Raw genomic sequence first — 65,819 nt, 5'->3', positions numbered from 1 at the left:
CTTGCCAAGAAACCACTGTGCTAGGGTAGCTATACCTATATATTTCTAAAAAGCAAACCTTGATTTTGTCATTTGATGTAAGGGGCATCATTGCTATGCCATTGTATTTCATGGGACTGGCGGGTCCAGGAAACAAATCCCAGCAGATACCAAAGGTGCACTGTAATGTGCTGTAGCAACCAAGCCTCCTGAGCTGAGATACCTCTCTGAAGAACTGGAAATGGCCACTGAAGAACACTCCCTCTGAAGCCAGAAACAACTAAGGCACTCATCATTCATCACATGACTGGGCCCCTCATTGTGACCTCAGAAGGAGCAACTTGTACCAGCAGAGAGGCCTACTGTATAGACAATTCCCTGGCCCAGTTTCAAAATGCCACTCTTAAATATTAGTCACTTGGGGAAATGGCAAAGAAGGGAATTATCTCTGGTTAGTTCATGAGCAGGACATGAGCTCACCTGATTGGGCACTTTATGAAGCAGGATGGTTAACTAAAAGAACCCTTGCCCTGATTCTATTCCTCTTTTAATGCCATGGGGCAAATAATGGGTGTTGGTGAGTAGAATGTAGGTGAGAGTAGCTGACAAGCTCAAAATGCAATCTCCTCTCTGGTCCCTCCAGATGTTGTTGCAACTCCTAATGAACACCTCAGACTTCCCACACTTTTACCCACAAAATAGTTCAAAGACAAAAGCCTGAATAGTTTAAAAACAAACTTTATTAAAAACAGACTAGCTTGGCCCCATGATAAATGGAGCTGCCATTCCAGGCTGGTGAGGAGGGACTTTTTTTCTTCATTTCCACTTGATAACCAGTTCAAAGTTCTCTTCATGGATCCTCTGGAGGAGATCAATGTAGTCCATCTCATTTATGTTCAAACATTTCACTAAGGAAAGGATGCTCAACTGATTCTCTGAGGAAAACAGCAAGTTGATGGTGCCAACTGATATCTGAGCCTGAAGCAGTGAGAGCCAATGGAGACGTGGCAGGGCAGTGCTAGGTGGTTTTAGCACTTTCTGAAATGCCTCATCCAGGGAGAAAGGCAGAGAGAGCAGAGTCAAAGTTTTCAGGAATGGGGAATATTTGAACACGGAAACCAAGATATTATTCACTACAGCTACATGTTGGGAAGGCAGTGGATTCCCTATGTCAGTGTACATTATTGAAAACTCAGAAAGCTCAGGGAAATGGAGGGGAGGGAGACTCAGGTCCCAGTTTATGGTTTCATTCTCATTCTCTGGCCGCCTATCAAGGCCATAGTCCACTGGAAAGAAGAAGAAAAATTCAAATTTGACTAGATTTGGGCAGTGGCTCAGCAAGGTATGGAAGGTCAACTCATCTTTAAAAGTGAATCCCTCAAGTGACAGTTGTTTAAGCTGTGTCCCAAGACAAGCTGTCACAGGTAAAAGCTCCCTCATGTCCTTTTCCCCGCCACTAATATTGAGGTGGACAAGATTGTGCAAGGGCAACAAGTGCAGATCCAAGCCACGACTATCTCTTAGGATCACAGAGACTTCCAACAGGTGTGGACAGACAGCACCAACCTTTGGCAAAGAGGAATCAGGCACACCATATATTTCCTTGAGGCCCAAGGTAAATTTGCTGCTTTCCTCATTTGGGCGAATGGATGCCCTGTAGCGTGCCACTTCCACCAGAGATGGGAACCCAACAGGCATCTGAGCATGGAAAAATTGCTGGTCGTGGATCAGACACACAGCTTGTACCGTAGCATGATGACTCAGATATTTCAGACTGGGCAGCGCCAGGAGCATAAAGGCCAGAACCCAAAGCAAGCATGGACAGTTCGAACTGGGCATCAGTCCCTCAGCGGTGAGCCTCTGCAATGACTGGCAACAGTAGGATCCCCTAATGGGGTCATAGGCGAGATGGAGGAGGGAATCTGGGGTCAGTCTCTTGCAGTTAGTAATGTCCAGCTCATTAAGCCCAGGGCAGGAAGTCCGAATGGTGGACAATACTTGTCTGTTGCACTGAGTAGCTGCAAGGTTTAGTTTTGTGAGACATGGCAGAGCTTTCACAAGATCAACCAAAGCATCTGCAGGGATCTGGTCACAGCCATTAAGAATCAGCGAAGTAAGATTCTACCTCAGGAAACATAAAGAACATCACATGAGCAAATGCAAGATTGATTTGGGTTTGTATATTTGCAAATTTCATCCATGAAATTCATGCTCTCCCCAACACCAACTTCTCAGGCTGAAGGAAGAAACATTAATGAATCTCTGAAGATGCCAGCCACAGATGCTGGTGAAACATCAGGAAGAAACTCTTCTAGAACATGGCCACATAGCCCGAAAACCCCATAAAATACTATGTCCACAAGAGATTTCTCCTTCCACATCCTCCTACCCACCCTTTACCTTGCAGCGTACTGAGATGGTGTGGGCAATTGTCCTTCCTACTTGTTGTGAGCAGTCTCTCAAGTTCAGTTCCTTCAGCTGTGGCAAAAGGAGAAGGAGCAGTATGGCTGGGGTCAGGAGTTGCCTCTCTCTCATGATGCTGAGCAGTTCCTGGAGAAGGGAGCCAGCTGGAAGTTGGAAATGGAGAGAAGAGACTCAGATGTTAACTGTCCCAGAAGGTGGGAGTCAAAAACCAATGTAAGAAGTGAGAGTGCCTCAAATGGTACATTTGTAGCTCTTGGAATCCTGGATACATTTGTAACTTCCTGTAGGGAGCTCCAGGCAGCATACATGGCTCCCCACCACCATATAATGCTTATAGGTATCCTGTGTTATGAAAGACAGCATGGTGTAGTGGTCTGAGTGTTGGACTATGACTCTGTAGGTCAGGGTTCAATTCCCCACTTGGTCATGGTTGTTGGGTGAATCACACACTCGCAGCCCCAGAAAGCCCTGTGATAGGTTCATCTTAGGGTCGCCATAAGTCTGAAATGACTTGATGGCACCCAACAACAAATCCTATGTTATCCAGGTCCTATATTTGGCAACTGGGATGCTCTGAGCAGAGCTTTATGGAACTATGGAATAGAAGATATTTTGGATAAGGCTAATAATCTCAGTTGGTGCAGACAAGAGAGAACCTTCTCAGGTCCAAAATACAGTGCAGAAATAATCCAGTTTGAGACCGCTTTACATGCCCTGGCTCCATGGTAGGGAATTCTGGGAACTATAGCTTTGTGAGATATTTAGCTGTCTCTTGTCAGTAAGCTCTGCTGCCAGTAAACTAAACTGTTGTCCCTTGCCCCCCAACCGCACCCAACTCTCTCCCCTATTAACACCATAACCTCACATCCAGTTAACACAACCAATACAAGCTATAATTCGCTTCCCAAACCCAAACCTAAAGACCCATCAGGAATTTCTAAAAGCAAGCATGCAGCACAGGTTAGTGCACAGAATAACTCCATTAGTGAAAGGTCCTCACCTTTCAATAAGAGTATAAGCCTTCCTAACCAGATGAAATGACTGCAAAACTGTGGTTCGGACTAAAGCAAGGGAAAAAAGCATGATTCTCACCCAGCATGCTGAAAGGCCCTTTCACGTCATGACTGTGGTCCCTGTCCAGGCTGTTGTCCGTAGCATAATCTTTAATCCAGAGCCTTTCCATATTCTTAACCACATTCTCCAGGCACAGTTTCTCCAGTGAAGGGACACTCTTCCTCTTCGGCATGAGGCTTTATAGAGTCACAAGCAAGAAGCAATTCAAAGAGAGTTGCTGTAAACAGAGAGGGAGAAAGACCATTCTTTTGTTGGACAGGAGAGAAGAGCTTCACCAAGACCCTTGAATCCTGACAATGTGAATCAAGGCCCTGGCTTCTCCCAGAGGAACTTATCAGGAGCCTTCTCCTGGAGTAACAGGTGAAGCCTGAAATAACCACAGCTTAGTTGGAAAGGCACTGAACCAGCCCTGAAAAACCACCAGTCCAGATGCCACAAGGATCCATTTCTACTTGACCTATCCTTTGCTCTCTCTGACTGATTTTCTAGCAGCATCTGCCCAATGGATTATAGCTTTGAGAGGGGCAGAAAAGTGGACAAAAGTGTGTTAAAGTGATCAGGGGGATAAAGAGGTGGCATTGTGAGCCTTCTCCATAAGCACAGGACAAGCCTAGAGGGAATGATCCAGATGGCCAGGTGTTCCTTGTTTGGTACAAGACTGTAAGCAAACCTTGTTGTAACCTGCATTCGACAGGAGTGCAGCCTTCCCATGGCTCTCTGAGTTATATTCTTCAGGCTTCTGTCTAAACCAGATGTTGTTGGTGACTTCCAGCAAGTCACACCTGCAGAAATCCCCTCTTGGTTACCAATTGGTGAAGAGTGCTGGGAAATCAACACCTGGACAGGCATACACATTTCTTACCCAATAACCTAGACACATCGACATGAGCATTACAACTCTGTGAGTAGACAGGGAAAAGTTTGCCTCCAGGCTTGTGTTAGATGCTTTCCTACATTCACAGAAGTGAAGAGGAAAAACAGTATCATAGGCTGAATATACGCTGCTGAAAGAATGCAGTTTGACGCCGCTTTAACTGCCATTGGCTCAATGCTATGGAATTTTGTGAGATATTTAGTTTCCTTGTCAGAGAGTTCTGGTGCCACAACAGACTACAAATCCCAGGATCCATTAGCATTAGAGTTAAGAGTGGCAATTAAAGTGCTGTGAACCTGAATAATTTATGTAGTGCGGATGCAGCCAAATATTCCCTCAGCCTCACTCCCATCAGACCTTCTGAGACAATTAGAAGACTTGCTGCTGCCCAGGGAGGCAGGGAACTCCAGCAAGAAACTGGGGGAGGATGGTCTGTGCATAGCAGCATCAACCCTGTCATGTTAACCTGGATAATTTCTGCAGAGAAACTGGGTAAAAGGATGGGAAGAGGGAATACATATTAAACGTATTAAAGATATTTCACATAGAAAATGATACTCTGTATGTCAAATACTTGTTTGAGCAAAAACTGAAACTTGTTTGCTCAGTGGAGACTGAAGAAGAATATCTGCTGGTGTCTGTGGAGGGCTGGTGCCCTAATGCAGTTTGCCATGACTTTCACTGCCATGGCTCCATGTTATCGCATCCTGGGATTTGTAGTTTGTAGTGGCACCAGAGCTCTCTGGCAGAGAAGGATAAATATCTCACAAAAAAAATCCCAAAATTCTGTGACATGGAGCCATGGCCGCTAAAACCACATCAAACTGCATGATTTCTGCAGTGCAAATTCAGCCCAACATCGCCATAACCTTCACACACACCCCGCCCCCAGTAGTGGCTAACTTGATCCTGTTTCAGCACCACTCTATTCTACCTGGTAGGGTGTCCAGAGAAAAAACTGGATCAGGTTCCCACAGCTTCAATGGGTGTGAAACATCAGCTAAAGAAACAAGTCACACCTGCAGAAATCCCCTCTTAGAGGCAGACATTCAAGGGACAGGCCCTCTCCCCGGTTTGCCAACTGGCCCCCCTTACTTTCTGGTGGCACACCAGTTCCCTACCCTCAGAGGTGACCAGAGGCCCTCCTTTTCCAGGACATGTCCTCTATTTCCAGGACATGTCATCTGGAGGAAATCCACATGTCCTTCATTTGGAGCATGACTAACAAGAATGGATTTACACTTCTAGAGGTGTTTTTAGCTCAGGAGTGACCAGCGGTCCTCTTTTTTCCAGGGCATGCCCTCCATTTCAACCTTCTGCCCAGGAGGAATTCCAAAACGTCCTCCATTTGGAGCATGATTAAGAAGTGTTTTGAAAAAGGATGACCTCTGGTCACCCTGAGGTGTGCCATAGGAGATGGACCTCTGGTCAGCCTGGCTGGGGCAGGAAGGGAGCCAAGTGGATTTCGACTGAAGAGGGAGGCTGGGACCCCCAGCAAGAAAGAGAAGGGGCTCTGTGTGCAGAGGCCCCAAACCCCACCCCCTCCCATCTTGAGGGGCTCCACAAACACCCCCAAGCCCACCTTGGCCCCATTTAGTCGCCTCTGGAGCCACCTTGCCCAAGAGAGCCAAGCCAAGGCATCCTACTCACCAGGCAAAGACTGGGTCCTCTTTTTGCCACTTTTGGTGAGGCTGATTTGGGCTTTGGTGGTCCTCTCGCTCCCCTCCTGATGCGCAAGACCCTCCAGAGCCTCCAGCCTGAGATGAGGTACCCTTCCTTTTTCTTCTTCTTCTTCTTCCCTCCTTCTTTTATGAGCTCGAGGAAGAGCCTCAGAGCCTTTGGGAAGGAGAGTAAACCCCTGGGCCAGGATGGGACTTCTCTGGATCCCACATGCAACTGGGAGGCCCTGAATCTCCCATGGGGTTTTCTCAGGGGAGCAGGCCTGCTCCTTTTCTAGGACAGGTCATACATTTGTACCTTCTCTCCAGGAGGAGTTTCAGTCATGGTGCGCCTTCCTTTTTTTGGCTATATTGGAAGCAAGCAAATGCACTTGCTTATCCTTTGCCTCAGCAAAGGAGAGATGGCATTGCAGGACACGGCAATTGATAAGAAGCCCCCAACTCTCTTTCTGCCTGTTGTTGGCTGTTGTTGTGGGCCTTCAAATAGTTTCTGATTTATTGCGACCTTTGTGGTGTCATTTCTGATTTCTAGCAACCTTGAAGTCATTTCTGATTCATGCCAACCCTGAGGAGCACCTATCCTGGGATTGTCTTGGCAAGTTTTTTTGTCTGTTTTTCAGGCTAGGTGGCCATGTTCTAGAAGAGTTTATTCCTGACGTTTCACCAGCATCTGTGGCTGGCATCTTTCTTCTAGAACATGATCATATAGCCCAAAAAATCCACAAAAATGTATGGATGTCAGCCATGAAAGCCTTCAACTGTCTTGGCAAGCTTTGTTCAGAGGGCGGATTGCCATGGCCATCCTCTGAGGCTGAGAGACTGTGACTGAGCCAAAGCAGGGTCTTCCATTTTGAGCATGACTAAGAAGCATGAATTTATATTCCTATGAGTGTTTTGACCTTTTATTTGGTAGTATCCTACAATATATGGCCCTGTCGTGGGAGAGTAACCCCCACGGACACCCCACAGAGTCTGCCAGTCTTGCCACCATGGGGCTCTGCTTTCGGCACGCCTTTCTCTTGGTGCGGGATGAATCCAAGGCAAACAGGTGGTCTTGCTTTTCTTTCGCCTCAGAGGCAAGGTGACCAGATGTCCTAACCGCAAAGGAGGACACCACAAACTGGAGGACATGACCAAATAAAAGCTAAAAACACCCATAGAAATATAAATTCATACTTCTTAGTCAAGCTCCAAATGAAGGACATGTTGAAATTCCTTCTGACAGAATATTGAAATGGAGGAAGAAAAATGTGGGACATTACCATATAAAAACTAAAAACACTCATATAAATTTAAACTTTTTAGTCATGCTCCAAATGGAGGATATTTTGGAATTCCTCCTGGACAGAAGGTTGAAATGGAGGACAGATCCTGGAAAAGAAATATGTTTGGTCACTCTGCTCCTCTGCAAAAGAGATGCCACTCCAAGACATGACAGTTAAGAAGCCCCCACTCTCTTTCTTTCTACTTCTTAATAATATTAGGGCCAATGTATTTGGGTAGCTGGTTCAACCTGAAAGCCTTTAGACAGTTGTATGTGCAAACAAAATTTTCCTTGGCCCAAAAAACCCACAAAAAACTAAAGTTTTCCTTTGTCAAGTAGTTGTTGGCCTGTTACAGACAGCCAAAATAAAGCTGCTTCGAGTCACAGTGGAGGTATGGTGTTTCAATGATGCATGCGTCCTAAGAGTCCAGAAGTCACACCAAAGCCACACTCCAGCCCTAAGGACTGTCTGTAATAGGCCGTTGTGTGCCTTCAAATCATTTCCGACTTATGGTGACCCTCAAGTGAACCTGTCATGGGGTTTTCTTGGCACCCTTCTTCAGAGGAGATTTGCCATTGCCATCCCCTGAAGATGAGAGTGTGTGGCTTGCCCAAGGTGACCCAATGGATTTTTATACTCCAGTGGGGATTTGAACCCTGGTCTCCAGCGTGGTGTAGTGGTTTGAGTGTTGGACTAGGACTCTGGAGACCAGGGTTGAAATCTCTGCTGGGCCACAGAAACCCACTGGGTGACTTTGGGCAAGTCACACTCTCTCAGCCTCAGAACATGGCCATGGCAAACCCCCTCTTAAAAACATGCCAAGAAGACCCCATGATAGGTTCACCTTAAAGTTGCCATAAGTCAGAAATGACTTGAGGGCATGGAATCACCAAGGATGGAACACCAGGAACAGAAGATTAGCCCTTAAAACACAACAGCTGGGAAGGAAGGAGGAAGGTAGTTAAGTAAATACATAGACACTTCACCCCCACCATGGAGATTTTTGCAAGTTGGAGCAAGCAGTCCATTTTTTGTTGTGTGCCTTCAAGTCATTTCCAAATTATGGTGTCCCTAAAGTGAACTTATCACATAGAATAGAATCATAGAGTTGGAAGAGACCACAAGGGCCATCCAGTCCAACCCCCTGCCATGCAGGAAATTACAATCAAAGCATCCCCGACAGATGGCCGTCCAGCCTCTGTTTGAAGACCTCTAAGGAAGGAGACTCCACTACACTCTGAGGGAGTGTGTTCCACTGTCGGACAGCCCTTACTGTCAGGAAGTTCGTCCTGAGGTTGAGGTGGAATCTCTTTTCCTGGAGCTTGCATCCATTGCTCCAGGTCCTAGTCTCTGGAGCAGCAGAAAACAAGCTTGCTCCCTCCTCAACATGACATCCCTTCAAATATTTAAACAGGGCTATCATATCACCTCTTAACCTTCTTTTCTCCAGGCTAAACATACCCAGCTCCCTAAGGTGTTCCTCATAGGGCATGGTTTCCAGACCTTTCACCATTTTAGTCGCCCTCCTTTGGACATGCTCGTTTTTCAACATCCTTTTTGAATTGTGGTGCCCAGAACTGGACACAATATTCCAGGTGGGGTCTGACCAAAGCAGGATACAATGGCACTATTATTTCCCTTGATCTAGACACTATACTTCTATTGATGCAGCCTAAAATCGCATTTGCCTTGTTAGCTGCCACATTGCACTGTTGACTCCTAATCAACTTATGGTCTACTTGGACTCCTAGATCCCTTTCACATGTAGTTTCATTCAGCCAGGTGTCCCCCATCCTGTATCTGTGCATTTCATTTTTCCGCCCTAAGTGCAGTACCTTACATTTCTCCGTGTTGAATTTCATTTTGTTAGCTTTGGCCCAGCTTTCTAACATATGGTATCATGGAGTATCATGGAGTTTTCTTGGCAAGATTTGTTCAGAGGGAGCTTGCCTTTGCCTTCCTCTGAGACTGAGAGTATATGACTTACTCAAGGTTACCCAGTAGGTATCCATGGACAAACAGGGGTTCGAGCCCTGCCCTCCACAGTTGTAGTCGAATGCTCAAACTACTATGCAATGTTGGCTCCCCAACCAGTCAATTAGACTTTGCCAATTACAACTAGCTGCTGCTCTACTGGCTGAGGTGGAGCTTTGCCCACAGCCCTTTCCTCTTCGCTGGAAGTGAATCCACGAAAACTGAAAACTCAGGGGCTTGCCCTAACATCTAGCCACTCTGCTACCCAAGGCACACAAGACACTGGGTTCAAATCCCAGCTTGACAGTAAATACAGTTCATAGAGAGATCTTGTAGTAGCACCTTTGAGACTAACTGAAAGAAATTGGCAGCATGAGCTTTCATAGACTGCAGTGTACTTCCTCAAATTCCTCTGAGGAAGTAGAATGAAGTCTACAAATGCCTATGCTGCCAATAAATCTCTCCGCATACTGTTTCCTCAGACTAACACAACTCAATCTTTGAACTCTACCAGTAAATATAGTTGACGGGGTCACCCTGAGCTAACCAGAAACACTCAGCTGAAGCATACTCAACTGTAAGGTTACCAGACTGAAAGGTAGGGAGGACTTCTGTATCTTTAATGGTTGGTTGCAAAGAAAATGGAATTTCAGCAGCTGCTGCTTGTCATGCAACCATGTAACAAGAAACCCCTGCTGAACTGCTCTCTTCTTAACAGTGTAGGTGCGTTGAACTACGACTGGAGACCAGGGTTTGAATCCTGGCTCAGCCATGTAAACTCACTGAGTTATCTTGAGCAAGTCACACTCTCTCAGCCTCAGAGGCTGGCAAACCCCCTCTGAAAGCTTACCAAGAAAACCCCATGGACAGTGGAATTCATATATTGCTCTTGCAAATAGTAACCATTATCTTATCTGCCTTTTCAAAATGGGTTTTCAAAATGTGGGTAATTTAGACCGATACCATACAGTAGTAGTGCATGATTCTGCTGTGGCATCTGAGGTTATTATATTTGCCTAGTACTAGTGACAGCCGGTGATGGCCTTATCTCCTTTCAAAGGCTTTTGACATGCACTTGGCAGACTCTGGAAGGGATGCTGGAACTTGAAAGAGCTATTTTTTTTTCATTGCAAAAACTGAGTACAGTATGAATCTGCAGATCCAATTTATATTGTGTATCACCTTCCCAAGGTAACTTTGAGCCACTTCAGAGATCGTTTTTTGTGGGGGTTTTGGGCTATGTAGCCATGTTCTAGCAGAGTTCCCTCCTGATGTTTCGCCAGCATCTGTGGCTGGCGAAAGCCATATAGCCCAGAAAACCCACAAAAAGCTATGGATGCTGGCCATGAAAGCCTTTGACTTCTCTTCTGATCATCCACTACCACTAGGCATTTGTATAGGCCAGTGCTTCTCAATTATTTTCTGTCATGCCCCCCCCTAGAAAGAAGAAAACATTTCGCGCCCCCCACGCGACTATAAATAGTATCATTTGTCTATAAACGAGCCCCCCTTTAGAGAGCCTCGCGCCCCCTCTGGGGGGGGGCACCCCACTATTTGAGAAGTACTGGTATAGACATATGCCCGCTGATGTCCTATGCTTTGTTTAGCAAGGACTCTTCAGTTTGTGGTATTCTTTTGTATTTAATTCTGGGTATGTAATTTATGTGCCTTGTAGGCAGCCATGCTGCCTATTTCTAGTTTGCTACTAACTTTAGAGGAGCACTTTTACTTTTCTCATATGTCCTTTACCTTCCAGCCTCAGTATGTAAAGGGGCATTCCTGGGATGCAAAGGAGAGCCATTCATGTTTACATCTTTGAGATAGTCTTTAATTTGGAATGATGAAAATTGGCCTTCTTATTTGATCCATCTATTGATAATCGTAGGACTTGAACATATTTTGCTTGTTCCTAAAACATGAATTGGAGTATAGTTTGGTCCACTCCCCCCATATAATGCCTCCCCCCCCCTTTTGCTCTCTGTATGAAAATACTGCTTTCCAAAATCAAACAATTTCATTGTGTTTTTAGTCTGTGAGATATTTTCATCTAGTCTTACCAAATATTCCAAACCATATTACAATTAAAAATAGCTAATAAACTTTCCACATCTCAATATGTATCTTAAATTAGCCTTTAAATAACTGTAACAAATCATATTATTAATTTCAGTATCACAAGGGGGGACCCATGCTATCCTGTTGCAGGACATATAAGAATGAGTCCTGTGGGACCTAAAAGAGCAAGATCTATTCACACATTACATAACCATTGCATTTAGATACCACTTTTAACTGTCATGGCTCCATTGTCTGGAGCGTTGGGATCTGTAGTTTTATGACATAATCAGAATCCTTTCTCAGTGAGCTCCAGCACCTCACAAAACCAGAAGCAACTGCATAATGTGAACAGGACCTAATACACTGACTGAGACCCACTAATTCATGGACAATCTATCTATTTGCTGTAGACAAATAAACGGCTACTGAGAATTTTAAGTGTTTATACAATTTCAGTAAACACGGTTGTGGGTTGGGAATGTATACAGTTGGATTGGAAATGCAGAAAGTACAAACTATAACAATTAGCATTAGCCATCTAAAAAACTGTATCTGTAAGAAGGTCTACCAGCTATTTTCCCCCTTTCACCAAACCACTTGTAACAGATCCTGAATACACACTAGTCAATTGCTTTGTTCAAGGTTTTGGATCCAGGATCTCCCTTTGGAAAGGGAAAGGAAGTCTTCTGTCCAGGGATTTCATAGCTCTGTCCATTTAGCAAGTTCCAGGTGTACTGAGGAATGGGGGGAAACAATGGAGCAGGGGAGTCCAATTTTCTTTGCACATGCTTAAATCATAAACGCAGCCTACTAAATTTGTGCCCAAGCATCTGAGAATCAGTGTGGCTTTGGAGGACTTTAAAGGGGAGATGCATCAAATGGAAGGTCTAACTGTCATGGCAGCAAAATGCTACCATCAGCTTCAGAAGCATTAGGCCTGCCAATGAACCCCATCTCATGTGCTAGGGAACAGGAGAGGGCTTTGGCACTCACTGCTGCTCATGGCTTCCCAGTAGCACTTGGTTGGTCACTTTATGGAAGAAGGACAAGATGAACCCTTTAGTATCTAAAACTAGGGGTCTTTGGATATGATACCAACAGATGTGACAGCTGATTTGAGACGAATAGCTGGCAAGGCTAGCAAGCCATTGCTTCTCTCTGGCTCAGCACTCACAGGATTTTACAGTATCTTTGGCCCATTACACACGGGCTCTTGAGGCACCCCTATCACGTGATAGGGGTTGGCCGGGGACCTAGCGTCCACACCGGCCTCACCCCTATCACGTGACGGGGGCGTAATAATGGCGTCGCCCTATACACACAGGCGCCGCCATTATTACGTGTTGGAAGCACAGCGTCCGCACATTGTGCGGCATTTATGACGTCATGAGTGCACCATTGGCGCCTTGCAGCGTCATAACCGCGCCACCGGAAAAAGTGCCATTTTGGGGCTTTTTTGCTCCGTGCTGGAGCCACGCAGTTTGGCTCCTGCAACTTCCTCACGGAGCAACCAGCAGCGCCGGCAGACCGCCACTTTTAGGCAGTCTGTAACGGGCCTTTGAGACTGAAAGATGTTGGTAGCATGAGCTTTCCTACAATTAAATAATAATAAAATAAATAAAATTTTTATTTATATACCGCCCTTCCTCAGATCAGGGCGGTTTACAGCATTTTAAAAACATTACATTAAAAACATCAATAACATTACAATAAAAACAGAAAAGCCCCGAGTTAGCCAGTCCTCTTGCCAGTGAAGAGGAAGGAGGTCCATAGGACATCTTAATCGGGGAATGCATTACCAAAAAGGAAGGTCTTCAAATCCCTTTTAAATTGGGCCAGGGAGGTGGCCGAGCGGAGCTCTATGGGCAGCGTGTTCCAAAGGGCCGGGGCGGCGATGGAAAATGTCTTCCTGGTAGTGGAGACAAGCCTGGCCCCGGGAACCCTAAGTAGTTGCTGCCCAGATGTTCTGAGGGTGTGGGACGGAATGTATGGGGAGAGGCGGTCCTTCAGGTATCCTGGGCTCAAGCCATTTAGGGCTTTATAGGTCATCACCAACACCTTATATTGCGCCCGGAAGCGAATCGGCAGCCAATGCAGATCTTTCAGCACCGGTGTAATGTGGCTGGCCCTGGAAGTACCAGTGACCAGCCTGGCTGCCATGTTTTGTACCATTTGTAGCTTCCGGGTTTGGTATAAGGGTTGCCCCATGTAGAGTGCATTGCAGAAATCCAGTCTCGAGGTTACCAGAGCGTGTACCACAGTTTCAAGGTCTCTCTGGGCCAGGTATGGACGCAGCTGGCGAATAAGCCGAAGCTGATGACAGGTGCTCTTGACCGTCGCATTCACCTGAGGAATTGTAGGAATTGTACCTAACCCGGAAGCTTCAATTGGTGCAGAACATGGCTGCAAGGCTGGTCACTGGCACGTCCAGGGCCAGCCATATAACACCGGTTTTAAAAAACCTCCATTGGCTGCCCATTTGCTTCCGGGCGCAATACAAGGTGCTGGTAATGACCTATAAAGTCCTAAATGGCTTGGGCCCAGGTTACCTGAAGGACCGCCTCTCCCCATACATTCCGCCTCGCACCCTCAGAACATCTGGGCAGCAACTCCTTAGGGTTCCCGGGGCGAGGTTATCCTCCACTTCTAGGAGGTCTTTCTCCATCGCCGCCCCGGCCCTTTGGAACACGCTGCCCATAGAGCTCCGCTCAGTCACCTCCCTGGCCCAATTTAAACGGGAGCTGAAGACCCACCTGTTTAATATCGCATTCCCCGATTAGTCCTCATAGACCCCCCCGCCATAAGGCCGCACAGGCAATGGTTTGCTAACCCGGGGGCATTTGTTGTTGTTTTTTGCTTTTGTACTGTTTGTATTTTAATATTGTATAATGGAATTTTATGTAATTTTAACTATTGTGAACCGCCCTGATCTTTGGAAGGGCGGTATACAAATAAACCATTTATTATTTATTATTATTATTGTGTACTTTTTGTGCATTCTCTAATTGAGCCGACTTCCTCAGCTGCATCTCCAAAGGCAGGCTCATGTCTTGGAAAGCTCATGATACCAGCTTCTTTCTTTCTTTCTTTCTGTTAGTCTCAAAGGTGCTATAAGATTCCTTTGAAGACGGATTTTTCAGACTAACAATGCTAGGTCTTTGAATTCTGGCCCAACGCATGCACTTGACCTGCATTGTCAGGAACCTGTTGATCTCCCCAGCTTTCCTGCAGTTTTATCTATATTTAAATCAAAGTTGAAAATGCCCACAGTCCAAACCACTGTTTATGAATACACATTTTCTCTTGGGCCAAGCACAAGGTGAAAGCTGCCTGGGCCACACTGAAGCCAGAGATACTATGTTTCCAGAAATGTTAAAGCCATGGAGGAGGGGATGGAAATGTGAAGAAACCCTGAAATAAATGCCATTCTTATTATGAGACATTAGTGCAATTATAAGATTTAAAGTAAATTAATTTTAAAAGGTTTTGAGTAAAATCAGTTTTAATGTGGAAGGATATTAAATTCTTATTTTCAAATGAAACCATCTTCATCTACTGGTCATATGCTATTTATGACAAAGCACAGCTGGAGACGAAGGCTTTCACGGCTAGCATCCATAGGTTTTTGTGGGGGTTTTCAGGCTATGAGGCCATGTTATAGAAGAGTTTATTCCTAAGAATAAACTCTACAATATGGCCTCATAACCTGAATAACTCACACACACACACACACAAAACCATAGCTGGAGAGTTCATTATTATCAGTTCTCAGTTCAAACCTTATATCCTAGAAGGCCACCACCCCAAATTTGCAGCTCTATCTTTGGAACAGGGTACACTAGTACAAAACTGAAGCTTTAAAAGTGATTCAATATATATGCCAAATAGTACTTCTAGGTTACATAGAATGTAAAATCAAATTCTTTAATTCTGGGGATTGCCTTTACTACAAATTTTCTGGCAACCACAACCCAGCTGATGTTTCTGAGATCTAACTCAGAATTATGGATTATGGAAGCTAAATCCCCCAAAACTTCAGGTGCCCACCTCCTGGAGTAAACCCATCTTAAAAAGCATTTCTCTCACTGATAAAGGGATTTTTCCCTGTGGAACTTCATTTTTCTGTTGGAACCAAAATGACAGTTCGGGAAGGGAAATAGGGAAACCTCCAATCTGCCCAGCAAAATCTCTAAAGGAGGGCTCTTCATTGCCAATCAATATTTAGGTCAAGGCCTTCCCTGATGATTCTAGTGAGGAGCTCTTCATACTCCTCCTTATCTATGCCTGGGCAGCTATTCAGGATCAGTAGTTCCAGTGGATTCTCCAAGGACAACAGCAGATGGATTGTGCACATGGATATCTTCACTTGAACTAGACTAAGGTCACAGAGTTGTTGCAAGGCAGCTCCAGGGGCTTTCACCACCTCCTTAAATACTTGATCCAGGGAGAAAGGCAGACGGGTCAAATTCAAGGCTTTTAGACAAGGTGATTGTTTCATGAGGTCTACAACACACTGTCTTAACACCATGGCATGGTAGTGAGGCAGGGGAGTCCACTTTGTGGAACATTCCACATAGAATTTAGAAAGCTGAGGAAATTCAAGGGGAAGGCTGAAATCCCAGTCTGTGGTCTCAGCATCTAGCTGCCTGTCATGTCTAGGCCTCGGTGGAAAGAATGAAACTTCGAACTCCTGGAGTTTTGGGCAATGGCGCAGCAGAGCATGGAAAGAGAATTCTTTCACAAAGGAGAAGTCATGGATTATGAGGGACTGAAGTTGGGCCCCAAGGAATGCTGTCACTGGCAAAAGGTCCCTCAGGTCCCTGGGGCTGTCTTTCCCACAACTAAGGCTCAAGTGAGTAAGATGGTGGCAATTGAAGAAATTTGGGGCCAAGGGAGAATTGTTTCTAAGCTCCACATTCACATTTGCCAAAAATGGGCACATGGCACTCAATATAGGCAAGAATGACTGGCCAACTTTATCTATTTCCAACAGGGGCAGAGAAAATGTGGATCTCCCCTCATTCATCTGGGTGGAGATCATCAGCTGTGACACCTCAGCGAGGCTGGGAAACCCATGGGGCAACCGAGCCTTCTCAAATTGCCGCTTGTGGATTATTACTACGGCCTCGGAAGCAAATTCATGACCCAAGTGCTTCAGATGGGATAATGCCAGCAGCATGAAGGCCAGGGCTGAAAACTGGTCTCCCCTGCCACCCAGTCCAAAAATGGCAAGCTTTTCCAATGCCTGGCAACAGAAAGAGCCTTGAGTGCAGTTATAGGCAAGATGGGGAAGAGAAACCAGAGACAGTTTGTTACACCAGGAGATGTTGAGTTCCTGAAGCCGCTGGCAGGAGGAGGCCAGAGCTGATAACACTCTTTTGTTGCACTGGGTCTGTGAGAGGTCCAGTTTGACCAGGCAGGGCAGACCTTCCACTAGGGAAGCGAGAGCAGTTGCTGGTATCCACTTGCAGCCATGGAGATTCAGCGAAGAGAGATTCTGCCACAGGAAACAGAAAAGCATGTCAGAGAGAAAAGGTACAGTTTATTGTGGTTTGCACACTGCCCACATGGGGGTACATTGTGCTCCTCAACCCCACCACTTTGGCCAAGGCAAGGAGCATCCATTGACCCTCACCAACCTTCTCTTATATATATTTTTTAAAAGTATTTGATCTCAGGGTATTTGTTATTTTATTCATTTCTGCTTGTGTTTCCCAACCTTTGGTCCTCCATTTTATTTGGACTTTATATCCCAGAAGCCCCAGTCAACTAGTGCAACATTCATAAATTATCGGAGTTGCAATCTAAAACATCTGCAATCTAAAAGGTTGAAACTACTCATTTCTATTGTGTCCTTTTCTCAAAAATAGGACTCAAGGCAGCTTACAAATTATTAAAACCAGTACAGGTTAACAAAACATAGAAAAACATCACTACTATGTCTAGGCCTCGGTGGAAAGAATGAAACTCGGTGGAAAGAATGAAACTTCACTATGTGTGTGTGTGTTACCTAAAAAAAAATTAAACCAGCAACGCAACACATTGTTATAAGCCCATTCTAGTCGATTCCTAAAAGTCTTTAAAAAATTGCAAAGTTTTCACCTTCCATAGGAAAGAGGAGCCATTGTAATTTAAGAGTTTCTTAGTCTGGAAGGAGCCACAGGCCTCTCCCTTGTGCCCATAGGTTTCACAGAACAAAGCCATATGCTAGAATGCCAAGTGGTGCTAAACAACCAACAAAGGTGCCACCAGGAACAGGATTCCCCCATAGGCAAGGAAAGAAGCACACAGCAAGGCCCTGTTAGCAACACAGCGTTCCCCAAGTGATTCCTGTCCTGTACAGTCCTGTGACAGCCCTTCTGGCTCAACACAAAATTCCATCAGATAACCACAAGAGTAACAGAACCCACACTTTCAAATGTTAAGAGGCATAATGCCTATACTATAGGAAGGTCTGATGTGTAGCCAGATCCTTCACAAATGTGTGTGTTCTCATTTTAAAACCATCTAAATTGGCAGTCATCACTACATATTGCGCATCTGAATTCCACCTTTTCACTTTGCACCATGTTACGAAGTCCTTCCTTTTATCTCTCCTGAGTTTCCCAGGTTGAGTAGAAAGCAGCAAGTTTTAATATAATAAAAGGGAAAAAAGCTTCTCCTTCTCTCTACTCAGTGCCTAATTTTACATTCCCCAGGAAATCCATGTCCAGTTCCTTCTCACATATAAGCTTACCTTGCAACGCATAGCGATGATTCGAGCAGCATCCCTCTTGACCAAGTCTGAGCAAAAGGAGAGGTTGAGCACTGTCATTTGGGGCAAGATGAGCGAGTGAAGCAAGGGAGGAGTAAGGCGCTTGGTCCTCCACAGGGAGAAGATCAACTTCTCGACATGGAAGCCAGCTGTGTGGACAGAGAGAGACAGAAAAAACCCAGGATGGGTTGGTGAAATGAGGCCAGTGTCAGGTAAGAGTCCTAAATATCCTAAAGGCGCCAGATCCTTCTTGACCCTGGAAGCTAAGCAGGATTAAACCTGGTTGGCAGTCATACCTCTGTTAACAAAGCCTCTAATAAAGAAATCTTTTTCTGCCTGCCCAGGCTCCCCTTTCCTCCTGGTCCTCTATCTAGCAGAAAGTTTTTTAGCAGCATTGGCATTGAGAGAATGATAGGAGGGCTAGATAGACTTTTGTTACAAGGCTTCAGCAATGGAACTGCAGTAGTCAATGCAATAAAGCTTGATCTGAGAAAGACTGAGTTCTGCTCTAGCCAACCCTACTATTACTATTACTTTTATTTATTTATTTCACTTCTATGCCACCTTTTTCCCTAAAAGGGATACTGTAGCTGTATACAGCTGCATACAAAAGGCAAGTCTGTCTCTCTGGGTACCCCCCAACATGTTAAAATAACACTGACAGCTTATACTGCAATTTCTTTCTCACCGTTTTAGTCTCAAAGGTGTTACATGATCCCTTTGCATATTGATATTCCAGGCTAACATGGCTAGGTCTCTGAATTTACCCTCAGGTTGCCTAGCAGATGGAAGGAGGGGGTTATCAAGGTATCAGGAAGGAAGAAAAAGAACCCACTTCTTGTGACTCCCTCTCCCCCAGTTTGCTGAAGTATACAGCACAATAGTAGTACAGCCACAGTACTGCTTACCCAGGCGGTTGTCCCTGTAATCTCTGGCCCAAACATGCTTCATATTCTCAGCCACAATCTCCAAGCTCCTCTCCTCCAGCGAGCGGTCTCTATTTCTTTTGGGCATCTTGCTTCTGAAGTGAGAAAAGAGAGACAGATATTACATGTTCCACAGGTTTAGGAACAGACTCTTAGAGAGTAGATGGACCTTTGGGTCTAAGCCAGTCTGGCTCTTAAAAAGCTGCAGGAATTAGGGTCCTGGTGTTTGAGTTTGCATTCTGCAGTGCAGATTAGACCCCAAATGGCTGTCTCCCATGTCCTCAGCAGAGGAGCTTGTGAAGATGGTGATACCAAGAGAAAGACCTTCTCTGAAGTTGTTCTCCTGTCCCATAAAGTCCATTTCCAACTTACAGAGACCCAAAGGTAAACCTATCACAGGAATTTCATGGCAAGTTTCTTCAGAAGGTGTTGGCTCTTGCCATCCTCTGAGGCTGAGAGTGTGTGACTTCCCCACGGTCACTCAGTGGGTTTCCATGGCTGAGCTGGGATCCCAACCTGGTCTCCAGAGTCCTATCACAGGCTTTTCTGGTTAAGAGATCTATATCTACATCTATCTATCTATCTATCTATCTATCTAATCACTGACACAGACATACACAAGACTCTGGGAGGCATGGTGGTTTGAGTGCTGCAATAAGACTTGAGACCAGAGTTCCAATCCTGACTCAGCCAATGGAAACCCAATAGGTGGCCTTGGGCAAGTCACGCTCTCTCAGCCTCAGAGGAAGGCCATGGCAAACCCCCTCTGAACAAAGCTGGCAAAGAAAACTCCAGGATAGGTTAGTCTTCGAGTCGCCATAAGTTGGAAACAAATTGAAGTCCCACAACAACAACGTACACAATATATAGAGACACCAGAGAGGCCTCTCTCTCTCACCCTTTCCAAAGGTTTCCCAGAGGTAGGCTTCCCATATCCCGCCTGGGGGTGGGACTTTCCCGATTTGGGGCGGGTCCGCACGGTCCCGCCCCGGTTTGGCCCCGCCCCCGGGACTCCCCCCCCCCCAGCGAGTCCTGCAGGCTTGGCTGGGGCTTGGAGGACTTCTATCTTCCAAGCCCCAGCCATGCCCTGGGGGCTCCTCTGCGATCGCGGAGTCCTCCAGGCTTGGCTGGGGCTTGGAGGACGGCTGAAGCCAAGCCCCAAACCTCTGCCTGGCTGCCTCCGTCTCTGGGGCGGGGGGGGGGGGAATCCCGGGGGTTGGGGCAAAACGGCGACGGAGGCAGCCAGGCAGGGGTTTGGGGCTTGGCTTCAGCGAGGCCCCATTCCCTTGCCTGGCTTCCTCCGTTGGTGACGGAGGCAGCCAGGCAGGGGAAAGAGCCTTTCCTCTTTCTCCTCCTCCTCTTCTTCTGCCTCCTTTTCTTCCTCCCCCTCTTCTTCTTCTTTCTCCTCCTCTTCCTCCCCTTCTTCTTCATCTTTTTCTTCCTCTTCTTCTCCATCTCTTCTTCTCCTCCTCCTCTTCCTCCCCTTCTTCCTCTTCCTTCTTCCTCCCTTTCCTCCTCTTCTTCATCTTCTTTCTCCTCCTCTTCTTCTCCATCTCTCCTTCTCCTCCTCCTCTTCCTCCCCTTCTTCCTCCCCTTCTTCCTCTTCCTTCTTCCTCCTTTTCCTCCTCTTCTTCATCTTCTTCCTCCTCCTCTTCTTCTCCATCTCTCCTTCTCCTCCTCCTCTTCCTCCCCTTCTTCCTCCCCTTCTTCCTCTTCCTTCTCCCTCCTTTTCCTCCTCTTCATCTTCTTCCTCCTCCTCTTCTTCTCCATCTCTTCTTCTCCTCCTCCTCTTCCTCCCCTTCTTCCTCCCCTTCTTCCTCCCTTTCCTCCTCTTCTTCATCTTCTTTCTCCTCCTCTTCTTCTCCATCTCTTCTTCTCCTCCTCCTCTTCTTCCTCCCCTTCTTCCTCTTCCTTCTTCCTCCTTTTCCTCCTCTTCTTCATCTTCTTTCTCCTCTTCTTCTCCATCTCTTCTTCTCCTCCTCCTCTTCCTCCCCTTCTTCCTCCTCCTCTTCTTCTTCTCCTCTTCCTCCTCCTCTGCCTTTTCCACTCTTCCTCCTCTTCAATGCCCAAATATGCTGTTTGGAATGGGGGGGGGGGAGGTTAGCCAGAAAGGGAAGTACATTTCTGCCATCTGTCTAGGAACAATGCCAAAATGTCCTCCATTTTGATCATGCCTAAGAAACATGCATTTATATTAACATTTTTAAAAAAATCATCAATTTTTTTGCGTGTCCTCCATTTTTTATAAAAATGTGTCCTACATTTGAAAATTTTGTCCTACTTTTGTCCTACTTTTGTCCCAGTTTGGAGGTCCAGAATTATGGCAACCCTACCCAGAGGCGAAAAGAATGAAGGGGGTCTGCCTCCCCTACTTCGATCCCACTCCCTCGACTCTCACCACGTGGGGACGAAGAAGAAGGCAAAGACTGCCAAAAACTTTCCTGGGAAAATTGAAACCCCTGGGAGGCTCAGGATTGGCTGTTTGTGGCTGGGATCTCCTTCCCCATTGGCTGCCTTGCTCCAATCAAATTCCGTGGGGAGGATTTTTGGGTTCCAGTGGGTTTCCCTTAAGCCTGGTACCTTCACACTTGTTGTTGGGTGCCTCCAAGTCTTCCCTGACTTCTGGGCCCCCTAAAGGGACCCTATTTTGGGGCTTCCTTGGCCAGGTTTGTTCGGAGAGGACTTGTCTTTGCCATGCTCTGAGGCTGAGAGAGTGTGACTTGGCCAAGGACACCCCAGTGGGTTTCCATGGCCGAGCAGGGATTCGAACCCTGGTCCCGAGTCCTAGTCCAACACTCAGACCATGTTGGCTCTCTGCCTTAAAGCCTCCCTGCAACTGAAAACAGTGGGCCAAAAATGCCTGTGTGGAGCAAACATGTGGCCTGTGGATTTTGGAAATTGCATGAGCCACTCAGGTCAAAGGGCTGAGAGAGTGTGCAAAGGAGGAGGAGATGGGGATAGAAAGGACGAGAGCAGGAAGGACTATAGCAAGAGGGAGTTGCATGCACCTCAGGAAACCAGTCAGGTCTATGAAAGCTAATGCTTCAGCCTCCTTCCCTCAGGCTCAAAGGTGCTACAAATCCCTTTGCATTCTTTCTCTCGGTCTCAAAGATGCTGTTTCTGATTTATGGCAATCCCAAGGCAAATCTATCATACGTTTTCTTGGCAAGATTGGTTCACAGGAGGTTGGCCATTGTCTTCCTCTGAGACTGAGAGAGTGTAACTGGCCCAGGGCCACCCAGTGGGTTTCCATAACCAAGCCAGCATTTGAACCCTAGTCTCCAATATCCTAGTCCAGTGCTCAAGCCATTGCACCACGCTGTTCCATCTCAAAGGGGCTACAAGTTCTCTTTGCCTTCTTTTTCTTAGTATGCACATCCCTTGGAACCCTGATATTCCAGACTAACCCAGCCATGTCTCTGAACTAATTCCCTTTTATAAAGTTGGAAGACCTGCACAGTTTCATGGAGACCGAAACCTGGGATGGGGCAGGGCTCTTCTGTTTTTCTGGAGGTTGGAGGGAAAGCTCCCACCCTCCCCGCCATTTTGGATGCCTTTTTGCCTGCAGGGCTCAGAAACCCAAGGTCTGGCGTAATGGGCAGAGCAAGGAGGGCTCCCAAATGGCATGGAATCTTCTGCTCCCCTTCCTTCCTCTCTCCTGTCTTTAGGTCTCACCTTGCCTTGCTGCCAACCTGGGCAAATAGGGCAGCATGGAGAGAAGGGAGCAGATGGAAATAATGGGGCTTTATGAGCCATTTCCAATGTATGGTCACCCTATCACATTTATTTAGATTTATTCAGAAGGAATTTGTCTTCCTCTGAGGCTGAGAGAGTGTGGCTCTAACCCAGCTCACCCCATAGTTTTCCATGGCAGAACAGGGATCCGAACCTTGATCTCCCAGGCTTCCAGTCCCATGCTCCAGCCACTACATCATACTGCCTCCCTGCTGCCCACCTGCAAATTAAGGCAAAAGGCCAAAGGGGTAAAGAGCAATGGAAGGTGAAGGAAGTGGGAGGCAGGGGGCAAGTGGGGAGGGAGGGAAGGAGGGAGGCATGGTGGTACCCTGAGGTGAGGGTAATGGAGGTAGAAAAAAGGAGGCTTGGACCCAGGTTCAAATCCATGCATGGAAACCCACTGGGTGATCTTGCACAACTCACACTCTCATCCATAGGATCCCCAGGAGTCCAGACCAACTTTAGGGCAGTCATGTGAAATGTCTCAGTTGTCATGCAAATATTCCAGCCTGAGGTGAAATTGAATAGGCCCATAAGACCCTTTGCTTTTACAAAAGATCTGTTCCTGTTTGATAAGCACCAATTTACCAGTTACCTCCACCTCTGGGTTATTTTTATAATCTCTTCTTACTAAACCTGTTTCCTGGAGGATAATCTCTAACCATATTGCCCCACCCATCACAACGTTTTTTTAAAAGGTATCTTTTGCTCTCAATGAAGAGAAAAAATATTTAGCTTTAGAAAACTAATAAAGTGGTATAGAGTGTGAGTTGGCCAAGATTATCCCATGGGTTTCCATGGCTAAGTGTGGATTCCAACCTTGGTTTCCAGAGAAAACGATGCTCAAACCATAACACTGTGCTGGTTCTGCCATACCTCAGGTCTATTTCTTATGGATGGCAGAGGTTTCATAATTCAACATTCCCATGGGACCCTAAGATGTCAAGGCTGCCTCTTCCTTAGATGCAATCACAGCTTTAGATCTTTTTCCAGTTTCAAGCAACAACTGGATTTTCTTTTTTACAGTGGCTCCATGCTGGGGAAAGATCACCCAAAAGGACAGGGATCAATAAAGGAAGGAAGACATTTCAGCTTAGTAGTAACATACGAATGAATTCCCCCAAAGAACCAAGCAGGAGTGGAGGCTGCTGTGTTGGTCCTGATCAAGCAGTTTTCATTCTTTGTCCAGTGCAGGTTTGCAATTGCCACACTCTGACACTGAGAGAGTGTGACTTGGCCAAGGTCATCCAGTGGGTTTTCATGGGTGACCCAGGATATTAACCCTGATCACCAGAGTCGTAGTCCAGTACTCAAACCACTACACCATGCTGGCTCACAGAAGTGTGGACATTTTGTTTAATAAGAATCATGGTGTCATAAATCGCTCCACTCTGTCCAGAGGCTTGTGAAAGCACGATTCTGCTTTAAAACAATGTGCGGAGTCTCCTGTGCCTTATTTTTTCTTTTTCTTTTTAACAGAATATAACTTTGGAGCAGCATTGCTGCAACAGTGAAGCTAATAAATGGCAACTGCATATCAAAAGTATGCAAGGAGACTGCAGGTCACTCATGTTGCCTATGCCTGCTTGAGATCCAGATCAGTGAAGTCTGTTTGGAGAAGACAAAAATCTTCCCTATTTTTTCTGTATATAAGCAACAAATTCATGTTTTGGTATTGGATTTATATCCTGCCCTTCTCCCAAAATGGGATTCAAAGGACCTAATGGGGTTCAAGGTATACCCAGCTAACACATTGTCATCTGCTTTGGGAATGCTATTCCACTGATAAGTGGTATAGAAATGTACTTGCTGTTGCTATTGCTATAAGGTGGTTCCATAACAGGCTAAGACTGGGGAAATATTGGTCCCTCAGGTATTTTAGGCAACTCCTGAAATATCTTACTATTGACCATGCAGTCAAGAGCTCCTGGGAACTAATGTTCAAAATACCTGGAGTGCCAAAATTTCCTCCACTCTTTACATCCACAATGGGATACATTTAGGGTGAGCTGGGCCAAAACTAACAAAATGAATTTGACCATGGAGAAATGTAAGGTACTACACTTAGGGAGAAAAAATGAAATGCATAGATATAGGATGAAGGGCACCTGGCTTAACAAGACTATGTGTGAAAGGTAGCTAGGAGTCTTAGTAGGCAACAAGGTGAACATGAGTCAACAGTGTGATGCGGCAACTAAAAAAGCCAATGTGATTCTAGCTTGCATCAACAGTGTCTAGATCAAAGCAAGTAACAATACCACTCTATTCTGCTTTGGTCAGGCCCCACCTGGAATACTGTGTCCAGTTCTAGGCAACACAATTCAAAAAGGACATTGAGAAACTGGACCATATTAAAAGAATCGTTGCCCTGATTCTATTCCTCTTTTAATGCCACAGGGCAAACAGGGTGTGTAGGGGAAAGAATGTAGGCGAGAGCACAGTAGGCCCTCTCCACATTCACTGGGGTTAGGGGCTTATGAACCCCATGAAAGTGGGAGGGAGAATACCTGAGAGAATACCTCTCTACAAATCTCTAGACTCTTCAGCCCAACTCTATGGTCAACATCCACTGGAAATTGAAGATAGAATTGGACTGGAGGACCTACAAGTGCCTAAAGAAGTGTTGTCTCTAGGGATCTCTAGGTCCTACAGCACAATGTTTGTTGGACGCTGACCACAGACTTGTGCTGAAGGATCTAGAAATTTCCAGAGAGAACATATTAAACAAATCCATGAATAATCAGAGACACAGATGTGGAGGTCCGACTGTACCTAACAACGGTCCAAAACACACTGCAGAAATAATCAGTCTGAGACTGCTTTAACTGCCCTGTCTCAGTGCTAAGGAATCCTGGGAACTGTAGGTTATTGTGGCACCAGAGCTCTCTCACAGAGAAGGCTAAATGTCACATAAAACTACAGTTCCCAGAATTCCGTAGCACTGAGCCAAGACAATTAAAGCAGTCTCAAACTGGATTATTTCTGCAGTATGTTTTGGACCAATGCAATGTACTCTCTGGTCCCTCCAGATGTTGTTGCAACTCCTACTGAACACCTCAGACTTCCTGCACATTTACCCACAAAATACTTCAGAGACAAAAGCTTGAGTAGTATAAAAACAAGCTTTATTAAAAACAAACTAGCTTGGCCCCATGAGGAGTGGACCTACCATTCCAGGCTGGTGAAGAGGGATATTTTTTCTTCATTTCCACTTGATAATCAGTTCAAAGCTCTCTTTATGGACCCTCTGGAGGAGATCAAAGTAGTCTGTCTTGCTTATGTTCAAACATTCCTCTAAGGAAAGGATGCTCAACTGATTCTCTGAGGAAAACAGCAAGTTGATGGTGCCAACCGATATCTGAGCCTGAACCAGTGAGAGCTCATGAAGATGTGACAGGGCAGTGCTAGGTGGTTTTAGCACCTTTTGAAATGCCTTATCCAGGTAGAAAGGCAGACAGGCCAGAGTCAAAGTTTTGAGAAATGGGGAATATTTGAACACAGATACCAAGATATTATTCACTACCGCTATATGCCAGGGAGGCAGTGGATTCCGTACATCAGTGTGCATTATGAAAAACTCAGAAAGCTGAGGCAATTGGAGGGGAGGGAGGCTCAGATCCCTATTTATCTCATCATTTTCTGTCTCATTCTCTGTCTCCCTGCGAAGGCCAAATATCACTGGAGAGAGGAAAAAAAGATCAAATTTCAGTAGATTTGGGCAGGGGCTCAGCAAGATATGGAAGGTCAACTCATCTTTAAAGGTGAATCCCTCAAGTGACAGTCGTTTAAGCTGTGTCCCAAGGCATGTTGTCACAGGAAAAAGCTCCCTCAGGTCCTTTCCCATGCCATCAATGCTAAGGTGGACAAGGTTGTGCCAGGACAACAAGTGCTGATCCAAACCATGGCTATTTCTTAGGATCACAGAGACTTCCAACAGGTGTGGGCACACAGCACCAACCTTCGGCAAAGAGGAATCAAGCACACCACATACTTGCTTGAGGCCCAAGGTAAATCTGCTTCTTTCCTCATGTGGGTGTGTGGATGCCCTGTAGCGTGCCACTTCCTCAAGTGACGGGAACCCAACAAGCATCCGGGCGTGGGAAAATTGCTGGTCATGGATCAGACGCACAGCTTGTTCTGTAGCTTGATTACCCAAATATTTCAGACTGGGCAATGCCAGGAGCACAAAGGCCAGAACCCAAAGCAAGCTGAGATGGTTTGGACCAAGCATCACTCCCTCAGTGGTGAGCCCCTCCAATGACTGGCAACAGTAGGATCCTGTAATGGGGTCATAGACCAAATGGAGGAGGGAATCCGGGGTCAGTCTCTTGCAGTGAGCGATGTCCAGCTCATTAAGCCCAAGGCAGGATGTCCGAATGGTGGACAATACTTCTGTGTTGCACTGGGTAGCTACAAGCTTTAGTGTTGTGAGGCGTGGCAAAACTTTCACAAGGCCAACTAAAGCATCTGCAGGGATCTGGTCGCAACAATTAAGAATCAGCGAGGTAAGATTCTACCTCAGGAAACAGAAAGAACATCACATGAGCAAATGCAAGATTGATTTGGGTTTGTATGCCTGCATATTTCATCCATGAAATTTACACTGTCCCCAACACCACCTTTTCAAGCCAAAGGAGAAAACATTTATGGATCCTGACCCTGTTTTCTCTAATGTGAAATGTACATGTGCCATGAGGGTATTTCTGTTACAGGCACGGTTTCTTGCGTATTTTGGCAAAAGTCAAACAGTGTATGTTTGAGACATCATTTCCTAATGCATCAGACTGGAAATATCATAGAGCAGAATCCAGGCCCAGCATATAAAAACAGCACAAAAGATACCTCCCATCTTGCAGAATCTTTAAAATTCACAAGATTGTGGCAGAGCAAATTTTTGCTGGAGGGCAAGGGTGGTGTAGTGCTTTGAATATTGGACTGTGAACTCTGGAGACCAGGGTGCAAATCCCTCCTCAGCCATGGAAATCCACTCTTTCAGCCTCAGAGGAAAACAAAGGCAAACCCCTTCTGAACAAATCTTGCCAGGAAAACCCTATGATGGGTTCACCATAAATCAGAAATTACTTGAAAGCGCATAACACTTTGTTTTGCTGATTAAAATCAGGCACAGAGCCAGAAATTTGGAAATCAGATAGCCTGAGTGTAATAAGGGTGATCAGCCAACTTGAATGAGAAGCATGTGAAGCCAAGAGGAGTAACTGTCCAATTGAGGAGCCTATCCACACATATGCTCCTCTCCCTTACTTGCTATCCTCTGAAACCTCTACATGACATCAATATGCATTCAACCATGGCAAGCGCACTGCAGTTATATTTGAGTTTGGTGAGATTAAAGAGTAGTCCATCCCTGCAGCCTCAACCCTGAGGATTTTGTTACCTGAGGCAGAGCATCAAATGACACTTCACCTTGCCATTCAAGGCCTAGAAAACTGAGATTTAGATTCCACCCCCACCCCACCCCACAAAAAGTCGTACTAAGCATAGATCAGCTCTGTCAATGTGCACCATGGTAGACTCTTCATTATACTGTATTTCTCTAAGCTCACTGCTAACCCAGTTCTAAATAATGGCTGCAGAATAGATAACTTAAGAAACTAATAATCCACTGAGCCATACCAAGGACAAGAGTTCTTCTAATTCACTGCTTCCCCCAGTGTTGGAATTAGACTGTCCTTCTCCCAGAGCTTTAAAAAAGTTACTTAGAACAATAGGAAGAAGAATTATAAAGGTACATGAATAACCAACAATGAGATGTAACATAATCAACAGAGATGGAACATTTAGAAGTGAATAAAATTAACTGAAGGGATGTTTATTGTATATATCAGGCACTTTATATATTTCAACAATTTTTAAATATGTGTTTTCATTTTTGTTGTCAATGTTTTTTTCTTTTTCTTTTCATTTGATTTGATCATTTATTTATTTTAAGTCTGTTTATTTTCAATAAAAATAATAAAGAAAAAATAACCTCAATAACAATAACAATTCTGCCTTTCTTGTGTCTTGCTGCTTCTCTCAGCCACTACTTGAACTCAACAAACAACAATAACAGAAGAAGAAAAAAGAAGTTCCTTTACAGAACTAGAACTCCTAGAAATTTCCCAGACTCCATCTTAGAGACAGGATGTCCACAAGAGGTTTCTCTTTCCAGACCATCTTTACTCACCCATCCCTTACCTTGCAGCATACTGAGATGATGTGGGCAAGTGTCCCTCCAATTTGCTGTGACCAGGGTCTCAAGTTCAGTTCCTTCAGCTGTGGCAAAAAGAAAAGGTGCAGTAGGGCCGGACTCATGAGTTTCCTCTTTCTCATGATATTGAGCAATTCATGGAGAAGGGAGCCAGCTGGGAGTGGGGAAGGGAGAGAAGAGACTTTTAACTCTCCCAGAAGATGCAAGCCAAAAACCAGCATAAGATGTGAGAGTGTCTCAAAAATATTATAAGTTTTCTTCTTAGTACTTGGCTGCAGTCACCATTTTGATCCATGTATGACCCTAGTATGGGAGCTCTTTAGGTACTGTGCTTTCTTGATTGTTTAGGTTGTTTAGGTAGGGAGCTCCAGGTGGCATACATGGTCCCCTACCACCCCATAATGCCTTATAAGTATCCTATGTTATGAGAGACAGCATGGTGTAGTTGTCTGAGTGTTGGACCATGACTCTGGAGATCAGAGTTTAAATGCTGGCTTGGCCACTAACCTTGAGTGAATTACATACTCACAGCCCCTGTGATAAGTTCACCATAAATCAGAAACAACTTATCCTATGTTGTCCAAGTCCCATATTTAGCAACTGGGATGCTATGAACCAAGCTTTACGCAACTACAAACAGAATATATTTTGGATAAGGCCAATCATTTCAGCTGGTGCAGACACAAGAGAGAACCTTCTCAGTTTCAGTGCTCCTGGGCTTTGAAAATCCCTCCTTTTCACCAGCAGGCAAAGACCTTCTTGTTTAAATAGCCTTCAGCCTTGGCTGACCAGGGTGGAATGATGTGAAAATGGGTGTGCTAGTTTTGGTATGTAATGGGTATTTTTAAAAAAATATTTTTGATGTTTTAGAATAAGTGTTTTAACTGGATATGTGGTTTAATCTTTTTTTTAAAAAAAAACTTTTTGCACTAGTATTGTTTCAGATGGTCTGTTTTAATTTATATTGGCGGGATACAAACCGCCATATAGTACGTCTTCTATACGTACTAGGGTTAGGAAGGGGCGGTGCTTCCGCACCCCCCTAACCCTAGTACGTATAGAATACGTACAACATGGCGGCGCCCCTTCCACATAGGGGCCGCCATGTTTATGTACTGGACGCATAGCGTCCAGACGTGTCGCGGCGCCTATGACGTCGCGAATGCACCAGCGGCGCCTCGCAACGTCATAAAGGCGCCGCAAAAAGAAGCTCCGAAATGGAGCTTCTTTTTTGCTCCGCGCGGGAGCCGCGCGGTTTGGCTGCTGCGGCTCCCTCGCAGAGTAAATGGCGCCGGCGGGAGACCGCCGCAAAGCGGCGGTCTATATCCCGCCATTGAATCCCATTTAGGAGAAAAGGAAGATGTAAATCAAATAAATAGAAAGAAGCAAATAAAATAAACAGGCTGATTGACTATTTCTTGACGAAAGAGAGTGAGGAGGTGCGCATAGGAGAGCAGTGGCAATATAGAGACAGAAGGAAGACAAGTCTTAATTCCTTTCCCCCCACTGAAATCAATATTCAAATGAGCCTGCAGGTATAAATGCCCAGTACTTCCCAAACATTCTTTTCTATATCTCCTTTCCCCTCGTTTTTAAGAAAAAATACACCAGGGATTTTTAAAAATAATCTTTTTATAAAATATAAAAACAAAAAAATATATATGAACACTTGGTTGCGGACATTATAAAAGCATAACCCCACACAGTAACTACAAACATAACCCTAAACTAAATGACCCCAACTCCCTCTCCCTATATAAAACTATGATACTAAACACTATAAACACAAATCCAATTAACAAAACTGACACAAACTATAATTGACTTCCCCTTTCCCAAACCCAAGGACCAACTTCCACTTGATTCACCCTTTGATCTGACCAGCTAGACTAATTTTCTAGCAGCATCTGCCGAATGGACTAAGGCTTTGAGAGGGGCAGCACTGTTGATGGAAGCCAAGCCCTCTGTGTTAAATTAATGAGGGGAAGACAATATGAGCCATCCCCATAAACACAGGAAACAGGACCCTAAAGTAAACTAAATGACTGTGCCAAACTCCCTGATCTCCCAACTCCCTCCCCCTATATAAAACTATGACATTAAATACCATAAACACAAACCCAGTTAACAAAACTAACGCAAACTATGGCTGCATCCGCACTGCAGAAATAATCCATGTACTAACTACACTTCCAAGAATTCCATAGCATTGAGCAATGGTACAGTAGTTAAAGCAGTGTCAAACCGGAATATTTCTACAATATGGATGCAGCCTATAATTGACTTCCCACATTCCAAACATAAACTTAAATATGCAGAGTGCTGTTGGGTTTTTTTTATAACACATATGCAGCACAGGTTAGTGGATGGATCATTAGGGAAAGGTCCTCACCTCTCTATAAGCCTTCCTAACCAGATGAGCCAACTGCAAAACTGTGGTTGGGACTAAAGCAAGTGAAGAAAGCAGGGAGTGTGCTTGTTGCGTGATTCTCACCCAGTATGCTGAAGGGCCCTTTCATGTCATGACTGTGGTCCCTGTCCAGGCTGCCGTCCATAGTGCAATGCTTAAGCCAGAGCCTTTCCATATTCTTAACTACATTCTCCAGGCATAGTTTCTCCAGTGAGGGGACACTCTTCCTTTTGGGCATGAGGCTTTCTAGAGTCACAAGCAATAAAAAATTCAGTTGATTCAAACAGGCTTTCTAGAGTCACAAGCAATAAAGAATTCAGTTGATTGAAACAGAGAGCAAGAAAGACTGTTCTTTCATTGGATGGGAGAGAAGAATTTGGCCAAAGAACTTGAAAACTGACTATGTGAATCAAAGCCCTGCCTTCTCCCTCACCCCCAGCAACAAAAGTGGTTTGTGTCCTTAATGACAAGTCACAAATCATAGAATCATAGAGTTGGAAGAGACCGCAAGGGCCATCCAGTCCAACCCGCTGCCATGCAGGAAATCCAAATCAAAGCATCCCCAACAGATGGCCATCCAGCCTCTGCTTAAAGACCTCCAAGGAGGGAGACTCCTCTACAATCTGAGGAAGGAGTGTGTTCCACTGTCGAACAGCCCTTACTGTCAGGAAGTTCTTCCTAATGTTGAGGTGGAATCTCTTTTCCTGTAGCTTGCATCCATTATTCTGGGTCCTGTTCTCTGGAGCAGCAGAAAACAAGCTTGCTCCCTCCTCAATATGACATCCTTTCAAATATTTAAACAGGGCTATCATATCACCTCTTAACCTTCTCTTCTCCAGGCTAAACATCCCCAGCTCCCTGAGTTGTTCCTCATAGGGCACGGTTTCCAGACCTTTCACCATTTTAGTCGCCCTCCTCTGGACACGCTCCAGTTTCTCAACGTCCTTTTTGAATTGTGGTGCCCAGAACTGGACACAATATTCCAGGTGGGGCCTGACCAGAGCAGAATACATAAAATCATAAAATCACAGATTCATAGAGCTGGATGAGATCTCAAGGGCCATGCAGTCCAACCCACTTCTGCCATGCAGGAACTCACAATCAAAGCACACCCCCCAAACAGATGGCCATCCAGCCTCTGTTTAAACAACTCCAAAGAAGGAGACTTCACCATACTTCAAGGAAGCCTATTCCACTGTTCAGCAGCTCTTACTGTCAGGAGGTTCTTCCTAAATCATTACTCAGCCAGCTCCCAATGTACCTTGGGAAGTGGTAGTAGATGGTTGTGTTGCATACATAATATTCTCATTGTTTATTTAATCCAAAGGAGATCATTTGCCAATTTACAATAGTTTACCATTTTTTTCTAAATACATTTCAATTCAATTATATGTAGTTCAAATGTGATTTAAAAATCAAACTTCTTCCATTTCAAATGTGCTATTAGTTTGGTAGCGGATGTGATAGTCAGTGTGATGTAGTGGTCTGAGTGCTGGACTGCAGCTCTAGAGATCAGGGTTTGATTCTCCACTCACCCATGAAACCCACTGGGTGACCTTGGGCAAGTCACATGCTCTCAGCCTCAGGGGAAGGCAATGGCAAACCTCCTCTGAACAAAACTTGCCAAGAAAACCCCACGATAGGTTTACCTTAGGGTTTCCATTACTTGGAAATAACTTGAAGGCACAACAACAACAACAAGAAATTATTAATGCAATGGATCTGTTCCATTGCATTAGCTAGATGTTTCTTAGAGTCACATTTAAATATAGCAAAGGCGAGCTCTATGTAGTATTTAGGTGCAGAGCCACCATGGCATAGTGTTTTCAATGTTGGACTATGACCCTGCAGACCAAAGTTCGATTCCAACTCACTGAGTGACCTTGGCCAAGCCACACTCTCTCATCCTCAAGGGAAGGCAATGGGAAAACCCCTCTGAACAAATCTTGACAAGAAAACCCTGTAAGTCAGTATAAGTTGGAAATGTACGCAACAGCAACAATATTAACCAAACATTTCCTATGGTGTGTGGAGGCACAGAAAAGATTGGGAACCAGTGTTTAACGGGTGTGTAGGAGAGAACGTTTCAGCCAAGCAACAGCTTCTTGGGGCAGCTTCTCAGGGCAGTTGGCGAACACTTGTAAACCGCAAAGAGAGAGCTGAGTTCACTGTGGAGTTTATCACACTAGGGAGATTCTGAAGAAAAATGGGATTTAAACTAGATTTAATTTTTTTTAAAAACCCACAAATTCAGGAGATTTATTGGACGACGTCACTGTTAAAGTGAAATAACACAAAGTTAAACTGAACATAAATCAGAGGAAAACGGCAGCATTTTACTTTCAGAACTTCCCGAAAGTAAAAAACTGCTGTTTTTCTCTGCTTTACGTTCAGTTTACCTTCGTGTTATTTCACTGTGGAGTCGTTTTGTGTGATAAACTTCCCACATTTGCAGGTTTTTAATAAATCTCTTTTAAATGTCTTTTTTCTTCTTGATCTCCCTAGTATGATAAACTCCAATGAAGCAGTACAGAAATATAGGCACTGCTGCTATTGTTAGGCAGGTGGGAAGCAAAGCACCTGGCTGCTTGATGCCCAGGGAGGCAGGCTGGCACCTCCAGGAAGAAACTGGCAGAAACAGCACCAAAGCTCAGCACTTCCCACCCTGAGGAGCTCCCAAAACACTCCAGCCCAACCTTTTGATTCCCCTTTGGTCACCTCTGGAGCCCCAAGAGAATAAAGCCGAGCTGGGCCTCTCTTCTCTAGCCTCCTTCAGTGGGGTTCCTTTGGCCTCCAGTGGTCCTCTTGCCTCCTTGATGTGCAAAACCATCCAAAGCCTCCAGCCTGGGATGAGGCACCCCTGCTTCTTCTCTTCCTCCCTTCCTTTGCTCTCTTTTATCAGCTGAGGGAAGAACCTCCATTCCCCAGACATGTCCTCCATCTCCACCTTCTCTCAAGGAGGCATTTCAGCCATGGAGCTCTCTGCTTTGGGTGCACCTTCCGCTTTTTTAGGGCTGAATTTGAGGCAAACAGATGTACTTACTTTTTCTTCCCCTCAGGAAAGGGGAGACTATTGCAAGGCATGACAATTAAGGAGCTCCAACTCTCTTTCTGCCTGTTGTTGTTGTTGTTGTTGTTGTGTGCCTTCAAGTCATTTCTAACAGCCACCCTTATGATGTGCTTCAAAAATTCATTTCTGACTTACAGTGACCCTGAGGCAAACCTATGATGGGGTTTTCTTAGCAAGCTTTGTTAAGAGGGACATTTGCCATGGCCATCCGCTGAGGCTGAGAGAGTGTGACTTGCCCAAGGCACCCTCCTTTCCCAAGACATGCCCTCCTTTTCAGGCTTCTGCCCAGGAGGAGTTTAAAAACGTCTTCCATTTTGAGCAAGACTAAGAAGCATGAATTTATATTTATATGAGCGTTTTGAGCTTTTATTTGGTGGTGTCCTACATTCTTCTAGAATGTTCTCTCCCTCTGTAGGAAGAGGTTCGGGGTCCTGAATTGGCAGAGTAAGCCTCTGACCGAAGAGGGGACTTCTCTGGGTCCCACAGATGCCCCATGGAGTCTGCCAGTCTTGCCTCCACAGGATTCTGCTTTGGGCATGCCTCCCTCTGAATCCGAGGCAAAGAGGTGTACTTGCTTCCCTCACCTCAGGGCCAGGGTGGCCAGATGGTCCTCACCCCAAAGCAGGACAAGGCACAACAAAATGGAGGCTATTTCAAGAAAACAGAAGAACCAAATAAAAGCCAAAAACACCAATAGAAATGTAAATTCATGGTTCTTAATCATGCTGCAAATGGGGGACATTTTGAAATTCCTCCTGACAGGTCCTGGAAAAGGAGGATCTCTGGTTACTCTGAGTCTCAGCAAAGGGGATGTCATTCCAGGACATGACAGTTAAGAAGACCCAACTCTCTTTCTCTATACATCTTAATAATTTGGGGGCTGGGGGATTTGGATAGCTGGTTCAACCTGAAAGCCTTTAGACAGTCTGACCCCACCCCCCCCCAAAAAAAAAATCTATGGATGCTGACCATGAAAGCCTTTGCCTTCACAAAGTTTTCCTTTGTCAAGTGGTTGTTGTGTGCCCTCGAGTCATTTCTACCTTCTGGTGACCTTAAGGTGAACCTGTCATGGGGTTTTCTTGGCAAGTTTGTTCAGAGGAGGTTTGCCATTGCCATCCCCTGGGGACAAGAGAGTGTGTCTTGGCTAAGGTGACCCAATGGGTTTTTATGCTCCAGAGGGAATTTGAACCCTGGTCTCCAGTGTGGTGTAGTGGATTAAGTGTTGGCCTAGGACTCTGGAGACCAGGGTTGGAATCTCTGCTGGGCCATGGAAACCTATTGGGTGACTTTGAGTAAGTCACACTCTCTCAGCCTCAGAGATGGCCAAGGCAAACTCCCTCTGAAGAAACGTGTCAAGAAAACTCATGATAGGTTCACCTTAGGGATGCCATAAGTCAACATGCAGGCACACAACAACAACATCAACTTAAGGAGGGATGTGGATCAGAAGGCGAACCCTTGCATCGCAACAACTGGGAAGGGAAGAGGAAGTATTTAGAGAGTTCTTCTGGCACCTTTGAGACTAACTGAACAAAAGAAATTGGCAGTATGAGCTTTTGTAGATTTCAATCTACTTCCTCAGATGCATTTGGAAGGAAGAAGTTAGCTAAGTAAATACAGTACATACACATTTCACCCCTGCCCTGGAAATACTTTACAAGGTGGAGCAAACAGTCAACTGTTTTTTGTTTGTTTTTTGCCATGTGCCTTCAAGTCATTTCTGACTTATGGTGCCCCTAAAATGAACCTATCACAAGGTTTTCCTGGCAAGATTTGTTCAGAGGGGGCTTGCCTTTGCCTTCATGGCTGAGAGTGTGTGACTTGCCCAAGATCGCTCAGTGGGTTTCCATGGCCAAGCAGGGATTTGAGCCCTGCCCTCCATAGTTGTAGTTGAATGCTCCAACTACTATGCCATGTTGGCTCTCCAACCAGTCAATTCAACCTTGCCAGTTTTAACTAGATGCTTGCTCTACTGGCTGAGCTGGGGCTTTGCTCACAGCCCTTTCTTGGAAATGAATCTATGAAAACTGGAAACTCTGGGGCAGGCCTTGAGCTCTGGCCACTCTGGTACCCAAGGCATATAAGATAGTGGGTTCAAAACCCAGCTTGGCAGAGTAAATATAGTTGATGGGCTCACCCTGAGCTTATCAGAAACTCAGGTAAAATGTCCTCAACTGTAGAGTTACCAAACTGAAAGATAGAGAGGGAGCCTGTACCTTTAATGGTTGCAAAGAAGAAAGAATTTCAGCAGCTGCTGGTTGTCATGCAACCACTTAACAAGCAACCCCTGCTGAAATTACCTTCTTCTTAATGTGCGGTGTAGTGGTTTGAGCATTGGACTGTGACTCTGGAGACCAGGGGTTGAAGCCCAGTTCAGGCATGTAAACTCACTGGGTGATCTTGAGCAAGTCACACTCTCTCAGCGTCAGAGCCTGGCAATGGCAAACCTCCTCTGAAGAAACCTAACAAGAAAACCCCATGATTATAGTTGTAAACCACTTAGACACTGCTTAGGCGGTATGAAGCGGTATATAAATGAAGCTTGTTTTTTTGTTTGTTTGTTTGTTTATTAGGGTCACCGTAAGCAATTACAGTGGACCCTCCATTTTTGCTGTCATTAGAGGTGAAGGACCCCCATAAATGTGGAAAAACTGTAAATTAAAAAAAAAACTATTCTTTTTACCTAAGAGGACACCTCTCTAGGAATCTCCAGGTCTTCCAGTGAAACTCCATGGTCAACATCTGCCAGATGTTGATCATAGAATCATGCTGCAGGTCCTACAAATGTCTAGGAACTTGTAGGTTCTCCAGCACAACTCAGTGGTGAACCTTTGGCAGAGTTGTGCTGGAAGACCTAGAGATTCCTAGAGAGAACATATTAATCAAAACCACAAATAATCCAATCTGCAAAAGTCAAATCCGCAAATGTAGAGGACTAACTGTAATTGCATGTGTAGAAGAGAGTGGATTCTCTCTTGGGGGGTGGACTTCCTAGTTTTCTTGTACATTATATGCTTAGAACCAGATGTGTTTTGGATTTTGGATTTTAAAAAACTTTTTGGAATATCGGTATTTACAGATATGTACGTAAAGAGATATCTTTGAGATGGTACCCAAGTCTAAACCCAAAATTCACTTACATAATTTTATATGCAATATTGTTTAATAATTTTGTACATGAAACAAAGTTTATGCGTATTGCTGTCGTTGTGTGCCTTCAAGTCATTTCCAACTTATGGCCAGTGTGGCATAGTGGTTTGAGTGTTGGACTATGTCTCTGGGGAACAGGGTTCAATTCCCAGCTTGGCCATGAAACCCAATGGGTGACCTTGAGCAAGTCACATGTTCTCAGCCTTAGGGGAAGGCAGTGGCAAACCTCCTCTGAACAAATTTTGCAAAGAATACACCGTGATGGCCTTAGGGTCGCCGCAAGTTGGAAATGACTTGAAGGCACACAACAACAAGGCAAGCCTGCCATGAGGTTTTCTTGTCAAGTTTCTTCAGAGCAGGTTTGCCCTTGCGTCTCAGAGAGTGTGACTTGCTCAAGGTCACCCAGTGGGTTTACATAACCGACCTGGGATTCGAGCCCTAGTCTCCAGATTCCTAGTGCAACACTGAAACCACTATACTGTGCTGGCTGTCTTTATGTCTATTGAACCATCAGAAGCAAAGGTGTCACTAGCTCTGGATAAGGGAGACTCAAATTGTATGTATTTCCATTTACAGATCTGAATCAGAAGCAACCTGGCTGGGAGGCCTCTAATGCTGCTTCCCCACCCCAGAAACACAGAGACTTCCCCAAGTGGCTACTTATATAATTGAACCAGACCACAAGTTTCCCATGAAATGTTAGAATGGAGAGGAAGCCAAGAATTGCTCTTTTGCTGCATGATCTACCCATTGTGGAACCTGATAAATTCTCTCCCTGCCCCCTGCCTCCAATTTCATGAGAGCCAGAGCTTTTAATCCAAATTCTCTACGTACCAGTGTTTTTAGTATTACCAGTACACGAAATTGTGGTAGTAAGCATGGTCCAGTATTGGGGGAAAATTTGGACATAAATTAATAAAATATAGTAACAATCAGAAAAGGAATGGAAAGTGTGAAGGCTGAATCTGCACAGCAGAAATAATGTAGCTTGACACCACTTTAACTGCCACAGCTCAATGCTATGGAATTCTGGGATTTATAGTTGTGGCACCAGGGTGCTCTGACAGACAAGGATACATATCTCACAAAACTACAAATCCCAAAATCCATATCATGGAGCCACAGCAGTTAAAATAGTGTCAAACTATATTATTTTTGCAGTGCAGATTCAGCCTAAGACTTAGGTCCAAAACACATTGCAGAAATAATCCAGTTTGAGACTGCTTTAACTGCCCTGATTCAATGCTAAGGAATTCTGGAAACTGTAGTTTTGTGAGATATTTAGCCTTCTCTGTCAGAGAGCTCTGGTGCCACAATAAACGACAATTGCCAGGATTCCCTAATACCAAGGACACAAAGCAATAAGTGGGTTATTTCTGCAGTGTGTTTTGGACCATTGTGGCTGGAATCCTCTTGGTAATCCCAATTAAGGTAGACCAAATTAATCAATAGCTGAATGGGGAGTCAATACATAAGTAAATTCAACTGATTCAATAGCTCTAGTCGAGATTAATAGGCATTTAATCCAGTATCCACACATCAACCGATGTCAAGCAAAAAGAAATGACCAAAAGGTTACATAACTGTTAAGGAAAGAAAGAGAATTTTATTGATACTGGATTTCTAGCAAATAAAATTATCAATTTATACACACATTTGATTGAATCCTTAAATACTCATCTCAAATCTCCATTCAAAATGGCCCCACCCAAAGAATGACTGTTAACTGCTGTGATTCCAAGACAAACCCTAATCCAAGACAAACTCTAGGCACTTTCTTATCTGCTCATTTCCAGAGGACATTTATGTCAGCTTATCAAACCATATTTGAGATGTGATGCACAGCCAAAAAGACAAACAAGTGAGTCCTTGAACAGATAAAGCCAGAAATCTCCTTGGAAGCCAAGATGATCAAACTGAGGCTGTTGTACTTTGACCACATCACAAGAAGGCAGGACTCATTAGAAAAGACAGCAATGCTAGGAAAGGTGGAGGAAAAGAGAAAGAGAGGAAGACTGCACACCAGATAGGTCATAGGGCTCAAATTGTAGGACCTAAGTAGAGCAGTGGAGGACAGGGAGCTTGGAAAAGTCTCATCTAGAGGGTTGCCATGAGTCAGGGATGGATGAAGGGAAGTTAACAACAACAATCTACCTACTGTGTTTCCATTCCATTTGTCCAGTACATTTGGGACCCAAATAGGGCCTGACTAATAATAAGAATTCAGGCTTTTTAACATAAGTTTAAAAAGGCAGAAGGAGGAAATGCATACTAGAAGTCTGTAAAATGATGGATGGTGCAGAGGAAGGGAATAGGGTCATTTTTTCTTCCTTCCTCAGCCAGGAAGAAGAGATTGCTTGATGAGCTTTGCCTGCTTAATGAAACCAAACAGCAAAAGACCTTCCTAACACAACGAATTCACACATCACAAAACGTGGGATCAGGCAATGACTTGGATGGTTTTTAAATGAAGATGGGTGGACTCATGGAAGATTAGGCTTGCACTGCCTACCACTCATAAAGACAGCATGCTTCTGAATACCTGTTTATAGATAACAACATGGCCAAGTGTTTGCTCTCATGCTTGTCCTAGAAGTATATGATAGCCAAAGTGGGACGTGGGATGGTAAAAAAGCTGGACCTCTGGTCTGATTTAGCAGTGCCTAGTTTGTATACTGTGGCAACAAGAGGAGAAAGATGTTGTACAAAAGAGTAACAATTTCCATAATGCTGTAAGTGTAGACCAGTATTTCCCAAACTTTTATCCTCCAGATGTTTTGGATTTCAGTTCCCAGAATTCCTGAGTGCTGTCCAAACTGGTTAGGGATTCTGGAAGCTGAAGTCCAAAACACCTGGAAGACCAAAGTTTGGGAATTGCTGGTATAAACCCATTCTGATACAACACAGACACAGGTGACCCACAGTTGTAAACAGCCCACTGAGCACGCTACTCTTTCTGCTCTTGGAGCACTTCCGTGACAAAACACACATAATTATGCAAGCAAACAATATTCAACACAGTCCTTATCACTAAGCCAGCTAAAACGGAAGGTCATTCTCTGTGGGAGATGGGGTTTCCTCCCAGTTGATTCGCACCTCAAGGCCCTCCCTACTGATCCTCTGGCGGAGCTCTTCATAGGCTCTCTTGTTGATATCTGGGCACCTATGCAACTCAAGGAAGCTCAGCTCATTGTCTGCAGACAACAGCAAGTGGATAGTGTGAATGGAGACTTCATTTTCTGTCAGTGAAAGACTAATAAGGTTTGTCAGGGCATGGCTAGGAGGTTCCAGCACCTTCTCAAACAAATTATCCAAGGAGAAGGGCAGTCTGTACAGGGACATGATTTCCAGCATTGGGGAACGTTGGAACACCGAGACAAGGCAATTCTTAACCTGTGTGGCATGTTGGCAAGACAAGGGGTTCTCTTTTTCAAAAAGATCTAAGGTAAAATAACAAAGCAGGGGAAATTTAAGGGAAGTAGGGCTGGTACCATGGTCCAAGGCTATGTTTGGCCGGCAGGGAGGCACTTGGGGGTGGAGGAAAGCAGCAAATTCCTGCAGATTTGGGCAATGGCTCAGCAAGGTATGAAAAGACAAGGCATCTGAATAGCCAAAGTCCTTGCACCACAGGGATTGAAGCTGGGGCCCAAGGTATGCAGTCACTGCGAAGAGGTCTGCCAAGTCCCTGCCATTGATACTGAAGACTGACAAATGGGTGAGGTAGCGGAATGACAAGAGACTTTGGAGGAAACTTCCATTACATTCCTGAAACACTGTTGCTTCTTCCAAGTATGGGCACATGGCACTGGCTACAGGCAAGAAGGACTCTCTCACATTAAAAACTTCTTTGAGGCCAAGAATATATCTGGATTGCTCCTCATTTCCATGAAGAAATGGCCTGCCCTGTGCCAGCTGAACTAGGGACGGAAACCCAGAGGGCATCTGAGCACTATCCAAATGTTGGTTGTGGATCAGACACATGGCTTCTGGGAGAAGATCATGGATCAATATCCTCAGCCTGGGTAATGCCAATAACAAAAAGGCCAGAGCCCAGGTCAGGCTTTGACTTTTAGGGATGGGCTGCAACCCATGAACTCTAAGCTTCTGCAGTGCTGGGCAGCAGAAGGAGCTGGCAACAGGGTCATAAGCCAAATAGAGGAGGGAATCTGGCAAGAGTCTCTTGCAGTTAAGGATGTCCAGTTTTTGAAGATGTTGGCAGGAGGAACCCACAGCTGATAATACTTGGGTGTTGCATTGTGTCTCAGAGAGGTCTAGTGCTACAAGATGTGGCAAGCCTTTCATCAGATCTACTAGAGCCTCTGCAGGGATCAGGTCACATTTCTTGAGGTCCAGTGTAGACAGATTCTATTTTAGGAAAGAGAGAGGGAAAGGGAGCAAGTAAGTGAGACATTTGTTTTGGTTTGTACCCTAGGCATGGATGAATGTGTGTTGCTTCCCACCATCACTCTCTAGCCGGGGAAAGAAACATCAGTGTAGTCTCTTTTGTGTTGTTCCTTTAATATAGGTACTGAGGTCACTTCTATTACAGTAATGGAAAGGTGTCCTTTTTTTTCTCATGTGGCCAAAAGTTGAACAAAATGTATGAGAAAACGCACTTACTCGGTCCAATGCCCTCTCTGCTCCCCTATCTTCATAAAACATCAACATGGGAGACAAAATCCAGGTCCCACACAGGTTGAGTCTCCCTTATCCAAAATCCCGAATTCTAAAATATTCCAAAATCCAAGACTATCCACATGGGTGGCTGAAATATAACACCTTTGTTTTCTGAAGGTTCGTTGTACAAAGACTTTTGGGCAAAATAGAGCAGCACAATACGTCAGCTTGGGGGCAGCTTAGAGGCAAGGCATTTAGACAATGCATGCCCAATGGCACTCCCAAGCCAGCATCACAACACCCACCCAACCACATACCAGGCAGTGTTGTGGTGCTCATATGCCACATGCCACAGGAGCACTGAAAAGCTGCCACCATGGCAGAAAGGGTATCCCTTTTCCAGCCCAAATGCCACTGCTTTTTGGTCTAGAAAAATGCCATATTGAGGTCATGGTGGGTGGTTGCCATGACCCCGAACCGGTGATCAAAGGGACGGAGTCAAACCATCTGTTTTGGCCTAGAGTTTCATGCACAAAATTATTTAAACTATTGTGTATAAAATCACCTTTAGGCTATGTGTCTATGAAACATAAATGAATTTCATGTTTAGACTTGGGTCCCATCTACTGTTTTACATAAAATCCCGAATGTACACATTTCAGAACATAACAAAAGAAGAGATACACTTTTCTCTGCTGGTATGAGATACACTTTCTCTGCTCGTATGTTGTTGTTGTTGGATCCTTTCAAGTCGTTTCCAGTTTACGGTTGGAATGTGACCCTATCATGGGGTTTTCTTGGCAAGATTTGTTCAGAGGAGGTTTGCCATTGCCTTCACCTGAGGTTGAGAGCATGTGACTTGCCCAAGATCACCCACTGGGGGGCCATTCACATTACCCTTTACACCGGTTTTGAAATCGAATCTTCCACATGATGTTCATATTGGACCCAATTCTGTCACAATCCATGTTGAGGCTTGCACAAGGAAATGCCCCTTACCCCGGGGTATCCAGAATCAGGCTAAAATCCATCTTTTCTCAAAAGACTCGGGTTCCGCTAAATATGAACTTGCCCTCAATCATGATTGGGGCAAATTCAGGGAGGGATTAAGGCCAGAGGGCGGGCAGAGGTCAGAGCATTCCCTCCCCTCATCGGAGGGGAGGGGGAGAAGGAAAGAGCCGAAGGAAAATGGGGGATCTGGATGCAAAGGGTGAAGAGCATAAAAGGAGAAATCAGGGTGATGAGGGCTGCAAATGGCTATCAGAGGGAGGTGGGGGGGGGGGGAGTGGAGAAAGTGATGGAGGAGAAAGTGATGGAGGAGGAGGAGGAGGAGGAAGGAGCCGTGGGAAGAAGGGAGCCTGGAGGGCATCCTATGATGGAGGAGGAGGATGAAGGAACCAGGGCAGCTCAGAGGGAGGTGAGGGTCAGAAGGAAGGAGGAGGAGGAGGATTGCCCAGGGAAATAGGGCTGTGGGGCCAAGCTGGGGGATGTAGGGAAATGGATGCAGCAGAAGCAGCCTCTTTTGACAATTTATGCGCATGATTTTTTGGGTGCTTGCTTGTTCTACTTTCACTTCCTCTTGCTCCTGGAACTTAAGAGCCATTATTATTATTGTTATTGTTATTGTTATTGTTATTATTACTAGTGTTATATGTGGATGCTACAGTCAGAATGCCTGCGCTGCATTTCCCTTTTATTCCCAATTGATTCCATGGGTCTACTTTAGTTGGAACTGACAGGTCAGTCTCTCTCAGCCTCAGTGGAAGGCAATGGCAAAGCTCCTCTAGCAGGAGGGAAAGGGTCAGTTCAGGTCAGGTCAAAGGCAGGGCATGAACGGAGCTCACATCAGCCACTTTCCTCCCTTTTTTATTTTTTTAAAATTAATTTTGACAAAATGTGTGCATGTTTTGTTTTGTTTTTTCTTGAGGCAGATATATAGATAGATAGAACCTGGCTAGCTGCTTGTTCACTTTCCCTTTCATTTGCTGGATTCCAGCAAAGGGGAAATGTTGCAAAGGGCAAGACTTTTTTTTCCTTTGCGAATCAGTCCTACAATTCGAATGTTACATTTGTTGCTCTTGTCAATTAGGCAATTGGCAAAACGATACATGCTTTTGCTATTGTCTCTTCAGGACTAGCCCTGAACTGCTTTTAAAAGCAAAAAAGAATGCAAGGCAATAGCATCCTTTTCTGGCATTTCCGAGGTGAGGAATTTATTATTATTATTATTATTATTATTATTATTATTAGTGCAAGAGGCATTCTGGGGTGGAAAGGAGTGGGGGATACAGGATGCATTAACTTGCATTTTGGGGTTGAAAATGGGGCCAGGGGCAGATCATAACCTGCACTGACCCAAATGCCCACAGCACACACACACACACAAGAGGTTTATTTGACAAAATGTGCGCACTTTGGGGCATTTTGTGCATGGCTCTTTAAAAAAAGGAGGGGGGAGTACACTTCCGATGCCCCTGCAAACATCACCTATGACGATTGCTTGATTGACAGCAGGCGCCCTCAAGTTAAACCCGATAAGGCATTCAGGTTAAAATGCCCCTCAATCGTAGTGGGCACTCACTAACGGAGAGATTCGGGGGGGGGGGGGGCAATCCGGATCTACCCAGTTCCACCCACGTTAAATGGGCCAGTGGGAATGGGGCCTGGGTTTCATGGCTAAGTGGGGGATTGAACCCTGGCCTCTAGAGTCATAGTCTAACACTCAAACCACTACACCACACTAAAATTTAAATGCAAAGTGATGCAGCACTTACTTTCAGACACTTTTGTAGCTTTTTGATCCGACATTTTGACTGGGCCAATTTTTATATATTTTTATTTTTGGCAGATATGCTTTTGTGATAGATACATTATGCTGGAACCTATAAGGACCTCCAGTCAAAACTGGTGATCACTGTTGCTTCTTGTAGCAAGGTTAACCATTCAATGAGTGAGGTGCTTCCTTTTCTCTGTACTGAATCTCCTATCATTGATCTTCAGTGGGTGACCCTGTGTTTCAGACTATATGTGATTTTATACTCTTCTCTCATGTGGGTGACCCTTTGTTTGAAACCATATGTGATTTTATACTCTTCTTTCATGTCTTACTTTACCAAGAACTCTCAGGGGGCATTCTCACTGGCTTAAATTCCGAGTTACAAATCAAATTCAAGGTATAGCGTTCCTATTAGAAACTGAATTAACTCTAGAACAGTTCTAGATTAACCCGCAATCGTTCCCACTAAGATCCGAATCTTAACCCGGGTTTTTATTTAATCCGTGTTAAGGGTTTATATACCGGGTTAAAAAAATAGAAGGGTCGAACCTACAATTTTCCCTTGATTCGGGACAGGAATCGGAGTATTTAAATAGGAACGATCAGCCTCTGAAATCGGGTTAACTGGATGGGAGGGAGCAGAGCGCGATGGGCTGGCTCGGGGAAGTCGCCCTTTCTGTCCCCATCCATCGTCGCCATCACCATCTTTGCTTCCCTCACCCCTTTGTCCGCGGCGGTCTTTCGATAAGAGATAAGGCTTATTAATTTTTAAATTTTTTTAATGGTTTACAGGCGCTTAATCTCTTCAGCACTTTAAGCGCCTGAAGTCCCGGCTGCTCAAGTGCCTGCATCTGTCAAAGGACTCTTAAAGGCTTCCCCCGGTGGATTGCAACCTCCCCTCTGTGTGAGGAGAGCAGAGGGTGGATGCACAGCAATCTGGGGGGAAATAGAGCCTTTCCTTCTCTCTTTCCCAAATGGAATCTGGGGAGACATAGGAAACCCTGGATGTGTGTGTGTGTGTGTGTGTGTGTTTGTGTGTGTGTATTCCACTTAAACCCACTGCCTTCTCCTCCTTGATCCGATTTTCCAAACACACACACACACACACACACACACAGAGAGAGAGAGAGAGAGAGAGAGAAAGGAGGAGGCTGGGTCCATAAGCCAGCCTGATTCCATGCCCTCCTTTCCCAAGGCATGTCCTCCATTGCTCCCCCCTGTCCAGGAGGACTTCCAAAATGCCCTCTCTCCCCCTTTGCACAGTCCAAAACCACACACTCCTTCACGCAGAGTCCATAAGCCAGGCTGCAAAGAGGAGGAGAGAGGCTGGGCCAGGGAGGTGTGTGTGTATTCCTTTAAGACATCTCTCCCAGGGACAGCAAGGCAGCTTGTGTGTGTGTGTTTGCACACATGTATATATACACATATAAATGTATATTTTGTGTGTGTGTGTGTGTGTGTGTATATTAAGGTGAATTATAAAGTAACAACTTTTTTAATTTATGAAAAAAACCTCATCTGTAGTTCAAAACCCACTGTAGAAATAATACAGTTTGAGACCACTTAACCTGCCCTGGCTCAATACTAAGGAATTATGGGAACTGTTGTGTTTGTGAGACATTTATCCTCCTCTGCCAGAGAGTGCTGGTGCCATAATAAACTACCATTCCCAGGATTCCCTAGCACTGAGTTATGGCAGTTAATATGGGGAGACACAGAAGAGGACGAATAAGGCTCCTTCTTGTCTGCGGAGATGCAACAGAAGAGCCTCGGATGCAGCCAAGCAGAAGTGCTTTGGGGAGGCAGTTTTCCCTCTCCCTCTCTTACTTTTGTTATTTGTGGGGAAGGATGGTTGAGGGAGAGAGAAAACTGCCTGCCTCCCCAAAGCACTTCTGCTTGACTGCCTTGGAAGAAAGACCCCAGAGAGGTTGGGGGAAGTTCCTCCAGAGAAGCAGTCATCCTTCTGGCTTGGAGATTTGGGGAGAGATTTTTTGGAGGGGCAGCAGCCAATGAAAATCGTCTGCATCTGAGGCTCTTCTGTTGCGTCTCTGCAGACAAGAAGGAGTCAGGTAATGGGAAAGCAGGTACAGGATACATTGGTGCATGTTACTCTGAATTATTGTGACGTCATGCTGACATCGCTTTGATTGACAGCCGAAACAAGTGAATGTGAACGAAAAAGTAACAGAACCGGTTTAAATATACACCGATTCATTCATGAATGGGAACAAAACCAGGACAATTACAGCGAATCAAAATAAAATGTTAAGTAAATGGGAACGATGAAGATAAAGCGATTTGAAAAGCGGGATAAAACTCGCTGTATTTTAAGTCACTTTATAATGAATCGCTGTATTTAAAATCGTTGTAAATCGTAAGTGAGAATGCCCCCTCAGTTATCTCTCTTTCACACACACTCCTGCTTACTTTACAGCGCATTGTGATGATCTGGGCAGTCACCTCATTGACCAGTTCAGGGCATTTGCTCAGATACAGCTCCTTCAGCTGTGGCAAAAAGAGTGAGTGGAGCATGGCAGAGGTTCGTTGTTCAGTCTTGGCCACTATGTCGAACAGCTTCAGGACAAGAGAGCCCGCTGAATAAGGAGAAAATATAAATTAACTTTGTAGAACCTGGATGAAACGGGCCAAGACACTTAGACAGATGCTCTGCTCAGGCACCTTTCCACAATACTCAGTCATAGGGCTGTAATTCCACTTTAACTCCCATGACAACAACCTGTGGGATCCTGGGATTTGCAGCTTATTACAATTCCCAAACAGAGAGCTCCAGTACCTCATCGTTCTTGTTGTTGTTCTGTGACTTCAATTCATTTCTGATATTTTTATTTTGGATACTTATGGCAACCCTAAGGTGAACCAATCCTGGGTTTTCTTGGCAAGATTTGCTCAGAGGAGGTTTGCCATTGCCTTCCCCTGAGGCTAACCAAACTACAAATCCTAAGTTTCCATCAGGTTTAGCCATGGCGTTCAAAAGTGGAACCATAGTCCCATAATTATGCCATGTGAAGGGGTCCTAAAAAGTTAAGAGCCAAGAAATCATGGCAGGGGAGGATAGGTTTGAGATGGGGTCACTAGGGCATTTTCTTATTTTATAGTAGGCCCGTGGTATCCACTGAGGTTTGGTTCCAGGATCTACCATGGATGGCAAAATATATGGATATTTAAGTCCCATTAAATAAAATGGCAGAATCATAGACTCATAGAGTTGAAAGAGGCCCCATGGGCCATGCAGTCCAAACCCATTCTGCCATGCAGGAACTCACCACCCTGTGAGGGAGTGCATTCCACTGCTGAACAGCTGAGTGTGTCTTGTTTACACAACACAGGGCCAACCCCTGAATCAAGTCTGAACTGTCTTCGCAACACCCATACCCAATTTGGGACTTTCTTCCCCTAACCTGTGTTTAAATAGCTCACCTTTTGCTGTGTATTTTTGGCTCTCTTTTTAATGATGACAGGGGCTGTCTTCATTCACAGTCCCTGCAAGCTGCCTGGTGCCACTGCTGTAGGTACAAGTCACTCTGAGGTCAGAACAAGGCACCCAGCATTGACAGCATGGCTGGGTGCTTCATCCAGAGGTGCTGAGCTATGAACAGGGGCTGTGGGGGAAGGCTACCAGCTCTTTTTTTGCTGCAAGAGCTGAACAAATGAGAGCAGGTATGGGATGAATTCAAGGCCAGAATCCTCAGGGGGCAGTCCGGAGTATTCTGGTGAGTGTAGACCTGCACTTGGTACATTAAACAACTTGAAAGAGGACCATACAAATAACAAGGAGAGGGCCTCCTTTTCTATGGCTCACTTGTTTAATCTTCTCTCATTGGGCAGAGTGGAGCGGAGAGTAGTGGCAGTCGACATGGGAGGGCAGATTTTGAATCCTTTGAGGATTGCATGTTTTTTAAAAAGGAAAAAAAGATCCGGGTACTCTATAATTTTTAAAACATTGACCTGCAAAATTACCCCTTCAGCAAAGCAGCTTCCCTCCCCTCCAAGATTTCCTACTCAGATTTTGCAAACTGCAGACTTGTCGCTGGTCCTGAACTTTGCTGCCTCTCAAGGAGCCAGAAAAAGGGATGATCAGGCATCGTGTGCTTCTTATCTACAAGTTAAGGTCCCCAGAGTGGTACTTGCCCAGGTGGTTCTGTCTGTAGTCCTTGACCCAGGTACGGTCCATATTGTTAGCCACATTCTCCAAGCACAGCTTCTGCAGTTGGCTGACAGTCTTCCTCTTCGGCATTGGGAGTCTGTAGTCACACAAACAAAAAGTGTAAGGAGAGTGCTGGGTGCAGAAGGGATTCTTTTTCTTCATTTATGGTGGATTGAACAGACAAGATTGGCCAATGTCAATGCGGTTTGTCAATGGGAATCAGCACCCTGCCTTCTTCCAGGGCTCTGTAATAGGAACCTTACCCCTAAGAATAGGAAAAGCTAAATAGGAAAATGACACCCAAATGCTTGCTGTGTGGGTCAACCATCAAAAATCCCCCCAAAAGATCCATTCCATACCCCCCAGAAACTCTCCTCCTTCCAGGTCACACTCTGAAAATCCTTTAGAGGACCATCCCCTTATCATACTGCAAAGTGGTTCAGGTACTATTTTGGACTTGTTTATCGGGAGCACAAGAACCTGTGAAGAGTGATGCCAGACGGGACTAAAGCCACGTTCGGCTCAATTATTTATTTATTTATTTATTTATTTATTTATTTATTTATGTCCTGCCTTTCTCCTGATGTAGGAACTCTAGGAGGGAGCTAGCTTGTTTTCTGCTGCTCCAGAGATCAGGACCCGGAGCAATGGATGCAAGCTACAGGAAAAGAGATTGCACCTCAACATTAGGAGGAACTTCCTGACAGTAAGGGCTGTTTGACAGTGGAACACATTCCCTCAGAGTGTAGTGGAGTCTCCTTCTTTGGAGGTCTTTAAGCAGAGGCTGGATGGCCATCTGTCGGGGATGCTTTGATTAAGAGTTCCTGCATGGCAGAATGGGGTTGGACTGGATGGCCCTTGTGGTCCTTCCAACTCTATGATTCTATGATTCTAAAAGGCGGATACCAACCAATCCAAAACTGTGCAAATTAAAAACAATACAAAAGCATTACAAAGATTAAACAATTGAAAAATTAAAAACATTACACATTAGAAATATTAAAAAGTATTTAAAAATTCAGTGTACACAGATCTGATGATTTCCTGTTAGCCAAAAACACTGGGCAATAAATGTTTGTTTTGGGTGACTTCATTCAAGTCCTTTCTGACTTGTAGCAAGTTTAAGGCAACTCTTATTACAGGGTTTTCTGGGCTGAGAGAGTGTGACTTGCCCAAGGTCACCTAGTGGATGTCTATGGCCAAGCAGGGAGTTGATCCCTACCAGTCTCCAGTATCTTAGACCAGTGCTCAGACCTCTACTCCATGTTGGCTCACCCAGAAACACTACTATGGATTTTTACAGTTGTGCTGAACATAATTATCATTGGTTTTACAATTTGTTACTCTGATAAGTTAATAATAATAATAATAATAATAATAATAATAATAAAATTTATTTGTATCCCGCCCCTCTGAGAACAATCAGGGCGGCTAACAAAGTTAAAAATACAAAACATATAAAATCCCTGGTACCCTCCCCTCCTTAAAAAAGTATTAAATTCAATGCAATATTTTAAAAAACAGAACAAACAACAACAACAAACAAACAAATATACAAGTTAAAAACTGACCAGAAGGTCAACAACATCATACCAACAAGCAACCAGTGGGAGCAGCAGTATCTTTCCCAGACGTTTTTCTAAGGCCGGGTTCTCTATTCTGGGAAGGCCTGCCGGAAGAGATCCGTCTTAACAGCCTTTTTAAAGCTGTCTAAGGATGTAAGTAGACGGATCTCATCCGGCAGGCCATTCCACAGTCTGGGGGCAATGATGGAAAATGCCCTCTGGGAGGTAGTCAAAAGCCTAGATTTTTGTGGCTGAAGTAGGCCTCTCCCAGAGGAGCGGAGTGAGCGGGGAGGATTGTAGGGGAGAAGGCGGTCCCGGAGATAGCTTGGACCCAAGCCATTTAGGGCTTTAAAGGTGATAACCAACACCTTGTACTGGGTCCAGAAGCTAATGGGCAGCCAGTGGAGGGACTTTAGAACCAGGGTAATATGGTCCCTCCTGGAGTTGTTATAACAAGGGATGAAAGAGCAGTGTTGGACTTTTGCTGGATTATGGGATTTGTTCAAATGTGATGTAATTGTTTAAATAAATCTTTAATAAAAGCTTTTTAAAAAATGTTTACAAGGAAAAGAGGTAGTGACAACATTACTATTGTTTAGTCTGCATGTTACCTTGAAACTCTCAGACAATTTTGGGCCTTTAGGGTTGATCTGTTAAGGGTATTACCACAGCGTGCACTTTAGAATTTGTTTTAGGACTACCTCTGCAGTTTTATGACTTGAAGAAAGTCATAAAATGACAGGATAACTCAGGAAAACAAGGCAGAAAATGGCCAAAATGGGGAATTCATGTGGTAGACTTTTGGGGAGGCCCTACCTAGATTAACTTTCATAAAATAACTTTTAAAAAATGCAGTAATTCACTATTTCTCTCTTAGGACCCTATCGCATGGGGTAAAAAACATGGCTTAACTTTCACGAATCGAATTCTAATTTGGGAGGCAGATGGATCCTATCATAAGTAAATCGCCACCGAAATCGCTACCCGAATACAGCCCGGGTCCACAGAGATGCTTTGGCGGCCATTTTGTAAAGCAGAAAGCTTCCATTTTCGAAAAAGGGCCAGCTGGGCATGGCTTCAACCCAGGCTGCATCCGGGCTGGATCTGGCCAGCGACTTTGCCAGCGATTTACGTATGATAGGATCCAGCTGCCTCCCAAATTAGAATTCAATTTGGGAAAGGTAAGCCAGGTTTTTTACCCCATGTTATAGGTTCCTTAGTTCTCAACCTCAAGAGCAGGGAGGAAGAATGTTAAATTTGCCTCCATGGAGAGCCCAAGCAGTGAAGATGCAGCTTGTAATGAAAAGTACATGTTCAAAACATGCACATACACGCACATGTAGACACAACCCCTCATTCCTGCCTCCTTGTTTTGACTTTTTCAGGCATGTGAACCCACCCATCCTTCCTCCTCTGCTATAATTCATGGCTATTTCTTTAATTAATTCATATCCTGACTTTTCTCCAAATATGAGAGTTAAGATGGCTCACTGTATAAGCTACAACTTGTTTCTTAAGTGCTATCAAGTTAACTTATGGTGACTTTCCAAATGAGAGACCTCCAAGTCACTCTGTACATTTGGGATTGTCTCATGATAGGGTTTTTATGGCAAAAAGACATTCAGAAGTGGTTTCCCATTGCCTTCTTCTGCACAGTACAATTGGCCGTCCGTATCCACAAATTTAAGCATCCACAGGTGGAAAATATACAAAAATATATACAAATTCCAAAAACCAAACCTCAGCAGATTCAAAGGGCCCACTGTACTAACAAGTGTTCACTATGGCACTGCCGCCATTGTCTCTGAGCGACCCTCTACCAGTGCCACCCTCCACTACTGCTGCTGCCCAGTACCCATATGGCACATTTCATCTGGCTCCTCCGAGAAACCTTGCCTAATGTTGGAAACCCTACTAGTAGCAGTGCTACCAGGGGAGCATAGGCTCTTGCCTCACAGAAACACACAATCCTGCAACCGGGGGGGGGGGGGGGGTAGACAAGTCTTCTTCTCCATTATAAATGGGACAGGCAGGCATTAATTCTTGTGAGATGATTTTCCTCTTGGTTTACAAATGTGTCCCAGAACAATAACCACCAACCTGCAGGATCCCTCTTTCCTCCAAACCCCCACTCTTGCTCAGATGGACCAAATTTTAAAAGCAACCAACCTCAGCTTCTGTGCAGTGTGCCTTCTTCACTTGTCTTGTCGCAAGTCAAACTGCCTGTAGGTCACTTGGACAATTTAGTTCAGGTTGGGAGGGAGGGAAGAGTAGAGACATCTGTGTGATAAATCTGATTGGCTTATCAGCCTCCCCTCTAAGAGCCTTCCTTCTCCTCTCCTTCCCTAATTCTGACTTCATATGAGTAAAAATCTCCTTTCCCCCTTAGCTTATGCTGGTCATCAAGAGTGCTGGAGAAGAGTTTTCTTCTGTACTTTACAGGTATACCTTTAGAGTTCCTGGGCATTGCTTCTTTAACAGAAAATTTGCTTCCAGTGGCAGAGATAACAGACAGAATAGGGAAAGGTTCCTACATAAGAAGAAAGAAGAGCACTTCAACATGTTCCAGCAAACCCTTTTATTCAAAACTAACAATCTGCACATGTGAAATGAAGGAACCAGGTCAGAATCTTTACCTAAGTAAATAAATTCACTTGCAAGTTGCAACCTTTAAGACACCACTTGAAAACATCTTCCAAAAAGGACCCAGGGATTTTTTTTCTCTTTCTTTCTTTCTTTCTTTCTTTCTTTCTTTCTTTCACCAGCCTCCTCTTTTCCTATGAGTTCCATTTTGGTGTCCAAACATATAGTTGTTGTTGTGTGCCTTCATGTCGTGTCTGACCAATGGTGATCCAAAGGAAAACCTATCATGGGGTTTTCTTGGCAAGGTTTGTTCAGAGGAGATGTGCCATTGCTATCCTCTGAGGCTGAGAGTGTGTGCCTTGCCCAAGTGGGTTTCATGACTGAGCTGGGATTTGAACCCTGGTCTAGAGCTGTAGTCCAACACTCAAACCACTACACTATGCTGGCTCCCCAAACATATAGATCTCTGCTTTTCCTTTTTTAAAAAAGTTAAGGGTAGTGGATGAAACAGGTGTATTTGCTCTCCCTTTTTCTCTCTGTTTTGCTGTTCAGACATGCTGAATAAGGGAGCCAGTGGCATCACTAGGGTTGGCACCACCATAGTGTCACACACTCCTTGACCTCCTCCCATACCACTCCATATAGAACCCTCAGCAATGTTTTTTATATTAATGTTACTCAGAAATCATAATTCCCGCATACCACTGAATATAATGGCAACAGTTACGACATAAACAATTAGAACAATTTAAATTATATCTTTAAATTACAGTCTCATACACACAATCCAAATGTATTTACATTTGCATAAACTCATGTGGGTAAAGTGAAAATCTGGCAAGATTTCATTTTTAAGAAAATTTTAACATAATGAAAATGTTTTTTTAAAACACTTTTTAAAAATTAAAATAATTTAAAATTTTAATTTTTTAAAAATTGGGGCCTCTCTTTTTTCTTCTCACTGAGTCTCACTCCACTCACCCCATGTCTTCTGCATTTTATAGTGAGACAGGTGAACATCACAGCTGATATCTGCCACAAGGCAGATGTTGGGAGTTTGTTTTGGACACACACACCCCGTGGAAATGGTAACTTGCATATATGAGAGTCCCATAGAGTATAATAGCACATGTGTCCATGGTGTGTGTGCAGGGCTGCGCCTGGGCACAGGCACCCATTTTAAAGATAGTAGCCCATTCCTCCCACAAACAGCGAGACCATGGACTCCAAGCCCATGCATATAGAGGGACAACTGTAGTCTTTAAAACTCTTTGAAATCAGTGTATTCAGCTGCTGAATCTCTTCCGAGAGGTCATTCCAAAGTCTGGGCAGCTGAAGAAAAAGTCCTCTGGCTGACAGTTGCCAACCTAGTCTTGCTTGACTGGAGTAAATGTCCCTCAGAAGACCTAAGCATACAGGGCAATTTATATGGGAGGAGGCGATCCTGAAGGTAACATGGACCCAAACCATATAGGGCTTTAATGGTAATAACCAAGACTTTGTACCTTGCCCAGAAACTAACTGACAGCCAGTGGAGTGCCCTTAATATTGAGGCAATGTGATCACTCCTAGATGTTCCAGTAATCATAGAATCATAGAGATGGAAGAGACCACAAGGGCCATCCAATCCAACCTCCTGCCATGCAGGAACTCACAAGCAAAGCATCCCCAACAGATGGCCAGTCTCTGTTTAAAGATCTCCAAAGAAGGATCAATCTGGATGCCATATTTTGAACTATATTTTGAATTAGTTGAAGTTACCAGACTTGGTACAGACATAGCCCATTGTAGAATAGGGAGTTTATCATATGATGTTTAAAGCAACTTACCCCATCCACATTTAATTTTGAAGCCAGATTTTATTGCATGTGCCAGGAGCTGGGCAAGTGCAACCTGGCTGCAGTCCGGGTCCCAGCTGTGCTTATGTGGCATCTTTTCAAAACGGAGAGTCTGCCATTTTTGAAAAGGTGTCAGATAAACGTGGCTGGGACCTGGGCTGCAGCTGGTTTGCACTCGCCTGGCCCCCAGTGCATGCAATAAAATCCAGTTTCAAAATTAATTGTGATCGAGCCTTAAAGTTACCAGTACCTGCACTACTCTCTTTAGGTCCTCCAGCTCTAGGAAGGGGTGCAATTGGTGTTGTCAGCCAAAGCTGATTGTAAGCACTTCTTGCTGTCGCATCTATCTGAAATGCCATTTGGAGGGACTGATCCAGAAACACAGATCCCATGCTGCAAACACAGTCTCTCAGGGGGAATGTAACACCATCCAGGATTGGATGACATACCTCTAAACCCAGATAAGGACCCTTGACAGTAAGTGCCTGTGTGTGTGCACATACACACACAAACACACAGTCTTTGTTGGCCTGCAGCTATATTGATCCCCAATAAGCACCCATCTTTTCTGCACTCCCAATATAGTTCAGTCAACACTTGTATAACCAAACCCAACTTTATTAAAATTAAGAAAGACTATTTTGGCTCCAGCAGAAGGGGACCTGCCACTACATACTGGAGGGGAGGGGGTTGTGTTCTCAAGACATGAAGATCAAAGTCTTCCTTGGTTATTTTTCGGAGGGCTGCCGACCTTCTCCTCATCCACCTCAGGTTTCTGAGCACATGCCCAGCTTCAAAAGAGTTCAGGTGGCTTTCTGAGGACAACAGAAAGCTATCAGAAATTTCAAATGAAGCAGCAGCCCCAAAGCTAAAACAGGGGGGTTGCCAGCACCTTCTCAATTGTTTAATCTGGGAAAACAGTTAAAGAAACCAGATCCAAGGTTTCTAGGTGATGGAGTAGGAATATAAAGCCAGGAAGGCAGGAGATTCTTCACATCCCCAGAGATGGACCTGCTACCACAGGCTCGAGGGGAGGGATTTTCATTCCCACTCAACATTTAGATCAAGGCTCTCCTCATCAACTTTCTGAAGGAGATCTTCATAGTCTTGCTCACAGATATTTGAGCAGTTGTCCATTTTGAGGTAGTTTAGCTGATTATTAGAGGACAACAGCAGGTTAATAGTGTACATGGATATATCATCTTGGACCAAGGTGAGCTTTTTGAGTTGTTGGAGAGCCGGTTGAGTAGGTGTCAACACCATTCGAAACACTTCATCCAGGGAGAGGGTTAAGCAGATCAGATCCAAATTTTCCAATTTTGGGGAATATTTAAGAAGAAAGGTAAGACTTGTTTCCAAAACCTTGGCATGCCGGGTAGACAGCAGATTCTCTGTGTTGCCATGCATCAAGTAAAAACTGGAAAGCTGAGGGAATCTGAGGGGAGGGAGGCTAATGTCAAAGTTCAAGGCATCATCTTTGTTCACCTGGACATGGTCATCTTGCACTGGGGAGAAAAAAGTAACTCTCAACATTTTAAGATTTTGACAATGGTCCAGCAAGGTATAGAGAGATAGCTCATCTTCCAAGGAAAATCCTTCAACTGCAAGGACGTGAAGCTGGGCCCCAAGGTTTTTTGTCACAGGCCAAAGCTCTTGTATGTCCCTCCTTTCCATGCAGTTGACAGTCAGATGGACAAGAGAGCCCCATGACAAGAAATTCTGACCCCAATTAGGGCTGTTTCTTAGGAACATTGATACTTCTTCCAGGTGGGGGCACACAGTACAAGCCACAGACCAGGAATACTCATCCAGCGCATATATTTCCCTAAGGGCCAGTGACAGTCTAGAACTATCTTCATTTGTGTCGGGCATCCTGCCTCTTGCCAGCAGTGCCAGAGAAGGAAACTCTGGGAATATCCGGATATGGCTAAAATGTTGGTAGTAGATCAGACACACAGCCTCTACAACTGAATCGTGAATCAAGTGCCTCAAGTTAGGCAATGCCAGCAGCACAAAGGCCAGGACCCAAACCAACTCATGTTCATTAGTGGAGGGCATCAAAGTACAAACCCGAAGGGTCTGCAATTCCTGGCAGCAAAGAACACGGTCGACAGGATTGTACACTAGATGAAGCAGAGACTCTGGGGTCACATCCTCACACAGGGAGATATCAAGCTCATGAAGCCCAAAGCAGCAGGAGCCCACAGCTGCCAATACTTGTGTGTTGCACTGAGTCTTTGAGAGGTTTAATCTTGTGAGGTGTGGCAAACTTTTCACCAGGTCAACTAGAGCATCCACAGGGATTTGGGTACAGCCACCAAGATCCAGGGAGGACAAATTCTGTGTCAGAAAACAAAGAACACCAGTAAACAAATGCAAGCCACTGTGTTTGGGTATATTTCTAAGAAGCATGAACAAGACATGCTCCCACCATCACCCCTCTGGCCAGGCAAAAAGACATCCATGTACCCTCACCCTTTTCTCTTTTTCCTTCTTCAGTTAACATGTGCTCTATAGGCACTTTTATCACAGATATAGAGTCTCATGCCTGCTGGCAAAAGCTGCAAAGTGAGCAGAAGCCAATCATTCCTAGCTCAGTAGGCTTGTCTATATTGCATAACACTGGTATGGACAATTCTGCAGGGGTCAGTTTTGACCTCTGCCTCCAGTGCACAGGTCAGGTTATATGGTTTTAAAAAATATTATATGTACGTAGTTGTTAACAAAACAACATTGATGTAACTTAAAAATATATATTTTATGTTGTTGACAAAATAACATTGACATAATTTTTCAAAATAGATTAGCTAACTTTTTTTTAATATAGAGAGCCAGTGTGATGTAGTGGTTTGAGCATTGGAACTACGATTCTCGAGATTAAGGTTTGGTTTCCCACTTAATAATAATAATAAAATAATAAAAATTTTATTTATACCCCGCCCTTCCGGGTGATCAGGGCGGCTAACAGAATGCACCAAAGCGCAAACAACATAGAAGATTAAAAACGTACATTAACAATAATAACAATCCTTAAAAACTTGACCACGGAAACCCACTAGGTGACCTTGGGAAAGTCACACACTCTCAGCTCCAGAAAATCCCTTGATAGGTTCAACTTAATAATAATATAATAATAATAATTTTTATTTCTATTTCCCGCCTCTCCCTACGGATCGAGGCGGGATCACATCAATATTGAGAATACAAATTGCAAAGTGCACAACAGATTAAAAACAACATTATATAACAATATTATACAATACAATACTAATCAACCAGCAGTGTTGCGACAAGGGAATTAAAGCATCTGAATCGTCATCTGTTTTCCATATTATCAAATCAGAGTGGGAGTATTCAACTATAGCAGGTCAGGTGGATATGCCCGCCAGAAGAGATCCATAACTCAGAAATGACTGGAAGGCACACATCTAAGAGGCACACAATAACAAACTTTTTAATAGATCAAGAAATGCATCACCCCTTGCATACTACTACTCAAAAAATATAAAATTTTCAAAAATTCCGTGGAATCCTTGGTTCACAGGCCCACAGCATGAAAGGGTTACTAAATGAATAGCTCTTTACCATTCAACTCAGGCTCATGAATGGACTCTGATAACTGCTGTTACTGAACACAGCACTTTATTCCATGACAGCGCCAGTCAGATGCTAGCTTGGTGGCCTTGGGTTCTACACCAAACAAGCAGTTCAGCTAGAGTTATATAGGATTCTTACAAAAATATGCTGCAGCAGCAGCCAAACTATAACAAACAAACAAATTCCCCAAAAAGCAGCAAGCACTATTTCAAAACTATATATATTACACTTATTCTTTATAGCTTAGTATGATAACAGCAAGAACACTGGGATATCAGTAGAATATGTCAAGATGTTTTGCAACATGACTCAATGTTTTGTACATGTTTAACTTAACTTGAAATCACTAGGAACTTATAACATTTTCAATGTCTAAGCAAAGTGCTTTCTTTAACATGGTTCTACCTTATTTAGCCCTTACTTTCTGACTTTTCCCCTTGATAACCAATGCATCTCTCCACAGGTCCAGATGTGACTGTGGGGGGTATAAACTCACCACTGCTGTGGGTGAAATTAATAAAAGGAAACTGAATTGGAAAAAAAACCTTAATTTTGACTGGTCATTTTTATTATCCTGTGTAGTACATGTTGTGCATACATACTATTTCTTGAGTTCATTTCAATCTAGCATGTACAATCCTAACTTTAGTATTCACAAACCACTACTCTGGCAATGGGTTATATGAAAGCAAAACAGGAAAGTCATCAGTGTATTATTGATAATGAGTTTCAACACCGTGTAAAAGCAGCCACCACATGCCCTGATTTTAGATATAATGGTCATGCTTTTTTTGTTGTCTAACCATTTGAATATTTTAACCCTTCCAAAATACAGGAAAGCATTCGCTCTAGCAAAATTTAATGATTTATCCTCAGCTTTATTGGAAGGGAAATACAACAATATTCTCTATGATCCACACATATGCCCTTGTGGAACTGACACAGTGGAGACAGTAGGACATGTATTGTTATATTGCTTTTTTTATAATGGTTACTGTTACATTTTTATTTATCCAATTCTTAGATGTTTTCCTGGAAGAACTGATAAGTTTTATGTATCCTATTTGCTGGCAGATCAGTGTCCCTCAGTAACAACTGAAGTGCCCAGCTTTTGTGCAGCAGCAATGGTCTGTCGGCATAAAATGGTATTTTAAAGTTTTATAAAACGATTTTACACTTTTAATTTCATATTTTTGAAGAGTAAACTTTGTAATTGGATTCCCAATTAATATTATTTACTTTTATAATTTGATGCTAATTCTATGTTATTTGTGTATATGTATGTCTGATGATTAATGTTTATCTGATGTCTGATCTGTTGATCCTTATTAAATACAGTCCGTCCTCGCCTTACGCGGGGGATCCGTTCCGGATCCCTCCGCGTAAGGCGAATTCTGCCTATGCTCAAGCCCCATTGGAAACAATGGGGCTCGTGTGCGGCGATGTGGGCGCGCGCAGGGCGCAACGGGCGCGCGTGCCCATTCAATTGAATGGGACGCGCCGCCCCTTCCACCCCGCGCACGCGCCACGGCTTGAGCGCGTATGCTCAAGGCCGCGTATGGCGCAGGCACACTGTAATTCATGATATTGTGCATTTTGGTTGGTCCCATAAAGGTATCACGGTTTTGAGGATTTTTGGTGTTATTGTACACCATGTGCAATTTTATACTCCTTGAGAAACCCCTGGCCAGCTCCCATCCCTGGCTTGCCTTGCAGCACATCATGATGATCTCGACGCTGGTCTTGCACACCAGTGCTGGGCAGATACTCAGGTCCAGTTGAGTCAGCTGTGGCAACAGGAGAGAATGCAGCATTGCAGAGGTCAGGAGATCCTCCTCTCCCATTAACTGGAGCAGCTCCTCAACACAGTGGCCAGCTAGGGAAGAGAATATTATTTCATGTAATTCCAGTTATCAATAGGTCTCAAGCAGGAGTTATAGAACACAAACCCAGAACTTTATGTAAACAATTCTGCACTTAACTCCTAACAGGCTGCTGGCACACTCCTGAAATAATGCAGTTTGAAACTGCTTTAATTGCCAGGGCTCAATGCTATGGAATCCTGGAATTTGTCGATTGTGGTGGCACCAGAGCTCTGTGACAAAGAAAGCAAAATACAGTATCTAACCAAACTATACATCCCAGAATTCCACAGCACTGAGCAATGGCAGTTAAAGTGCTGTCAAATGGCATTATTTCTGGAGTGCAGATGCAGCCACAGACTCTTCCCCCAGTGTCTCTCTGCTGGTGCTCAACCACTTTCTGGAAGCTGGTCTCTTGCTCTGTGTCTTCCCTCTATGTCACTAGGCTACTCTTCCTGACTGCTGTCTTAACATTCCAACTTTGTTCTACATATATTGATATTAATATGTTTAGATGTTAAGTTGAGTAAGAGAATCAAGTGGGTGGAGGAAAGTACACCTGCCAGTATGCTGAATGAGAACATGGAGACACACATCCTGTAAATCCAGGAATGACAGGAAAGGTGTGGCTGAAGCAAAATTTGGTAAAATGTTATGCTTTTAAATAATTATTTTAAATGTCAAATTTAAAAACTGGGGCCTTTCCTTTCTCCTCCCACTAAGCCTCACCCCACTCATCTCATCTCTTCAGCCTTTTAAATGGACAGCCAAAGCCTGTTTCACCCAAGGGCAGATGTTTGAGGAGCAGTGGTGTCACACACACACACCCTTAGGGTGTCACCTGGTGTGGTCCTCAAAGTGTTGCCATTCGTTTCAGAACACTGTGGATATCAAAATACAATGGTATAGTGAAATAGCAAAATCAAGGTGTTTTTTTTGTTTTTTGTTTTTTTTGTAAGCTATATTTAAAATATTTTCAAGCCACGGATGAATGAATCCATGGACAAAGACTCTGTGGATATGGAGGGCTGACTGTACTCAACTTTGTTGGACGTCAAGGAGGTTAAAAAAAAGAAGTACCCATGTGGTTGTGTGCCAGCCATCTAGTGTGCTGAAGGCCTTCCAATGGAGCAGCAGCTGAGGTACTTACCCAGGCGGTAGACCCTGAAATCCCTGACCAAGAAGAAGCGCCTCATATTTTGAGCCATACTCTCCATGCACAGATTTCTTAGCAAGGGGACATCTTTTTTCTTGGGCATGTTGCTCCCAAAGTCAAAAGCAAGAGAGAATTCCTGTAACAGAGAAGAAGATTTTGAGATCATGGACAAGCTACTTGGGATCTTGGACTTTGCTTTCCTTAGAGGGGTTTTCTGGAAACTTATCCTCATAAGTCTGTAACGGGCACTATGTAACTTTCCAGCTAGGGTTGAAATAAAGCTCCCATCAACCCCAGTCAGGACAGCCAGTGCAAAGGAATACTCTGTGGATGCTCAAGTCCCATTAAATACAATGGCGTAGTAAAATGATGTCCTTTGGATAAAATGGCTAAATTGAGGTTTGCTTTTTGAAATTTCTCTCTTATTAAAATATTGTCAAGTCATGGATAGTGGGGAATGAGGCCATGGATAGGACTCTATGGCCTCATTCCCACTTACCTCTTGATTTGCTTCCTGCACTGCTTCCTGAAACCGGTTCAGCAAACCTTGTGGTTCCCACTATGTTTGCGCCGGTTTCAAGAATCAGTGCAGGAAGTGACAGCTGCGGCTTCCCCGCCATGTCTCCCTCCATCCTTCCTGCCCAGACCGGGGGTGGAGGAGAGAGGCAGGCCGGGAGGACTGAGGCACACAAAGGCGGAAAAAGAGAGGTGGACCAGGAGGATGGAGAACTGAGGACGGAGCATGGAGGTATGGCCAAGAAAGCCGCTGCTAGTGGGAACCAAGGCAGATTTGAATCCAATTAGATTCTGCCTGGTTCCCACTTGGGCTGAATTTATTTATTTCCAAATAAATCAATTCAGCCCAAAAAACACTCCATTTTACCAGCGTCTTTTTGACACGAATTAAATGAGTAAAAATGGGTAAAAACCATGCCCCCCCCTTTCTGAGGAGCTTCAGGGATGCAAATTATGTGGGAACCATCGTGGTTTAAACCAGATCACAATCCGGTTTAAACTATAGTGGGAACAACCCCTATGGTTACAGAGAGCTGATTGTAATTCAGCAATACTGTTGGCCCTCTGTATCCACGGATTCAACCATTCATGGCTTAAAAATGTATTTTAAAAAAAATATTCCAAGAAAAAAAAGCAAAGCTTGATTTTGCCATTTCATATAAGGGACACCATTTTATTGTGCCATTGTGTATAATGGGAACTGAGCATCCATGGATATTGGTATACACAGAGGTGAGGGGACCTGGAACCAAACCTCAATGGATGCCCAGCATATAAACAAATCCACTGTTGCTATAAGCACAAGGAAAGATTAAGCCCAGGAAATCAACTTTAAATGCCATTAGCAAGACAACAAAAAGCTACTGCCTCCGAGATCCTGTTTGTCTCAAATCCTTTGTGAGGCTACAAGCCCCCTTTGCTAGCAAGTGAACATTGAGTGTCTTGGACTGAATCTCCCAGTATCCACATGGCCAGGAGGAAGAGGGGCCCACCTGCATGAATACCCTTCTATACCATCTGACCTGAGGACAACCACCACAACATCTGGACCAAATACAGGCCTAGGACTTACAGAGTCCCCTTTTTTTCTTTCTCCTGTATGATTTTAACACCTTTGCCTAATCTGACGGTCTTGTGGGATTTTGGATGAGCATTGGACTAGGACTCTGGGGACCAGGGTTCTATTCCCACTCGGCCAAGGAAACCCATTGGGTGACCTTGGGGGAAGTCACACTCTCTCAGCCTCAGAAGAAGGCAATGGCAGACCTTCACTGAACAAATCTTGCCAAGAAAACCCCATGATAGAGTCACCTTAGGGTAGCCATAAGGAAACAACTTGAAGGCACACAACACGCACAAACACAAATGCGGAAAGTTAGCAGGAAAGGCTTAATGCATCCTGTTATGTGTCAATAACAAAAGGAAATCTAATTCAACAGACGTAACAAGATAACTATTCAATTTATGTTAAATTCCCATTTAAGATTCCCAGTTAAAGCCTTCCCACAATAAAGGTGAAGCATATCATCCGTGCTTTTATTCCCCTTGTGGTTCTAGGCCTTTCTGAAGTTCTCCAGATTTTATATATAAAGGTGCCTGGTTTCTTTATTATGCTTAGAAACAGGGTGAGGAAGGGTCAGTTAACTGGAAAAGTTAACCTCAAAAGCTGTTAACATACTTCATCTTATTGGAACTATTCTTATATTCTTATATTATTCTTATATATTAGTCTTAGATCATGCAACCTTGTTATTGTTGTGTCCCTTCAAGTCATTTCTGATTTATGGCAAACCTAAGGTGACCCTATCATGGGTTTTCTTGACAAGATTTGTTCAGAGGAGGTTTGCCGAGGCTGAGAGAGTCTGACTTGCCCAAGGTCATCCAGTGGTCGAGTGGGGAATCGAACCCTGGCCTCCAGAGTCATAGTCCCAACATTCAAACCAATGCACCACAATGCACTGAAACTACACTTAAGTTTGAATCATAACAACCATTGCAATTTCCCAACACTAAGAACTTTTTTGTCTCTGTTACGAGTACGGAAAGTGGACACTCGTGTGCATGTGCATGACCTGTCAAAAACGGATTTTACCACACGGCAAAGCATCCTCCAAAAGGCCCCGTTCCGTACCCGGGACCAAGCCGTCCTGGTTCAGTGCTGACAGGCACCATTTTCCTCAGTCAGAAGACTTTCAACCAGAATATTTCACGCACTTCAGCACTGAACCAGGACAGCTTGGTGCCAGGGCACAGAACAGGGTCTTTTGGAGAATGCTTTGGCATGCAGTAAAATCCATTTTTGACAGGTCGCGCGCGCATGAGTGTCCATTTTCCGTACCTGTAATGGAGAAAAAAACGGGTGCGATAAAGTTCTAAGAGGCTAACAAAAAAAACCCCTCCCCCCTGCAAAAAAAAAAAAGACTTTAGGGTCAACAACCAGCTTAGAAATGTAAAATTTGTTTAATATTTTAATATGACCTCTCATTGAATTGATCCATAAATCAACAACTTCATTCCAGAAAATAACCAGTTACCTGCACAGTCATTTGAGTTGCTGATAAACATAAAGGATTGACTTGACTTCAAATTTCAACAGTAACTTAATTCCTTTATGTTTATCAATCAATTTTCAATTTGTTATTTTCTATCACTGACCCACCATATCAACACAGAGCCATCCTTAATAATGCTTTAAGACACAGGAGACTGTCTTTCCCCCAAGTTAGGGGGAGCCAAAAGGGACCACTTTTTATTTTTAAAAAGATAAATAACAAAAGCATTAAGAAGTTGTGTGGAAACTGAAGTGAAGGAAGGGAGAGCCATTTAGAATTCTCAGCCACTCATCAAGCTACAAATCCCAGGATTCCCAAAGATAGAATCATTGCAGTTAAAGCACAAGACAGTATGACATAGTGGTCTGAAGGCAGATAAACCTAATCCAACTAGGATAGAATTTGTACTGAAGAATTAAGGAAGTCTGGCACCGCCTTGACAGTCATGGTTCCAGGGAATCCTGGGATTTGTAGGTTGGCAGGAGCACCATAGTTCTTCTAACAGAGAAGGCCAAATAGCTCACCAGACTACTAATCCCAGAATCCCATCACATGTAACCATGGCAGTGTGTCAAACTGAATGATTTCTGTGGTGTAGATGCAACCCAGGACTCTGGAGACCAGGGTTTAAATCCATGTTTGGCTGCAGAAAGCCACTGGCCAAGTCACACTTTCTCAGCTTCAAGCGAAAGCAATGGCAAGCCACCTTCCCAAAAGACCCCCAATTCATGCCACGAAAGCCCCCATGATAGTGAGCCAGTGTGATACAGTGAGGTTTGAGTGATAGACTATGACTCTGGAGACCACGGTTTAAATCCCTGCTCGGCTGTGTAAACCCACTAGGTGACCTTGGGCAAGCCACACTCTCTCAGCCTCAAAAGAAGGCAATGGCAAATCTCTGAAGAAACTTGCCAAGAACATCCCATGAGAGGTGTGCCTTAGGAGCGCCATAAGTCAGAAACAACTTGAAGACACACAACAAAAACAAAAACAACAAATAACAGGTTTG

General features: G+C 44.4%; 5 protein-coding genes across 6 annotated transcripts; all 5 read right to left on the bottom strand.

Moving 5' to 3' along the window:
- Positions 1-795: 795 nt before the first annotated feature.
- On the bottom strand, positions 796-3,649 carry LOC149321010 (uncharacterized). The gene is made up of 3 exons (XM_089489129.1): positions 3,496-3,649; positions 2,380-2,546; positions 796-2,100 (listed from the first exon to the last, which is right to left on the bottom strand). The coding sequence occupies exons 1-3, from the start codon at positions 3,647-3,649 to the stop codon at positions 796-798; spliced, it is 1,626 nt and encodes a 541-aa protein (XP_089345255.1).
- Positions 3,650-15,531: 11,882 nt separating this feature from the next.
- Positions 15,532-19,095, bottom strand: LOC149321009 (uncharacterized). The gene is made up of 3 exons (XM_089493606.1): positions 18,990-19,095; positions 18,064-18,230; positions 15,532-16,824 (listed from the first exon to the last, which is right to left on the bottom strand). Exons 1-3 carry the CDS (start codon positions 19,093-19,095, stop codon positions 15,532-15,534), a joined length of 1,566 nt encoding a protein of 521 aa, XP_089349732.1.
- A 6,849-nt stretch (positions 19,096-25,944) lies between these two features.
- On the bottom strand, positions 25,945-31,601 carry LOC149321008 (uncharacterized). The gene is made up of 3 exons (XM_089489115.1): positions 31,448-31,601; positions 28,941-29,107; positions 25,945-27,255 (listed from the first exon to the last, which is right to left on the bottom strand). Exons 1-3 carry the CDS (start codon positions 31,599-31,601, stop codon positions 25,945-25,947), a joined length of 1,632 nt encoding a protein of 543 aa, XP_089345241.1.
- An 8,791-nt stretch (positions 31,602-40,392) lies between these two features.
- Positions 40,393-50,851, bottom strand: LOC149321007 (uncharacterized). The gene is made up of 4 exons (XM_089489101.1): positions 50,735-50,851; positions 49,126-49,238; positions 47,404-47,570; positions 40,393-41,948 (listed from the first exon to the last, which is right to left on the bottom strand). The coding sequence occupies exons 2-4, from the start codon at positions 49,229-49,231 to the stop codon at positions 40,623-40,625; spliced, it is 1,599 nt and encodes a 532-aa protein (XP_089345227.1). The 5' UTR covers positions 49,232-49,238; positions 50,735-50,851; the 3' UTR covers positions 40,393-40,622.
- Positions 50,852-56,168: 5,317 nt separating this feature from the next.
- Positions 56,169-61,845, bottom strand: LOC149321006 (uncharacterized). Of its 2 annotated transcripts, none has more exons than XM_089489077.1 (3): positions 61,728-61,845; positions 60,434-60,630; positions 56,169-57,467 (listed from the first exon to the last, which is right to left on the bottom strand). In XM_089489077.1, the coding sequence occupies exons 1-3, from the start codon at positions 61,843-61,845 to the stop codon at positions 56,169-56,171; spliced, it is 1,614 nt and encodes a 537-aa protein (XP_089345203.1). The 2 variants fall into 2 exon arrangements, with proteins under 2 accessions (XP_089345203.1, XP_089345213.1); XM_089489087.1 differs by having other exon boundaries at positions 60,434-60,600; positions 61,737-61,845.
- Positions 61,846-65,819: the final 3,974 nt, after the last annotated feature.

This window comes from Sceloporus occidentalis, unplaced genomic scaffold (assembly GCF_023333645.1).
Source record: "Sceloporus occidentalis isolate IW3139 unplaced genomic scaffold, rSceOcc1.0.p SCAF_1, whole genome shotgun sequence".
Classification (NCBI taxonomy): domain Eukaryota; kingdom Metazoa; phylum Chordata; class Lepidosauria; order Squamata; family Phrynosomatidae; genus Sceloporus; species Sceloporus occidentalis.
The sequence above is the reverse complement of the archived record's forward strand: the minus strand, read 5'-3'. Positions and strand labels throughout refer to the sequence as shown.

Excerpts from the sequence above, each read along its gene's own strand:
- LOC149321010 (XM_089489129.1), bottom strand. The coding sequence starts at position 3,649 with ATGCCGAAGAGGAAGAGTGTCCCTTCACTGGAGAAACTGTGCCTGGAG. Across the intron at positions 2,547-3,495 it reads AGGGCCTTTCAGCATGCTGG|CTGGCTCCCTTCTCCAGGAA; the intron begins GTGAGAATCATG and ends TCCAACTTCCAG. Across the intron at positions 2,101-2,379 it reads CCATCTCAGTACGCTGCAAG|AATCTTACTTCGCTGATTCT; the intron begins GTAAAGGGTGGG and ends TTCCTGAGGTAG.
- LOC149321009 (XM_089493606.1), bottom strand. The coding sequence starts at position 19,095 with ATGCCCAAAAGAAATAGAGACCGCTCGCTGGAGGAGAGGAGCTTGGAG. Across the intron at positions 18,231-18,989 it reads TTACAGGGACAACCGCCTGG|CTGGCTTCCATGTCGAGAAG; the intron begins GTAAGCAGTACT and ends CTGTCCACACAG. Across the intron at positions 16,825-18,063 it reads TCATCGCTATGCGTTGCAAG|AATCTCTCTTCGCTGAATCT; the intron begins GTAAGCTTATAT and ends TTCCTGTGGCAG.
- LOC149321008 (XM_089489115.1), bottom strand. The coding sequence starts at position 31,601 with ATGCCCAAAAGGAAGAGTGTCCCCTCACTGGAGAAACTATGCCTGGAG. Across the intron at positions 29,108-31,447 it reads AGGGCCCTTCAGCATACTGG|CTGGCTCCCTTCTCCATGAA; the intron begins GTGAGAATCACG and ends CCCCACTCCCAG. Across the intron at positions 27,256-28,940 it reads TCATCTCAGTATGCTGCAAG|AATCTTACCTCGCTGATTCT; the intron begins GTAAGGGATGGG and ends TTCCTGAGGTAG.
- LOC149321007 (XM_089489101.1), bottom strand. The coding sequence starts at position 49,231 with ATGCCGAAGAGGAAGACTGTCAGCCAACTGCAGAAGCTGTGCTTGGAG. Across the intron at positions 47,571-49,125 it reads CTACAGACAGAACCACCTGG|CGGGCTCTCTTGTCCTGAAG; the intron begins GCAAGTACCACT and ends CTCCTTATTCAG. Across the intron at positions 41,949-47,403 it reads TCATCACAATGCGCTGTAAA|AATCTGTCTACACTGGACCT; the intron begins GTAAGCAGGAGT and ends TTCCTAAAATAG.
- LOC149321006 (XM_089489077.1), bottom strand. The coding sequence starts at position 61,845 with ATGCCCAAGAAAAAAGATGTCCCCTTGCTAAGAAATCTGTGCATGGAG. Across the intron at positions 60,631-61,727 it reads CTACCGCCTGGGTAAGTACC|AATTACATGAAATAATATTC; the intron begins TCAGCTGCTGCT and ends ATTGATAACTGG. Across the intron at positions 57,468-60,433 it reads TCATCATGATGTGCTGCAAG|AATTTGTCCTCCCTGGATCT; the intron begins GCAAGCCAGGGA and ends TTTCTGACACAG.